At 37.3% G+C, this 72,089-nt stretch overlaps 5 protein-coding genes across 5 annotated transcripts in view; all 5 read left to right on the top strand.

The window, feature by feature from the left end:
• Window positions 1-28,877: 28,877 nt before the first annotated feature.
• LOC105048207 (DEAD-box ATP-dependent RNA helicase 31-like) lies at window positions 28,878-38,226 on the top strand. Its single transcript, XM_010927437.4, is given in 11 exon segments — window positions 28,878-29,846; window positions 29,849-29,996; window positions 31,822-31,928; window positions 32,473-32,528; window positions 32,671-32,895; window positions 32,989-33,195; window positions 33,268-33,354; window positions 33,438-33,533; window positions 33,628-33,843; window positions 36,490-36,672; window positions 37,685-38,226. Coding segments are annotated over 11 exon segments (2,361 nt in total). The 5' UTR covers window positions 28,878-29,038; the 3' UTR covers window positions 37,913-38,226.
• Window positions 38,227-39,212: 986 nt separating this feature from the next.
• LOC105048208 (zinc finger CCCH domain-containing protein 1) lies at window positions 39,213-42,820 on the top strand. The gene is given in 3 exon segments (XM_010927439.4): window positions 39,213-39,536; window positions 39,538-40,302; window positions 42,406-42,820. Coding segments are annotated over 3 exon segments (990 nt in total). The 5' UTR covers window positions 39,213-39,413; the 3' UTR covers window positions 42,508-42,820.
• Window positions 42,821-54,548: 11,728 nt separating this feature from the next.
• LOC105048209 (abscisic acid receptor PYL8) lies at window positions 54,549-57,367 on the top strand. The gene is given in 4 exon segments (XM_010927443.4): window positions 54,549-54,976; window positions 55,467-55,638; window positions 55,641-55,681; window positions 56,830-57,367. Coding segments are annotated over 4 exon segments (618 nt in total). The 5' UTR covers window positions 54,549-54,787; the 3' UTR covers window positions 57,046-57,367.
• Window positions 57,368-62,986: 5,619 nt separating this feature from the next.
• Window positions 62,987-66,367, top strand: LOC105048210 (uncharacterized). The gene is made up of 2 exons (XM_010927445.4): window positions 62,987-63,349; window positions 65,802-66,367. The coding sequence occupies exons 1-2, from the start codon at window positions 63,167-63,169 to the stop codon at window positions 66,060-66,062; spliced, it is 444 nt and encodes a 147-aa protein (XP_010925747.2). The 5' UTR covers window positions 62,987-63,166; the 3' UTR covers window positions 66,063-66,367.
• A 3,166-nt stretch (window positions 66,368-69,533) lies between these two features.
• LOC105048211 (probable polygalacturonase) overlaps window positions 69,534-72,089 on the top strand; it is a 4,441-nt gene continuing 1,885 nt past the window's right edge. The window contains 3 exon segments of the mRNA XM_073260416.1: window positions 69,534-70,336; window positions 70,695-70,815; window positions 71,989-72,089. The exon segment at window positions 71,989-72,089 is cut by the window's right edge and continues 74 nt beyond it. Coding sequence (XP_073116517.1) covers window positions 70,013-70,336; window positions 70,695-70,815; window positions 71,989-72,089 — 546 coding nt within the window. The 5' untranslated portion in view covers window positions 69,534-70,012.

Here is a 72,089-nt window from a genome sequence, read left to right as displayed (position 1 = left end):
AAAAAGTGCATCTTCTAGCATCATTATGCATGATTGGACTTGGATGCCAATCATGCAATGCGATAATGATTCCACGCCGTACTAGTAAGCATGGTGGACGATGGCGGAACGTGCCACGCACACCCAAAGGACTCTAAATGGTTGTTGTTCTACCGATTATGGTTTCAAGGTAGAGTCTACGGTCTTGCCAGTGTACTTTTATTTATTTCTTAGTAACGCAAAAGATGTGTTTACGAAAAGGAAATGTTGACGAGAAAAAAAGTTGAGAGACACAAGATGTTATCAAGATAAATGTGGACATTTTTTTGCAATCAAACTGCTAATTAGAATGGCAGATCCTGCACATCCCAGATAAGGCCTTAGAAGCCAGCCTTGAATGCCACACAAAGATTTTGTGCTGTGTACATTTTTTTCTCTTTTGAGTGACTTATATATATATAATAGATGAACGTCTAAACACATCAACTAGTGTTAATGGCATTTACAATTCATTTCATTTTTAATAAACAATAATTTTTAATTCTAATATTTTATTTATTTTTATTATTTTTATGTACTCAAAAATTATAACCACTTTTTTTAAGTTTTGGGGCCACGATAAAATTAATCAACCTGTTTATAACAAAAGTTTTATAAATTATCCAAGCATATCCCCTAAAGCACCTCATTCAGCTATATATACTACAAAGCGCAGGTTGCATGCTCATTATGTAAAGGATAATGAGGCAAGAGCAGCTGGGCCCTTGCTTCAAAAAGGATACTGAAGTTGGATTATTTTTTTCTTTTTTTTTCTTCCTTTGATGAAAAATTTTGTAAATGATTTTATCAAATAAACTATCAAAACTCATTAGACATATAAATAGGATTGGATAGGATCTAGAAGTGAAAACTATTACATCAGAAGTTGAGTTGCAAGTCAAAATTTTTGGAGATCATAACATGATCATATGATGTCTGATTAAATAATTTTTAAAAAAATAAATAATTTTTCAATATCAATAATTTTGAGCCAACCCCTTAAGAGACTACAATGGACCTAAATTTTATTATTTCTCTCTGAAACAAATCGGTCAAATCAAAAGTTTTCTTTTCAGATTAACGTGAGGAGAATTAGGCGGCGGGATAGAAGATAAAGTTGATATAAAAGTTGATATCCATTTTTTATATAATTTTATTTTTTATAATTATTTTTATTAGTCATATTTATTTTTGAGACTTAATCTTATTCAAACTAGGAGAGAAATCCTACTTGAATTGTGCAAAGAATGATCTCATTGATACTATAAATATAGGCTAGATACCTCAGTTTACTATATGTGGATTATCAATCAAAGAAAAGGAGATGTAAATTCTAATTTCATAATTTTTTCATATTTTAAAATTTATTTTAAGAGATTCGAGTTAAATGGTTTAAAGGAATTCTTCCTTCTCCCCTATCATATTGAAATTAGCTTTGTTCTTATCCAAGTAGGATTGAAATCGGATCGAATACCAGTATATTCATATCTATATTTGTTTTATTTGACGAATACAAATATGAATATTAGGTTGATCAAAAATTCATATTCATATTTATTTTGAATACATACAAATAAAAATCAAAAAATAGAAGTGTGGATATAAATATGGATATAAATCAAATAATCAAATTTTATAATCACAAAATCAAAGATATTACAAATGGATGGTAAATCAAATTAATAGTATGTTAATATAGTTATATATTTTTCATTATAATTTTATAAGTATTAAAAAAATAAAATAGAGATACAAATATTAAATATTTAGATATAAATAGGATAATTATCTATCCATATTTATTTCTATTATTCTTTGCTATGTGGAATAGATAGCCGAATATTTAAATATCTATTTATATTTGGATAGATGCGGACATAAAAATGAATCTAGAGTGAATATTGCCTTCTCTATTTTTACCCTCGTATATGAGTTTTCAGCTCCAAACATTTGTTTTTCGATGACAGCTCTTCCCATGTTAATTAAATATCCGTTTCTGGGCCCTTGTTTGCAGGATTTCTGTGTACCCCACTGTACCAGGAAATGTTGCGTGTTCGATCGACATCCACTCGATCGTCGATCCAAAAAGGATACATTATTGTGGGTTGAAATGGTAGAAAGATCCACCACGTTCCCACCCAACTAAAATGTCCGGTTCCCAGCCACTATCTCCATCTGATGTAGATGCGCCGGGTCTGCTTCAAATTCCACACAAATATCTTGTAGCCTAAAAAGCTAGTTTACTGTTTACCACCCACAAATTGCAACACAGAAAAAAGAGAGGAAAAGACAAAAAAAGAGAGAGCTGAGATTTTGGGCTGGTAGGACTCCATGTTCCTATCGGCCTTGGCCGAAAGGGGACAGGAATTATTGATGATGGGAAAGCCATTGGAGAGGGGGGTCCACGCGGCAGTGCGTAGCGCCGCGAGGGAGGACGGTCAGACCGTGTGGCGCGGGCAGAGGGAATGCATTGGAAAGAGTCGGGTCACAGAAGATGGGGATTTTGTCCTAAAAAGAACGAGGATACAACGGTTTCGTGGTAGGAAAATAATAAACCTACATCTCCTCAAATTGGCATGTTTTCCACCGTACATTGTCCCAAATAATATTAATTTTTTTTTATAAAAATAATACATCTTCCAACTTATTTATAAAAATAATATAAAATTATAAAATATCATTTCTAATGATATTTATTGGTAGTTCGTGACAGTTTAGTTCGGTACACGTCATTTTGGTAGAAAAAATCGAAAGTGCCATTTGTAATGATATTTTCAAATTAATTTTAAAAAAATAATCCATCATCATTCTGTTAAATTTTATTTTTTATTAATTTTTATTAATTTTAAAATAATTTATAAAAATAATTTTAAAATAAATTACAAAAATAATCCATCTTCGATCGAAACCGGTCGTCCTCCAATCTGATTCTGCTAGCTCTCATCTTCTTGGATCCGAATCCTCCCAACTCTCATCATCCTCAATCGTCCTTTGATCAGATCCTCCGGCTCTTATCCTCCACTCGGAACGGTCAAATCCTTCCAACTTTTATCCTCCCAGCTTTTATCCTCTGGTCGGATCCGATCATCCTCTGATTGGATCCTACCGGCTCTCATGCGATGGATCTGGATACTCCTAACTCTCATCCTCCGATCAAATCCGGTCGATCGATCCTTCCAGCTCTCATCCTCCAGTCAGATCCAGTCGATGCTCCTAGTTTTTATCCTCCGGTCGGATCCGATCCTCCCAGCTCTTATCGGATCCGATCGTCCTCTAGTAGGATCCAGATCTTCCCAACTCTCATCCTCTGATCCGAGCCAATAGGATCCTCCTAGGTTCGATGATCAATTAGGGGATGATCTCCAAGCCGTATGGATGCTGACCAGTCTAAACTCTAAACCGCAAACCCTAAACCCTAAACCCAAACCCTAAATCTTAAACCTTAAACCCTAAACCGGAGGTCGCTAACGTCCAACGATGTACAGTGATGTGGACAGAACACTGTAATCTAATCGATCTGTAGTTTAGTATGATCTGACCTGACCTGACCTAAAGCACCGTATGACCTGACTGACCGACCCGTGACCCTGAGCCACCCGTGACCCAACAGGACTAACCAGATGTAGGTGCCTACATGGTTAGATGTAGGCGCCTACAATCCAATTTTTTTAAACTTTTTTAATTCAATATAAAATAATAATATTTTATTTAAAAAAATAAAAATAGATGTTTTTGGATTGTAGGCATTTACAATCAGATGTAGGCGCCTACATTTGGATTGTAGGCGCATTTGGTTTGCAGGAGGCACCTAATTTTTTTATTTTTTTAATTAAATATAAAAAATAATATTTTATTTTAAAAAATAAAAATTAGATATTTTTGGATTGTAGGCGCTACAATCCAGATGTAGGCGCCTATAATCCTAGACGCCTAATTTTTTTAAATTTTTTTAATTAAATATAAATAATAATATTTTATTTAAAAAAATAAAAAATAGATATTTCTGACCTACAATCCAGACATCTAAATTTTTTTAACTTTTTTAATTAAATATGAAATAATGATATTTTATTTAAAAAATAAAAAAAATTAATTATTTTTGGATTGTAGGCACTTAATTTTTTTAATTAAATATAAAAAATAATATTTTATTTACAAAAATAAAAAATAGATGTTTTTGGATTGTAGGTGCCTACAATCCAGATGTGGATTGTAGGTGCCTACAATTCAGATTAGGCACTTAATTTTTTTTAATTAAATATAAAAAATATTATTTTATTTAAAAAATTAAAAATTAGGTGTTTCTGGATTGTAGGCGCCTACAATCCAGATGTAGGTGCCTACATCTGGATTGTAGATGCCTACAATCCAAGTTAGGCACCTAATTTTTTTTAATTTTTTAATTAAATATAAAATAATAATATTTTATTTAAAAAATAAAAAAATATTATTTCTGAATTGTAGGTGCCTACAATCCAGATGTAAGCGCCTACATCTGGATTGTAGGCACCTAATTTTTTAATTTTTTTAATTAAATATAAAAAATAGTATTTTATTTAAAAAAATAAAAGAAATAGGTGTTTCTGGATTGTAGGTGCCTACAAGCACTTAATTTTTTTAAATTTTTTTAATTAAATATAAATAATGATATTTTATTTAAAAAAATAAAAAATTAGGTGTTTCTGGATTGTAGGCACCTACAATCCAGATATAGGCACCTACATCTGGATTGTAGGCGCCTAATTTTTTTTTTTAATTTTTTTAATTAAATATAAAATAATGATATATTATTTAAAAAATAAAAAAATTTAGTGTTTCTGAATTGTAGATCCCTAAAATCAAGATGTAGGCGCCTACATCTGGATTGTAGACGCCTATTTTTTTAATTTTTTTAATTAAATATAAAAAATAGTATTTTATTTAAAAAAATAAAAAATAGATGTTTCTGAATTGCAGGTGCTTACAATCCAGATGTAGGTGGATTGTCCAGATGTAGGTGGATTGTAGGCACCTACATCTGGATTGTAGGCGGCTACAAACACTTAATTTTTTTTAATTTTTTTAATTAAATATAAATAATAATATTTTATTTAAAAAAATAAAAAATTAGGTGTTTCTGTATTGTAGGCACCTACAATCCAGATGTAGGCGCCTACAATCCAGGTTAGGCAGCAATTTTTTTTATAAAATTTTTTAATTAAATATAAAATAATGATATTTTATTTAAAAAATAAAAAAATTAATTATTTCTAAATTGTAGGTGCCTACAATCCAAATGTAGGCGCCTACATCTGGATTGTAGGCACCTACAATCCTGGTGCCTAATTTTTTTAATTTTTTTAATTAAATATGAAAAATAATATTTTATTAAAAAATAAAAAAAATAGGTGTTTTTGGATTGTAGGCACCTACAATCCAGATGTAAGCGCCTACATCTGGATTGTAGGCGCCTACAATCCAGGTTAGGTGCTTAATTTTTTTTTAAATTTTTTTAATTAAATATAAATAATAATATTTTATTTTAAAAAATAAAAAAAATTAAATATTTTAGATTGTAGGCATCTACAATCCAGATGTAGACGCCTACATCTGAATTGTAGGTGCCTATAATTCAGGTTAGGTGCCTAATTTTTTTAAATTAAATATAAAATAATAATATTTTATTTTAAAAATAAAAAATTAGGCCTACAATCTAGATGTTGTAGGTGCCTACAATCCAGGCACCTAATTTTTTTAATTAAATATGAAAAATAATATTTTATTTAAAAAAATAAAAAAAGATATTTTTTTATTAAATGTGGATAATTAGATTGTAGGCATTTACAATCCAAATGTAGGCACCTACATTGGGTTGCTCCGATCTTCGGCCTTTATATATTTTGAAATGGAATACTCTTTCCTTCCATCCTTAGCTCTCTACTTTTTTTCCATCCTTAGCTCTGCGACAAAACCTCCTTCCATCAATCTCCTTCCATCTTCTTCTCTCCATCTCCTTCAGAATCTCTAGCTCATCTTCACAACCATCTCCTCTCCTTCTCCATCTCCTTTTCTTGACCAATCCCTAACCATCTCCTCTCCTTCTCCATCTCCTTCTCGATCAGAATCCCTATCTGTCATCTTCACAACCATCTCCTCTCCTTCTCCTTCTCCTTCTCTTTCTCCTCTTAACCTCCTTCCATCAACCTCCTCCATCTCCAATGGCTCCAAAGATGCATCTTCTCCAATGCCAAAGAGTCAGCAGAAGTCAAGAAAGTAGAGGAAGGGGAAGAGAAGCAACTGAAGCACCATCACCTCCTCCTCCTTCAAGATCTCCTCCTCCGACAACTCCTACCTCAAGATCACCTCATCCTGCGAGATCTGTAAGTGACAAAAATATTCTTTTCAGTCATGTTGTTGATATGGATTTTTTAGATTCAGAAGGATTTGAGATTGCTAACTTAATTAGAGTCATGGGATGAAAATTTATTTGCACTGCTGAAGCTCCGATATTTACGAAGTTAGTTAAAGAATTTTATGAAAATATTTCATTCGAACAACATACTGTATCATCTTCAGTGAAAGGAGAAGAAATTTATTTGGATGATGACATATTAGGAGAAATTTAAAAACTTTCGACGATAGGTGAGTTGCAAGACAGTAGAAGAGATAAAAGTACAAGAATCGAAACTATTATTCGGATAGAAAATAACGGTCAGTTTCAGAGAATTTATGGAAGATATTTAAATATTGAAATGAGATTACTGCATATAATTATTTGCTAGATTATACAATCTCGGACTGGAGGATTTGACATTATAACTGACAGAGATTTAGCAATTATGTATCATGTAGTGAAATACATTCCACTCAACCTTTCAAGAATGATAATCAAGGTTATGCAAGAAGCTGTCGTTAGGGTACAGACGTCTCTACCTTATGCAATGATGTTAACCCATATATTTAAACATTATATAATAAGATTTTAGAGTGAACAATCAACAAAATTGGGTAAAGGTAGCAAAATTAATAAAGGAGCATTGCACAAAATGCATTGGTTTAAAATTGATGGTGAGTGGATTAGAAAGGATGGAAGGAGAGAAGACGAAGATATTTCAGATGAGGAAAGAGTTAGAAGTGAAGCTGGTTCTTCAGGAGGAGGAGTGAAGCAGAACCTTCTAGTAGGAGGAGGAGTGAAGTAGGACCTTCCGATCTATAGGGGGTGTGGAACCTATTCAACAAATGAGGATGGCTCCAGATATGGTCAGTGCAATTGCTCGAGAAGTTGTATCTATTCTTCAATCGTCGTCTTTAGGAGAGTGTACTGCACGTATGGATGCTAGTGGGATATATAGTTCTTCCTTGTTTGAGCAAAAGTGGATAATATTATTTCAGCAGTGCAGGATATCAGACAAGATATTCATAATTTAGTCTATCGTATCGAAGAATTAGAGAGATGTTCGCCACATACAGATATGCAATATCAGTTAGACGAGATTATCTGCACTCTTAGAGTGCTTCAGACTGTAATATAGAGAGAATCAGGTGGAATAGAAAGGCAAAATATTCTTTCTACTGGATTGACTACAGTTTTACAGAATATTGCTCGAATCGACCAGCAGATGAATATTCTTATTTCAAATCTTCCAAGTAATCAATCCAGTCAGCCTCCCAATCAGCCTTTCAGTCAGCCTCCTCCTAGTCAGCTATCCTCTTTTAGAACATTCTCAGCTTGTCCATCCTCATCAGCTCATCACTATCGTCCTGCTGTTCAAGCTGATCCGAAGGATTAGACTATGAGGATTTTATGTATTCTGTTGTGTATATATATTGTATGGTGTGCTGATGTGTATTTTCTTACAACTGGTCTTTGATTTTGATTTATGGTATGAATATATCTTTTGATTTATGGTATGAGAATGATATAGAGTAATATAAAGTATAACAGAATAAAAATATAATAAAAAAATATCTAAAAATACTAAGTACAAATTCAAAAAATACTAAGTCCCACAAAGATGTCGACATCGGTGTAGTCGCTTGGATCTTCTCAGCGGTCGCTCCTGCTCCTGTATCTGCTGTGATGGCTCCTCCCCCATATCATCATCATGCTGCTTAGGAATAACATCATCATGCTGCTCAGGAATAATCGATGCTGTCGGAGCTTCTACGGGCTGAGTGACTCCAACCCCCTCATCTGGATATAAAGATGGGCCTGAAAAAAAAGTATCATACTCATGTGGCCAACTAGGACTCGGTGATGTCATCTAGAGTATATAGGAAGAAGAAGTCCTGCCATCTGTGGATCAAACGATGGTAGCATCTGTGCAGCCTGTAGTGATGACTCCTGCAAAATATGTGGTGATGGTGGAACATATGGTGACGGCGTATATTCATATCTGGTGCATCGACTGCTCCATGCCAAGGTGCACACCTATCTGGGTCAACGCCAATCGCCACCAATATTTTCGAGCATGATCTTTCCATCTCACGCACTATCCGAATCCGCTCGTCCTTATCAGTCATAGATAAAATACGACGACAGTCCAACATAAGATCTGACATAGAATCAGTCTATATAATAAAAATAAAATTAGTAATATACTGTAAAACTGAGAACAAACGGGACTATATAAAATATTTTGTAATCTTAAATTATTAGAAGTAAAGACAATGATATAAAGTAAAATTTCTATGGTCTTACCAAAAGATGCATAACAGAACTCTCACCCTCGTATCCTGAAACTGCATACCGAGACTGTCCAATGACTCGCACTGTAATGCGAAAAAATCAAGCCATGTAGTTCTCAGTATATGCACGATTCTCAAAATATGATCGTCATGAACTATGTGATCTCGACGTACATTCCAAATGACAATGTACTCTGCATGTCTGATACGCCAGTTAACACGAACTCTCCCTCGACAATCAATACGATGTAGTCTCTGACTGGTATCAAACTGCTGTGGGATATCCTGAATCTGACCAAACTACCACATTACATGATCGAAAAGATGTCATTCCACCACATCAAAAAAATAAGTGGCACCCTAGTAGACCATATGTCATGTCCAACTATACACATCTGTGGCAATATAGCTAATATCTCATCTGTATATGGCTCCCACAAAAATTAATAGAGTTAAAATAAAAAAATAAATTAGTAAGCTAAATTTTTAATAGATTATAAATATTATAAAATGATATTTATAAATAAATCAAATTTATCTGTCTATGTGTATCAACTAATGTATCCAACTGGCATCTACAAATCCATGCTACTCTCGTCAATACATGGTGAACATTGAATGCAACATTCCATCTGCGTAACAGTGTATTCATATTAAATAAATTTTATCAAATTTAAAATAGTACTAAATATCAAGTAGAGGAAGCAATATTTTGATACCTATATCCCAACGATCCGTCTAGTTTGAATGGGACATCAGGGTCATACTGCTCTGGTGGCATCTTGAGCAACTGTCATCGTAATGGACTGATAGTTGGCATCCTCTTCCATATCCAAATCTGTAAATTTTAAAAAATATAAGCAATATACCCAATCAAAGCTATAATAGAATATTAAAAATATAAATTTTTAATTCATATATCTGTAATAATATAAGATAACCACCTATCTCGCTCTGTTAAGCATAAGAACCTTGATACATAGCCCTGTACAGGCAAGCTAGTACTGCACTGCCCCAATTGAGCTTATGAGCAAACTCTAAATCTTTCAATAATGTCAAAAATATCTACTTCATCTTGTTCGATGAAGTATCAAGTAATAGAATACTACCTAATAATTGGGGCATCTGACCGCTGACATATTGCTGTACCATCTCGTCTGGTGCATCATCTCTAATATAAAAATATCGATAATGATCATCCAAACACTCTATCCTGAGTCGTGAATGATCAAAAAACTGGGCATTGGGCTCAAATCCTAGCAATCGTAAGCATAAAGCCTACCACTCCGAAATGATAAGTCTGGGATCAACTCTAGTAACTGGATTGCCATCAATAGTAGTCCAATAAGGATCTGACATCCTGTAATGTAATGGTCGCCTCGCCAAATAGAAGATGAAATATATGTGTCTCTGGATGCCATCTTTCAAGCAAGACAGTAATAAAATCAATATCTATCTGTATGCGACCAATCCGATACACTCCATAGAATCTCAGATATCATAAATAATCTAGCACTTTAGGAATATGCTCTGTCCTCCAGAAGCCAGCATCGGATCATCATACTCGAAGATGTCTGGGCTCCTGAAATAAGAAACAATAATTAGATAATGTATAGGACTTTAACAATATTTTTTTATAAAAAATATAAATATGTAAGAGTAGGTATGAAATACTTACACCGTCATCTAAAATAGTCTGTGATCGATGGTGCTCCTGCAATATAAGAATACTCCTGTCTCGAGGGCCTGAATGTCATGGATCATACGCCATAACACGCTAATATATCTAAAATAATGATATATATCTCAAGTGTATTAAAGCATAAGAAATATAATTTTTAATGTATGAAAATGATGATGTGACTATTTCATTACTAGTAAATATCTGATAGTACAATATTTCACATAATATATTTCTAGATATAAAATAATATTTAAAATATAATCTCACAAAAAGATATAAATAATATTGAAAATATATCTTCACAGCCTTTAATTTCTTCCACTGCTTGAAGTTGAAGTATGTTGAAGTATCCTAAGACAGCGACAGCGATCGTGACCTTGTTCCTTATAAATATCATAATGATTCTTGCTTCTTATTTGCCTATCATCCATCTCATTTCACAATCTTGTTGACTTTGGTCTGCCTTTCTGTTTGGATATCAAACGATGATGATCAGAATACATTTGAACATACATGTATGCATCCAATAATCTTCATGTGGTAATGGATTAAACTCGCCATTTCAAGTATTCATATATGCTATAATTGTATGTGCATCATCCACAAATCTATTAAAATATACAGTAATTTCTTGGCATACAGCTAAAATGTGTGAACATGGATATTTGTACATGCTCCACTTTTCACAAAAATATTTTTTTTACTTAAAATAACAGTGTGTGAATTTTTTACACCTCGTAATCCTGCACTTGCTCTCCTCGTTAGCATTTCATATATGCCTCTTTGAAGGTTGAACACTGTTACTCGATGCTGATTAGCTTTAACTTGATCTTCAGTAATCTTAATAGCAATATGAGGAGTAAAAAGATTATTTGAATTCTCCTGTACATATCTTAAGACTTGGGTATATCTCGTATTAAAGTATTTTACAAGATGGTAAAATGTCATTTGAACATAAGCTATAATTGGCACATTCCTAGCTCCTCGTAAAATACTGTTAAAAACTTCCGATAAATTTATAGTTAACACATCATAGCGCAGACCATTATCATGTGCAATATCTATTTCTCTTTTTCTAACTCAGATAACCAACTCCAAGCCTCTTCGTTCACTGTTCTGATCCTACCCATGATAAAATTGAACTTGCGAACTTGATGAGTGCTTCCTGCTTGCCATACTGCTCTTTTAAGCTGCATATTTTTAAAATGAGTGTTGAAATTACTGCAGATATATCGTAAGTAGTATCGATGATAGACACGTGGTGGACTTCATCCAATAGATTCATCTGCAATGGTATTTAATATACCTGGATGTCTATCAGAAATTAAGCATACTCCATTTCATCTTTGATGACATGTTTCTGAGCTGGAAAAGAAACCAACTCCAACTGACAGTCATCTCTTCATCCATAATTGCATATGCTAAGAAAAAAATCTCATTATCTGCATCAATTTCTATTGCAATTAACATCTTACCTTTAAACTTTCATACAAGTGTGTGCCATCAATGCTAATTACAGGACGGTAGTGCCTAAAAATCTGGATGGATGGTTTGAAAGCCCAAAAAATATAATTTAAAATTCGAACATCAAAATTTATAGTTTGAAAAAAATCTCATGAAATAACAGTACCGGGATTTGCATGTTGGAGTGCAGCCATATAATAAGGTAATTTTGCATAAGACGGCTCCCATTCTCCATAAATATCAATCAATGCCTTTTGCTTTCCACACCATGCTTTCCTGTAAGATACTGTGTACTGAAATTGAGCATTAACGGTTGTCACAATAGCTTCAACTTTAACACTGGGACCCTTCTCAATAATATGTTGAACTAGTGTGCCAATCATCCTTCATTGATATGTTTGTGGTCTTGACTCAACTCCGTAAATAAATAAATATGAGGACCCTCATATTTTATAATTTGACAATATCCATATTTTTTCAATAATGCAACACAAAGTCTCCATTTATAATTTTGCACGTTACCTGATGATGTACATCGTATGGACTACAACTTTGAATGTGACTGCACCACATTATATATCCGATGCTTCATAATGTGATAAAGATCAAAAGTTCTCTTTAGATAATCTTTACTCTCAAATATTAGATCTTTCGAAAATTCAGTCATCGAGGAGTCCCAAAATTGATAGTCAGAATTCAATCTTCGACCAGTGCTAACACAACCACCATCATCTAAATTTATATTGTTAAAAAATTATGGAGGTTCGTGCAAACGAGATTGAGGTTCTTCCACTTGATATCATCTTCATCACCATCTTCATCTTCATCTTCATCTTCATCATCATCACCGCTACTGTCCTCATCCATCCAATAGTCTTCATCATCATTTTCATCTGACTCAAAACCTAGATTATCAGAATTTATTCTGCCGCCTACCCAATCATCATCCTCTATATGAGTCTCGTATTATGCACTTACTACTACTTCTATCATAGGAGAAGTCACCATAGCAGAAGATATCACAGAAAAGTCACTATAGGACTTTGAATAATTGGACAATTAGGACCAACAATAGTAGAATGTTATTCTGCAAACATGGTCTCAACACTATCCATTTGCACCATTGGAGTCACTAAAGGAGAGGAAGGCCCAGGAATATTGTCGTTTGGGTTAAAAGCCGACTATAGTATCCAAAACTCGATACATCTTCCTTTTCAATATACAATTTTAAAAATCGATATTCTGAATACTTCAAAAAAAATGTCAGCATTTCTTGGATATCTTCATCGTCATCAATTGGTACTAGGATATACTTGCTCTGGATTAATTGCCCCAACAGATTAGGAGATCTCCATTTCAATTTGAGTTCATATTTTTCTTTGTCTACAGGAATACTACTATATAAATGATCTAATAATTTTTGACGTGATAATAATGAAGATATCCTAATCATCTAGTTTGTAGGGTGACTGTACTGCACGCCAGCTTCATCATTCTGTATTATACCATCATAATACAATAGTAGACGAACCCGAGTAGTGTCCATTTTCTCACAAAAATCTATGACAATATCAAAATCAAAAATTTTATATTAATAATTATTTTATCATTTCAAATGACTTACATGATAAATATGCATCATATCATCAACTAATAGGCAAAGATAGATTTTATCCCATTCAGGAATTGCATCAATTCTATAAGTTAATCACAATAATCAAACGATACGCAATAGAGATTAAAAAAATTTTAGCAGCATTTTTTCTTAGTTCTCCCCACACGGCTAAAAATGTGTGAGGAGAACTAAAGAAAAATACTGTCCGAAATTTTTTTCGAACCCTCTGTATATCATTTGATTACTGTAATTACTCATAAAATTAAATACAATTCTCAAACTATTCAAACTGGATAATCAATTGATCAATATATATATTTTACGGTATCCGTATAAAAATATATATTTAAATTATAAAAATCTTTCTTGAGTTTACATCGAAATTATACTTAAGTCCAATATTTTGAAAAATATACACTACAGCCAATATTTACAAAAAATCTACAATTTAATCCCCACCTTAGGGGGTTAACGTATAGATTTTTTGTAGATGTTAGATATGTAGGTATACGTTTGAACTTATATGGTAATTTCGATCCAACTTAATCAAATTTTTTTATAATTTAATCATATTTTTGAAATATCGTAGAATATTCTACATTGATCAACTGATGGGTCTATGTTCAACTGACGATGCCGGATGCCATAGAATATTTAAAATTCTTAAATTAATCAATAATATTAATCAATAAAAAAAAAATAAAAAATAAAAAAATATGGTAGTGGTGGGATAGGGGGTTGGTTGAAGGGTCTGGACGGAGGCACGAAGGATGGGAAGGGAGGGTCCCACGACAAAGAGGGATCGGACCATCAGAGGGGGCAAGGGGGCCAAGGGGTGAGGGGGCAAAGGGCAGCTGCTGCCACTACTGCTACCAGGGGGTGAGGGAGGCGGGTGGGGAAGGGGGTGGGTGCCAGGGGCGGGGCTATCGCCGACTAGAGGGAGTGAGAGGAGGCAGGAGGGGAGGGGTGGCGGTCGCCGCCGCCAGGGGGTGAGGCTGCTGCCAGCCCACTGTCATCAGTGGGGGTGAGGGGAGGGAGCGCGGCTGCCACTGGGGACATGGTTGCCATTGGGCCACTGCCGCTGAGGACAGAGAGGAGGCGGATGGGGAAGGGGGCGATCGCCATCGGGGGTCGAGACTGCTGTCGAGGGGTGAGGGGAGGCAGGATGGCGGTTGTTGCCGGGGGCAGGGCTGCCGTAGAGCCAAAGGGGGGCGGGGGCCAAAGGGGGGCAGGTGTGGCCGCCGCCCCGGGCCAAAGGGGGTGTGGAGCTGTCGGGGTGGAGCTGCCTGGGCGGGGGGTGAGGGTGGTTGCCAACGGCAGTGGTAAAGGGAGAGAAGAGGGAGAGAAGAAGGAGAGAAGAGGAGGAAGAGAGAAGAAGGGGAAGAGAATTTACCGGCACGGAGGAGGAGGAGGAGGAGAGATCAATCACCGTCGGAGAGGGAAAAATCGTCGGAGAAGGAAAGTCGCTGCCGGAGAGGAGGAGAGGTATGATTTTTTTTTTTTGTATATACAGGAGAAATGGAGTTTGAAATGGTATTTTTGAAAATGCCACAGTAAATGGCGCTTTCAAAAATACCATTTCACATGGTACTTCTCTCTTTTTTTAATTTTTTATATTTTTTTTCATATATCCTGATGGGATGGTTTTTTATTTTTCTCTTTTTTTTTATTTTTTTTATTTTTTTCATGTCTTTTTATTTTTTTTATTTTCTATCTTTTTTTCTTTGTCTTTTTTTTTTTCTGAGAGGATTGAAAACGCCAATTGGAATGGCATCTTCAAAAACGCCATTTCACCTGACGTTTTTAAGCATTGGGAAATCTGTTTCGAGGAGGATTCACGGGGGATGGGGAGGCCACGGGGATGGGAGATGGTCTATGGGGGGATGGGGGAAGGTGACGTGGACTGAAGAATCGTCATTTCAAATGGTATTTTCTATCAAAAAAAATGCTACTTCAACTGATATTATATAATTTTATATTAATTTAATAAATAAATTAAAATATATATTATTTTTATAAAATTTTATTTTTAATATTATTTGGGTAATGGATTCTATCTTCACCTCTAATAGAATTTCAAAGTAGTCCTCCTGTTTCATTTTTATTATAAAGTGGCCCACTTCGTCATTTTCCTTGTTATTGGCGCCATAGGAGATATGATGTGCATTGAATTAGAAGAGAGCACCGGTCATGTGCCCCCATTTTTTTTATTTTTATTTATATATATATTATATATATAAATAGATGATCATACTAATTAAATATAAAAAAGTTCAAAAAATTAAGATGCACAAAATCTCGTAAAATCAGTGAACAACCTTTATCCCGTCTCTAAATCTAATCATCAGAATACTGCGTAACAGAGGCAGTCATATGCTATTCGAGCATCCCATAGCAGTATAGGTTTGGAGTCAAGCTTTCAATCAGATGGATGCCACACACTATCCACCTCTAGTGGAGCTCATTCAGATTATTGGAGGTGAAGTCAACGAAGGGTTGCTAATGAGAGGTACGCCTCGTTCTGCCATGTTGCATAATTGATGAGACATAGGAAGTTGGTTGAAAATATTAATGAGACTTAACGAGTTGTCATTTTAAGAGCTCTGTACCGTACCATGGACTTCATGCAAGCTAAATCATCTGAAAATTTGATAAATTTTAAAAAAATATAAGATTCTGCATCCACAATTTCTACGTTCTATTTGATTTATTTCATCCGAGGACCCTAATTTCATTGGAATCAGCTCCAGTGACTGTATGAGAAACAAGAATCGCATTGATAGGGCAGACTTTGTTATTCGTAATTCCAAAATAGCTTTTGTTGCAACAGTAGGATTGGCCGAATTGAGAACTTCAAAGGAAGAATTAATGTATGATACCATTACATTATATGCAGATCACGTTGGAAAAGGGCTCTAGAATAGTTATGTTCTAGATTATGGCTGAAGGACTTCGATAGGAGCCTACTCATCCATTACTGTTGGATTTTTGAATGTTAAATTGAATATTATATCTTATGTAGCTAAGTACATCTTCAGAGAGGCCAGTGGCTGGATGCCTTTCCTTGCTACTGCTTGCAGTGGATGGGAGATGTGGGAAGTCTCATCATCATTATCTAATTATCTCGAAATTTGTTGATAACTGATGCAATTAAATATATTTATTCAAAAATTATATAAAATATTTGATCTTAAAAATAAATAAATAAATACATATTTTTTTATTGTTTAATTGTTGCTATTTTCGCTGTCCCAGTTGCTGCTTAAATCGGTCGAGAAGATAGATGCTTGATCATCGTGCAGAGATGTTAGTGCAGGAGTGACCTGCAAGACAAGTCTCAAATCGGAGGTTGTGGCTCCAACGAGGATCCTCAGACACTCAAATTAGAAAAATAGAGAACAAAAGAGCAGCAACAGATTTTCTGAGAGAGATTTGATTGGACTTACTTGGGTCTTCGAGGCTCTGATTGTTTATATAGAAGGATGTTGGACAGCTAGGTTATTAGCTGTGAGATTGCACGATCTTGAGATTGCTGACTGTTGGACACGTTAAACTGGAAGAAATAATTCAGTTCTTAATCGCTCCTGTGAAGTGAGGAGATCGTTGCTGGTAACATACTGAGTAGAGGATTTGAATATCCTTTTTGAATAATCTCGAAGATCGTGCATGATCTTTTATCTTTGTTGAATGAGTGGTGTTACCTCGTGACAAATGAGGATCCCACTTATTAATTGCATAGGTTGTTAATCAGGAGAGATTTTAGCCTGCCTTCATATGGTCTCCACGTGGGGATATTTATTGCTTTTGGTTTCAGCTCATATCAGTATAGATGCTTAGAATATCTCGTGTCAGTATAGAGGAGCTCATATCAGGATCAGCTCAATTCATATGAAGGTAGATCTTCACAGCATGCATATAGCTCAGCTCCTCACAGCATGCATATGGTTCAGCTCCTCACAACATACATATAGATTAGTTCTTCACAGCATAGTCATAACCCATAGAGTTGTAAATCAGAGGTATCTATGATACTGCTGTAACAACCTCAAATCTCAAATTTTTACATTTGAGGACCAAAATCTAAACATGGCTGGATGCCCTTCATTTTTTTCACTTTCCATCTTAGTATAAATTCTAATCCGAAATTCATCCCGGCGTCAGGCTATCGGCTATGAACCCGAGACGACACATATCTTATTAGCATAAAAGCGAAATTGTAACATGCCAAATTAACTGTCTAAAAGAGAAAATAAAATCAAAAAGATAGAATCCAGTAAAATCTCTCGGGATCATTCTTTTTACTATTTCTAGAAAACCTTGTATGCGTGGACTTGTATTCCGATTAGAGGCTAACAGGAGCCGGTTAAGGAAGCCGGGCCACGAGCCCCATACCGGCTCTCGTGTCTCGAGGATCTTTATCAGATAATTATTACTCGAGCGGAGGAAAGCGAAAGAAGTTTCCCCGATGACAACAAGTTGTTCCGTCGAGTTCCCCTCCTTACATAATCAAGGAATAAACGTGCGTCGGGACCATTAGGCACGTGACTATGGATTCTCTGCTTGGAAATTTGTGGATGAACTGAATGAAGTTAACAAATTGGTTGTCAAGCAAAACTACAGGTTTAATTAACAAGAGAAACCAACTTTGAAAGTAAAAGGACCAATTGCTATCAGCCACGTGCGGCGTTTCCGTTTGGGTCCATCGTGTGAGACGTTAGAGGGTTCGATGATCGAGATCTTACCACGTGGCAGTAGGAGGCACCGGAGCGTGGCGGGCACGAGGACCTTTTATCGGGAGGCCGGATCCGGCGGATGGACCGCGGAGGTCGGAAATGTTTGTGGAGCGATGCAGCGCCTTTGCCGGCCTGCAACTTATGCTTTGGATTTGCTGTTTCTGTTGGAAATAGCCACAGTCAACAGGGAAAGAAATATTGAGCGTTATTAGAGGCCATCGTCTGAGTCAACAAGAAAAGACCTGCACCGGTACCAGGGTAACATACCTTGAAAAAATAATAAAAGTATGAAGATTTTTCAAATGGTCAAGTCATCTTTTTTTTTTTTTTTTCTTGTTTTTGATTTTTTTCTCAAGCAACCGGTCAAAGAACCACCGCTCGATTCATTAAACAAATAAAACTCTATTCTACTATATTTTGTAGTGGACAAAAATCAAATCTGAATCAATCAAATTATTAAAAATAAATCAAATCAAATAATTTGATTTAAATTTTATTTAATTTAATTTGATTATTTTTGATATATAAAAAATAATTTAAATTAATTTAAATTTATCAGTAAATAAAATTATTTTCAAACTGAATCAAACTGACTCCAATAAAAAGACGTTGTTTTGATAAGAATATTATTTATATTAAAAAATTAATATATTAAAAATTATTCTAAATTTATGATGTTATTTATCAATTTGATTTTATGCCAATTTAAATTATTTTACTTGATAAATTCTCTTGATGGTACTCTTATATGAAAAGGAAACAAGTCTTCGTGAATCAAAAAAAAAAAAATCGATAAATCAAAGCAAATTAGACCATTTAAACCATATTGGTTTGGTTTGATTTCAATCTTTTATTGATTCGGTTTAATTTTTAAAAATACCAAACCGTCCAGGGCTGATTCGGCTTAGATTTGAGCATGAAATCGATCCAAACTGGAGCATGCTCACCCCCAACTACATCTATCAAAACCTAAGCACCCTACCCCATACATCATCTCCCTTCTCTTCAATGCTCCTTTCTAAGCCTCGCCACCTATCGGATTTCTTTGGTTGTGCCCTGCTCGACCTTTTCTCGGTCTCCCCCACTTACATTTTGCCGAATCGAGCTGCAGTAGCTCAATTGAATCTTGGCACATGTACTCCTAGCTCAATCAAATCTTGGTACCCTCCACCCTATTTGTATTCATTGGAGTCCTTCCTATCAGTTTAAAAGAAAGTAGTCCTGCCTGTCCACTATGTGTGCTGTCATGCATCCTCTTTGCCGTGCACGCTGCTCCATCATGTTTGTCGTCATCCACCCTAATCTCTTATCTGACTGCTTCTCCACTGAATTGCGATCAGAATTGAAATCAGAATTAGAATCGGAATGACTTGGAATCGGAATCAGAATGATCAAATCTTCCGAAGTGCTTGGTTCGTGACTGGAATCGGAATCAGAATCGAAATTGGAGTGAAAATTCGAATCTATAGATGAAAGTAGGGATTGAGTTCTATGTAGATTAGACCATTTCCATTCCACTTTGAAATCAGAATCGGAATGGAACTCCTTCTAATCAAACGGTTGGAACGAGAGTCACACATTTCCATTCCGATTCCAGACCCCCACCTCCTCCAACCAAACACCTCATAATCCGTGAGTGCTGGTAGCCATGGCAATCTCACCCCACTTTGGCTTCAAATCTAGCTAATGGCTATGATTACTGGTGATAACCCAACTATCATCTTGGTTTTTGCGAGTGCCCATGGTCATATGTATATGAAGGAGACCTGGGAGTAGCAGTTGGCTATGGACGTGGTGGTCGTGCTAAAATAATCATTTGGGACGACTCCTCCCTCCATGCGTCTGTAATTAGCCTTGCTTTTCATACCCCTCTCACATCTCTTGTAGAGTCTTGTTCTCCTCTCCATCTTTCTTGTTTTACTTCCCCTTTCCTTGAACTCTATCTTCCAAACACGCTTTGAACTTTCTCTTCCAAACACGCTTCCAAGTCAGTTACCGCAATTCAAGTTGTAATGTGACCTGAGTTGGAACACAACTTCAATTAGAAGGTCTCACATAATCTGAAAGAAAGAACTGACAAATCTATAATTAAATAAATAATCTTATTATTTGCTATCAATATTCTATATAAAGTAATAAACATGAGCGTGCCAAGTTGCTAAGGTCATTGGATACTGACGACTGAAATGTAATCCTATCCTTACCCCATGTCCGGATAGAATTAGACAAGGGGGAAAGAGAGAGATTTAGCTGATATCTCAATACATATTGATTCATATTAGCTAATATAATAAAAATTTGCTTTTTTTTGTTTTGTAATAGAAGTTGATTCTCTGCACGAATTGTACTACCTTGTCAGGATACGAATGGATATGAAGCAGTACCTACTCGCTCTAAGTCCTAACTAATGTTGCGAGCGGGGCCGGACTACTTTTCCACTGATCTTCTTACAGTCCCGAGAAGCTACTCAATGTGCTGGTACATTAAGAGTTGGAAGGTACGAATAATTGAAGCGGAAGGGTGAAGGCTTGAAGAAATTAAAAGAGAGTTGTAATCTTTTTGGGTTACTAGAAATTAATTATTTTGATTTTCATAAAATATCTACTAAGCACCTCAAGCCCATCAAGGCATGCCACAAATAGAGTGATGTCCAGCGATAATTTACTGACAATATACTCTATCTTTTGCGAGACTTCTCAGCAATAGATGCTTGTGTACGATGCTGCAGAATTATAGTAATCCCATGTGGATAAAAAGAAACATAGAGACACAAACTCAAAAGAAAGAAAAAAATTATTGGCGGATCAGGTTCATCGGCTCAGTGGTGGACTAATCCAACCATAAAATAACATATACATAGAGATAAAAAAAAAAAAGGGAGAGAAAATGAAGCAACACAAGTATGCATGTTGATTTGTTATTAAATTGGTTCATTGCCAAATTGATGAGTTTAATTCAATCAATAATTTTTTTATTTGAAAAAAAAAAAATTACCATCACGTGCCAGGTCCAGAGGTGCGCACCAATAAATGTACAGACATGAAGCGTTTGTTTACTGACACATGCAAATTAGCAGCTAAAATACACGCCTATAAATGCAAGCTATCGTATCACTATGAGTTAATGTTCCTTGCTTCCTAATTCAGTGGAAGAATGATGTACTTAAAAAATGTGGTATTTTAGCACGTTGCAATTCTCAACCGAACATAAAATAGATGAAGATATGATGATGCATGTCTCAGTTCAATACTAAATCATTATTTTGATTTCATCTGGATTTATAGGGCAACGACTCTCTTCTATATTAAGCACGTCGGAGATGAAACCAAGAACCGGCTATAAGCACCGGGTTGAGAAATAAAAGAGTCTTCTAAACAGTGAGATGATGGTTAAACTTCACATTTTTTATTGAACTGTTGCCATGTTCTTCAACCTTTTGCTACCTTACTTACAGAACTGTTGCTCTCACTACAAGTATTTATGTAGTTATCAAAAGCCACGACAGTAATAACACGATGCAAAAATCTAAGTAATAATAATCGTTCAGCAGGAAAGAATGAGAAACTCGATAAGAAAAATGCTATACTTCCTGATACGAATCATATTCTCACTGTTCCTAAGAAAAATGCAACCCCTATCAATGGACCACATGCTGCATCAATGGAACTATCTTAATTAAATGCCATAATATATTTCTTTGATGTATCCACTATGTGAGGACAGGATCAGGACCGTCTGATTGCAAGGCCAAATGTAATTATGAGGTCGACAAGGAGAAATTATCAAAACAGTTAAATTAGGACCACAAATTTTAGACATTGCCTTCTTTTGTATATGGAACACATAAAAGTGCACAAGATTGCAGACTGCAAACAGAGGAGTCAGTTACAAACCATCAGATAGATGATGAATGGACGTGAATCAAGCTCTGCCCAACACATCATCACTTTCCATGATCTCATGACCCTTTTTTGTCCGCACCAATCAAGTCCCACCTTTGATTCAATTCAACTAGGCATCCTGGTACATGAGGCTCATGCTACTGGGTTCAGGTTGTATATATTGTGCGAAAGAATGATTGATCTTTTCTTTGGTGATATGCACCGTTGGATCATACCTCATGCAGCTCTCAAAGCAGTCTGAACTCTCTCTTTCATCTGCCTGTACGGATCTCCAGCAGTTACTTGCATCTTCACCTGAGAAGTATCCTATTTTCAGAACATGCTTCATAATTACCGTAAATACTGTAAAAAAGAAAGTTTATTATGCACTCCGATGCCAAATTCTGTAAGGCATCACTCAAGCCGCTCGATGCATCAGGTTTAAGAAGCCTGCCTCAAGGATCACAAGGCAGATTTATTTGGGCAAAACAGTGGAAATCCACCGCACGCTTCATTAAAATGAAATATAAATAGAGTTGGGGGTCCAATAAAAAAGAACTCATGAAAGGTCAGCCCTCAGCTAAGCCTTCCAACCAATCTCTGTAAGGATTACAAGGTTACCAACCTAGCTTTTATATCAAGGGGGTGTTTGGTTGGGGAATTGAGGTCTGAAATGAAATTGGAATGGATGACTCCCATTCTAACAATTTGGTTGGAAGAGTCTCATTCTGATTTCCATTCTAGAGAGGAATAGGAATGGTTCAATTCTCCTGGATCAAGATCATCTCCATGGGAGTCAAAGTCTCGTTCCGATGAAATAAGATAAAATTTTAAAAAAAATCACCCATCAACAAGACGGGGAGCTGGTGTCTGTAGGTGGGCTAGGGAGAGCGGAGGTGCGATAGGGGCGGGTGGGGGTTTGGTGGTGCGGAGAAACTGCGGGCCGCAGGGAGGGAGCTGCGAGCTGTGGTGGGGCCGAATGGGTGGAGGAGGGCGCGGTGGTGCGAAGAAATCACTAGCTGCAGCTTTTGTGATCGATGCGGAGAGCAATCGGTGGTGGTGGTGGGGATCTCCGAACTTTTGGATTTGAAGATTGGAAGAGTCGAGGAGGACGAGTCGGTCCCCACCGGCGGTCGGAATCGACTAGATTACCTCAATTTTCGGGTTAGAGAGGACTAGGGTGTCATTAAAGGAGAAGAAGGTGGACCTGGTCCAAAGTGCTGGGCGAGCTTGGTTGGCACGCCAGACGGGCAGGGAGGAGGGGAGGTGGAGGAGTGCGGGCTCGAGCTGGGTGGAGTTGAAGCGGAGGAAGCCCAGGGAGAAAACGTCGTTCGGGTCAGCGAGGAGAAGCTGAAACTCGGAATAGGATGGGTCGTGGGTGGCCGAGAAGCCTCTCTTGATCTGTTTGGCCGACAAAGAATCGCATTTCCAACCCAAACTGATCCTGCGGTGATGGAGCCACAGATGGCGGGTGGCCAAGGGCAGGCGGTGGAGGAGTCCAGAATAATGGGTCGTCGGGGTTGGGGACGCACGCAGCGGAGGAGCCTGTGTGGTGTCGGGGGTGGGGTGGGCACGGATAAGGCACGGCCAAAAGAAGCTCCGTGCTTTTTTCTATTTTTCTTTTTTTTTTCTTTTCATTTTTTTTATGTTTCATAAAATTATTTATATTTTATATTTTATTTTATAAAATATTTCATCTCTTATTTAAAATTTTTTAATTTTATATAAAAATTTATTTTAATTTATTTTTTAAAATAAAGATTCGTTCCGATTCCTATATTTAAATGAATTAAACAACAACAATATGAATCATCCATTTCGATTCTCATTCCAATCATGAATCAAATACTTTAACAGATTTGATCATTCTAATTTCGATTCTAATTTATTTTAATTTTTATTCTGATTTTGATTCTGATCGCGGATCAAACACTTCATAAATCTATGATTGATAGACCTCCACGTAGATCTCACGAATGAACAATGTAAAAGAGATGGCTAATCGTTTCAGGAAAGCGCTGGCATATAATGCGGCCTTGGCCTCCCGTCCAGCCCCGCTTGCAAAGATTCTCAATTACCTCGCTAAGCTGGAACCAGGTGAACAATTTGACCATCAGTGGTGCCACTCCTTTCCACAAACACTTCGCAATGCGATACAGAACACCCCTACTCCATAGAAATCTGTGTAAGCTCTTAAATGAGAATGCATCTCTCGGTTCCATCTCCGAGCCGGCGATGATCGATCGAGGATCACATGACAGATGAAGACTCTAGCACTGTATGAAGCCATACCTTTGCTTAAGAAAGCTCTTCGTATATATGTTTTCTTTCCTTTGGCTGCACTAGTTGCACCATCCAAAAAAAGTTTCAGCTTCGAGCTCTTATAATTAACGCAGATTATATCATGTTTCTCATCAGGCAATACAACATTCTACCAGTGCCTGCTGATCTATCAATCTTGCCTAGTTCCTACACAATTTGCAGGTTTGAAGATCAAAAACTCGAACAATAATGTTAGGTACATATAGTGCACTCCTGAGAAAGCATCAATGGCTATATTTCCATTTTCTTCACTGCATTTCGTCTATTAATTTCTCTTAAATGGAGTAGGCAAAAGTAAATTATGTGGTCCATTTGTTCAAAATGAGAGTTCTGCTTCGCTAAATAACTTGCATCTAATATCTCCATATTATAGGCAGTAAAATATATAAGTGCTTACTGTAGGTTTGCGCTAGTCCCCGCATGCAGCTCGTCTTTAAAACAATATCTTTCGCAGGTAACCTGGGGCTTGCATTTAATAGTTATGAGTAACATGTTAAGGTGTCTGTTGCTGCTGAATCCGGTACTGTAGTTGAGGCCGGTAAAGCCGAGGTGAATCGAGGTCAGCAGTGTTGGCAAAGTGCTCCGGGGAAAGATTGGACCTGCAGAAGCTTCTGATTGGAACTGTTTCTGATGAGGACCTTCCGATACTCAAGTTAGTCAAGAATCGGTGAACATTAAAAAGACGTGAGAGAGAGAGGGACTTTAAAGCTTACCTGATCCCTGCTTCCCCCTATTTATAGAGGGAGGCCGAAGGCCGGTTTCACGAGAAGCAACGGCTATATCCACGGAGATCACGCTCGCATGCCATATGCTGCGGGGTGAGCTGTCATCTGATGATTTCGAGCATCTTATCCACACCATTGCGATTTGGTATTGTTTCCGAGTATAACCATTATCCGGAATCTTGGTCTGGCAAGATCGTGGCTTCACCTCGTCTACACTCGGTCAAGAGGTCAATAACATCCGAGGGGTTCTTTCTTTGGCTTGGACCAAGATCAGCAGAATATCCCTGCATCAATGTCTATTTGAAGTTTGGATTAGTCTGACATGCCAGAGGCTAGTTCAAGTTGTGCAAACTTTTTTGGATAGAATTTATATGCTAAAGCATATATGTTAAATTTGAATTAGTCCCTGAACCTGACGTACCGAAGCTAGTTCAAAATTGGCACAAGCATTTCCAAAAATAATCATTTAAAAGGCTTATATTTAATAAGTAACTTATTTTTAATATTTACAAACAATAGGGAGCTTGTACAAGTCTTTATTCTAACTTTAAACAACACTCGCAACTTGCCGGGGTTATAGTTATTGTTACTTATTTCCTTATTTCTCTGAACTCCTAATTACAGTACATACTGAATTCTGTTTCAAGGCCACCATATCTTATTTTCTTAAATGCTGCATTCAGCTGCTATGTGCTATGTTGTCTTCATCAACAGATGTTTTCAGTGCTCTTCTTATCCACTCTCTCTTCTTTACTTATCTATATTCAAGGTGCTCAAATACTGATGCTTTTCCTTATTATGAGTTGTGTTAGTTTTATGGAAGACAAGATGATATTGTTCTATCCTTTACTGCTATACCTGCACATTGTTTCTTCACTATGGCCAGAGGAGAGCCTGTTTCCTTCAGTACCGCCAGAGGAGCGCTCTTCCTTATTATGAATGGTGTTCCCTCCATGGTAGACGAGATGATATTGATCTATTCTATATTACTATACCTGCACATTGCTTCTTCACTACTGCCAGAGGAACAACTGTTTTCATGACTATGTTTGGCTGTTTTAAAGCTCTGTACCAATCTTTGTACTTTGTTTTGTCATCCTACTGTGGCATTTCTACTTCATTCTGTGTTCTCTTCTGTATATGTTTCAATATGTATCATGTAAACTCTGTACTACACATGTGGGATATCAGAGACTACTTGCTTTTCTGCAGTAATTTCAATTTCCCTTCGGCCGACTCGTCCTACTTCTTTTTCTTTCCCCTAACATTCTACCTTCCTGTCTCCTTATTCTGTCATCTTTACGAAATAGTTCACAGCCCACTTTGATTCCTCCTTATCACCTATCTACCCTTCTATGCCAATTAATTGCCAACGTACTACCCATAAAGCTCTACACTTCTTATTCTCAGTTTGGTAATGATGGATATGTATGGGATACCATAACGAGGATAATAGCTGGGCTTATGGAAAACTATGATTTGGTTGGGGATAGAGTGATATCTGTGGGGGTGCCGTGGGGATTAATAGTGAGGAGAAAGCTTGGAGTTCTGATTTCTGAGGGTGTGCAGGGGTTATTACAAATTCAGGGTGGATGAGCCTTGATGCTTAGTGGGAATTGTGAAGTGAGGTCGTGTCATTGCCAAAATGGTGTCTTCTATGGATTTGGGTTTATTACATTGTTTTCTGAGAATGGATCCAAGATGGAAGACATGAAGATTTATTTAAACATTGTGACTAAACCATCTGCTGCTGCTGTATAATTATTTTACTCCTTTTGTGACTGCTTCACTGCTTGCTTCTGTTTCAACATGTCCACTTTTTGGCACCACACTCATGATGCTTCAGGTTAATGTCACTGCTTTGGCAGAATGGACCTCAGATTGCCGACTACTGTTGTATCATCATTTTCACACGGCTTATTCATTTTGTACACTGGAAATTGCTGCTTGGCTGGATATTCACTCGCTATTTAGGGATCACTGGCTTATCATTCTACTGTACTGCTTCAAAAGTTCAATCTGGAAAAGTACATCAGATGACTATGGTGGCTCTTTCGGGCTGCACATGTTATGGTTTTTATATCAGTTAGTTGAATGCCATCGTACGAGACACTTCAAAGGGCAGGTGTTGCAGATCCAAGTATTTCTCATTCTCACGTCCCTCGCTGCTGTTTCTCAAACATATTTTTCAACATGCTTCGTGCCAGCCACGATCTTCATCTGTTCTTTGCTTTGACCAATTACATCATCATTGTTTGTTAGAAAACAATATAAAAGAGTGATCAAGGTCTGAGGCGTGTATATACACTTTCCTTGAAGAGTTTATTGCGTGCACTAAGTAGGATTTGCGACAATCCGTCTTCTCAGGATACAACAAGCCTTTATAGAACAATGTATTTAGTCATGTCCATTGGCAAAATTAAAATAACTAATATATATAATATAATATATATATATATATATATATATATAATATATATATATATAACACAATTAAACTAATGGACAAAAGATAATTTTATAAAGTAAGTTGGGCCTTAAAAATTTTGTAAACTTTTCGATATGGAACTATTCACCCACATAATATTATAAACTATTCGACATTATTTAACTCAGATTATAACGTATATTGCCAAAGGAGTTCTAATGATATATCTCTTTGCTGATTGCCTACTCTAGCATGAGGGTATTTTTTCAATTGTGCACGGTCTATAGACATCACTTTCTTGTACTTGTGCTTTGGATTTCATTTTTATAGCTCATAATCTCATACAGGGACAGTTTCTAACACTTTATTTTATCTTTTTTTTATTATCTATTATGGATGGAAAATATTTGATCCTTCAACGAAGACACCGACAAACCTCAAAAATAGTTGACTAAAGGATCATTGCCGATCTGTGCATCAGCCGTCAACCTCTATCTCTATCAACCACTATGCATCAGCTGTCAATCTTTGCTTCAGCCGACTTCTATTTTGATCATCATATTTAGCAAGGTTTATTGGAATGATCATGCACACTTTTTTCAAACACATGATTATTGGAAGCAGCTAGTTTTGGGCTGGATAAGACAATTACAACCATCAAATTTCAAAAAATCAAGTCGAAAATTTCAAAATTACACATTCGAAAAAAATCGGAATAGCCTCCACTTTTTTCTCTTATGGCTCTCACTTCGATCTATAAATAAAGATAATCAAAAATCTCCAAAATATTCAATACTCTCTCATATGCTTTTTCTCATTCGTTATGTAAATTTTCGACTAGAACATCGAAAGATCTTTATTGGAATCAATCTCGATCAATGACTTATTTTGCAAGTCCGACTATCATCACCTTACCATCTGCCATCTAATTCTAACCAATTCGACCTGAGCTAAAGATCCGCAATAATACTATTTGTGCTCACATCAAAGAAAAATGTTAGTATCTTTTTGTACGGTCATTTTTTTTTTTTTTTTTTTTTGAATGTATACTGCATACTATTGTTGTACTTATAACGTACACCGTTCATTTGGCTTAAATGGTGTTATACTGTTCTACCCAAAAAAATATATGTACATTTCTGAGGGATCCGTTCCCATTTATAGGAGTTTGTATATTAATGTGCCTATTTCAAATCTGACGAGTCTCCGCAATTGAGGTGCCGAGAGTGGCTCAATACTGATTCTAACGTTTTTACATCTAACCCCTTATTCGATGTCATATTTCCTTATAAGCTCCTCCAGTAAACGGCCTTCGCGACTGCTCACGTGGAGCTAATGGCTAAAGCCCTCCTCAAAACCATCGATAAAACCCTCTCCTGCGGTCGGCCGACCTCCCGGACCCGTCGTTCCCCGCCTCCAGTCCGGCTCCTCGAAGCTCCCACTTTTTCCCCGCAAACCCTCTTCGGCGCTAGGGTTAGGGTCTACTGTCGACGCTTCGGCGATGCCGGGCCAGCTCCTCCCTCTTCGCCTCCTTCTCGCCGCTGGCGCCCGTCGCGCCTCTTCCTTAGGCTTTATCCTCTCATTCCGCGTCAAGAAATGTTCTTTCCAGTCGAATCCTCGCTCCTTCTGCTCCCCAGGAGATGATTATCTCGGCTCCCGGTTCTTTTCCAGCCGTACGGCGAGCTCCAGGTTCGGCGCCGTTGCCGATGGTGGGTCGCGGGACTACCGGAGGGACGAGTTCCGGGCAGGGAGTGCCGCCAGGCAAGGGAAGAGCTTGATCGAGGACGAGGCCGAACTCAGCGACTGGATCGATGACCTGAAGACGGATTCTTTCCGACTGGGACTGAGCAGTGATAGCGAGGATTCGGACCGTGATCGATCCAGGAGAAGTAAAAGAAGAAACACAGACAGGGATAGGGTTAGAGAAAGGGGAAGGAATTTTTTGTCGACGACGAGGAATCCGGCCTCTTCAAGGAGTCAGTGGGACAGTGATTCCGATGATTTTTCTGCATCCTCTAAGAGGGGAAAGTCTCGGAATTCGAGCGCTTCCCTCTCAAAGAAGCGGTTTGATAGCGATCTGGAGGTGGATGAGGACGAGGATGAAGAGGAGGTCGTTCTTTCTTCTAGGCAGAGGAGGGAGCGTAGGAGTCAAGGTAGGATGTCTTCGACATTGGCGACGAGAGGAGGAAGGGATCTTGACTCGCGATATAAACGGGGTCAAGGTGTGAGGAGTTCGGTTCTCGAGTTTTCGGAGGAAGAGGAGGACGATGAGGATGAGGATGATGATGATGACATTGATGATTTATCTGATGATTTTTTGGTGACAAGAAAGATAAGAAAGAAGGGTCCGTGAGAGATGTTTTCAGAATTTCTGGTTCATCTGAGTCAACTGAAGGAGATGCAGAATCATTGCCAAGAAGATCAGTGGGAGAACATGATTCTTACCTGAGCCAGACTAGGTATTTCCATTTCAAATTTCATATGCCAAACATTAAACCACTATACTTGGTACTTGCTGAATTTAGGATACGGAAACTTTAATATTTTTTTTAAAAAAAATTAATTATGCGATTTTAGCTACCTCACTGTTTATGTCACTATCGGTCTTCAGGTGTAAATTGATCCGCAAATAGGAGATTGGAAAGAGACTTTAGCTAGTAGGCTTTCATGCTGCTAAATGCACATGTAGCTGGGAAATAGCACATTAGTGGTTCTTGTTCTACAGGACTATTTTTTTACTACATAAAAAAGAATGGCCCCAAAATGCAATATTATGTTGAGGTTGTAGGTTCATAACCTGCCGATGGTTCTTCACCTTTGGATTTGATGGAGTTTCCCAAGTTTGTAATTCCATACAACTTTTAATAAGGATAACTGGTTCTGTTAGATATTGAATTATATGTTTTTTTAATTTCATTGTAATGAACATGGACCAAATCACAAGGCTAAAATTGTTGTTGAAATAGTTCTTGAACTTAGTAAAGCTAGAGTTACTGAGAAACAAGGGAATCTGTAACAAATAATGAGCATGTGAAAATAAAAATCAGAGATAAGAAGAAAAGATATAATAGAGAACATAAGAAATTTGAGTGAACTGACAAGTAAAGAAGAAGAGATTTTATGATTATGTTTCATAAATGAAAAGCATATGTATTCAAACTCGCTAGCAACATGAATTTTACTATGTATATAAATATTATCGCAACCCTAAACATCAATTGGTTAAAAAAAGAAAAGGTCTTAACCATATGGAGGGGAAATGCTAGTGCATGCACCAATACAAGAATCTAAATTTGGCTACAAAATCACTGAAATTGTATATAATGTAACAAAAAGGGGGGATTTTTGGATAAGACCATATAAAGATAAAGAACATGCTAAGAAAAGGGTACACTTTCCATAAGTTTCACTGTAATTTTTCACAAATTAATGTCATTGCTTATGTTTGTATGAGTTCTCATTTGGTGTTCATCATTCTTCAACATATTTCTATTTTTAAGCAAACCAAAATAAATCAAACTCGTTAACACAATTTTCAGTAAGCATGTGGTAGCATTTGCAACATGGTTCCTGGTAACTATGGTTCTACAGCTGTTGGCAGAGGAGCATGCAGAAGCAATGCCATACTTCAATAATTCATTATGCTGTATGCATTATGATTAGTCTATTAAGTTTGCATTAGATCTTTTCTTCACCTCATGCTTTGATGATATAGTCATTGTCCACCCAAAAGGGCACATATGGTGATCATAAGAATGGTGTTGACTGAACTTACAATTAGAAGTGAGTGGAGCATTTTGCAATAATGCCAGTTAGTGTGCTCCTTTAGTTACAATTTGGGGTATAACTTTTCCACAATTTTTTCCATAAATTCTTTTGCTGAGGTTGCCTCAAGCCAAAGTCAGGTTGTATTCAAAGACACCCTTATGCTACATAATGTTTTTCTTTGCTCTGATGGTATTTGTCAAAATCTTAACGGGAACAAGGATTAGCATTTTATGCTGCATAAGTTGTCTACTTCCATTGATACTCTTATTTTGTCATTAATTGTGCTTTTATGCACACCAACAACTCACACTATTTATGTGTCTGCAAGAACATATGCATGCATACGCCCAGGTGGGTGGGATGCATCATAAGAGCATTAGCTGGAAAGGACTGTTGAATTATTTTGGGGCATCTTATCTATAAAATTCATTCCATTTGTTTTAAGTAGTCAATTGTTTTTCCATTACATTCTTAACTTGTTCTCCTCCATTCGACCTTGTTTGTTGGATGCTACAGGTTTGATCAATTCTCTCTTTCTCCTCTGACATTGAAAGGTATAAAAGCTGCTGGATATGAAAGGATGACTGTAGTGCAGGAAGCTACCCTTCCCGTCATCCTCAAAGGTTGATTATCTCATAATATCCTTTATTTCCTCCCTAATTTCAGGCAAAATTGAACTAATGCAGGTTTTAAATATGCTCTATATAATTGGCACATTTTTGGTTTTGGTGAGATCACTAGATGTTGCTGTATTTGGATATGTTAAGTTTATATTAGTGGTAGGAGTTTCTAGTTTGCTTCGTTGACATTTTATTTGTATTAGATGGCTATACAATTTTATTTTATCAAATATGTCATCAATATATAAAAGCATCATTTTATTAATCATATTTAAATAAAGTCACTTTCCATGTCAGATTTGTGGGAGATCCTTCATTTTGCAAATTGCATGCCCTCTTTCTTATCTGGTTCATTGAATAAAAACATAATTATTGAATTCTTTGCCCTTGCACATTGTTGGATACCTATAAGTTGTTTTCGTCCAAATCTCATTTATTTAAATAACATATGTCGATTCACTATATGTTGAGTTTTAGGGCTAAAAGTTAACCTACATGTTGAGTTTATTCTTTTGTGATGACCACAGTGATGTGTATCATGTTTCAGGTAAAGATGTTCTTGCAAAAGCAAAGACAGGAACTGGAAAAACTGTAGCATTTCTGGTAAATACCAACATCTATTTTGCTATGTATGAGGGTTGTGGAATTTTTTGCAGCTTACAACGATTTACTAGTTTAAGCTCAAGCACTTTTGGAAGCTTTTCTACATCTACAAATAACAATAAAAAAAAATGTTTGGTGATAGCTTCCAGCAATTGAGCTTGTAGCAAAATTACCTCCTGTTGATCGTGATCGAAAAAGGCCTCCAATCAATGTTCTTGTTATATGCCCAACTCGCGAGCTTGCAGATCAAGCTGCCATGGAGGCTAACAAACTATTAAAATATCACCCTGCAATTGGTGTGCAAGTTGTAATGGGTGGCACAAGATTAGCTCTAGAACAAAAACGGATGCAAGCTAATCCTTGCCAGGTGAAATATCAAACTTGTTTTTGCAAGAGTTGAATTATATGGTTTTCATTACATCGTTCATGCTCTATACTAATGAAAACATCAAATTCACAGATTCTTGTAGCCACACCTGGAAGGCTTAGAGATCACATTGAGAACACACCAGGATTTGCTACTCGGTTGATGGGTGTGAAGGTCCTTGTTCTGGATGAAGCTGATCGTTTGTTAGATATGGGATTTCGAAAAGATATTGAGAAAATTGCAGCTGCTGTTCCAAAACAACGACAAACACTTCTTTTTTCTGCTACAGTTCCAGATGAGGTATATTATCATATCAAGCTGTGAAATATTATTAACTTGAGATTATCTTGAATGGTTATGCTTCATGCCTAGGTCCGTCAAATTTGCTACATTGCTATGAAAAGGGACCTTGAGTATATAAATACTGTTGAAGAGGGGAGTGAAGAGACACACTCACAGGTATTTTTCATCATACATGCCAAATATTGATCCACATAAAGTTCAATTATTACATGAGTATTTGATGTAGGCTTATGATTCAGGTTAAACAAATGCATTTAGTTGCACCACTTGAGAAACACTTCTCAATACTTTATGGCATTCTGACGGACCATATTTCAGAAAATGTTGACTATAAGGTAATTTGTATCATTAGGCCGATATCTCATTTCTATTCTTTTCATTTTTTCCAGTATTGAGTCTGCAATATTGTTTATGATGAGACAATTGCAGGTTATTGTATTTTGTACAACTGCAATGGTGACAAAGCTTGTTGCTGACCTTCTTGCTGAGTTAAAGTTGAATGTACGAGAGATCCATTCTAGAAAGCCACAGACTTATAGAACCAGGGTATCTAAAGAGTTTAAGGAGTCAAAAGGTCTTATTCTTGTGAGTTCTGATGTATCTGCACGAGGAGTTGATTACCCAAATGTCACGCTTGTTATACAGGTGAATTCTGCTACTCAATTTTGTTTATCTTATTGAGTAGCTAACTTTGTTTTATCTGCTATGCATCCCTTTATTATTATGTCTTTGTTTTTTTTAAAGAAGTTCCAGAAGGAGCTAGAAATGCATCTTTTTATTATTAATTTGTATGCATTATCACAATTCAAGTACAGGGATTATGTTTCATGACTATATTACGTTACATTTGTGTTATAGCCTCTATTTTACTTCATCTTTTACAACAGAAAAATTGAAAATTCAAGGAAGCATAGAGAAGAAGTAATTGCAAGATTTTCAGATTCTTCATCGCAATAAAGCGGACATTTTTGGTTGGCCAGATAATTCTGGAGATGCCAAGTCACCGGATAGCTTGCATAAATCGGTCAAAGTCAAGAACAGCTAGAACTGACATGTTGCATGTTTCAACTTTCATAGTTTTACGGCTTTCTATCTTAATGTCTGCACCATTCATGTGCTTGAACCCTTTTTTGTCAACAATATGATCTGTAGTCTAAACAACTTTATAGGCATTGGTAAAATATTCAAGATGACTGAGAAGCATGAGAGAAGTCATACAACACATGAGCAATTTTATCATTGGAAGAATTGCCTTCTTATGACACTACAAGGGATCAGGTAGCTCGGTAAGGCTATCAAATTTATGTTCACAGACTGAAGGCTCTGTAACTTGCCCTCCCATGTCTAGAATTGCTTATTGATGAAGGATTTTCATACATAATTCTAGTAAAGGACATGCATGAAGACACACAATGAAGTAGCAACCAAAAAGCAACTTTATTGTGATGGATAAGGCTTGATGTTTGCATGTGCATAATGATTTCCTTTTTATTTGTATTAAGATTTTGGCTCACCATTCCAACTACATGTATAGTTCGATTGGTTATTCTTAGAGTGTTTGGCACCAAAAGTTTGTCATATGAAGTCTTACTAAATGAATTTAGAAGTGGAAGAAGTGGGTGGCATATTTATTCCTCTTTATATAAGTTCCTGATTCTTGAGTAGGGGCATCAGTGACTGAGCTATACCTGGGCTGCGGCCTGTGCAATCACCACTTCAATCACCAATCCAATGGAACAACCATTGTACCCAAACATGACCTTTATGTTGGTGCTCTGTTGGATTGGTTTTGCTTGAATTCGGCCATTCTTCAAGCCCAAGCTCATCCAGAAGTCATCTCAGTTTTATCTCTATAACCTGGATTGGACCTAATTTATTAACCTGAGCCTGAAAACTTCTGTGGCTAGTTCTGTTTCTTGTCTGCATTGAGGATGTTGTAGGTTTTTCCTGCTTTTCTAGACCATTGCTGTTCTGGCTTTATTTCAGATAAAGTAATTAGTCATCTCTGGAAAAAATAGTTTCAAAATTTTTAGTGAACTCCAATATGCATGCCTTTCCGTGACTTTAATGGTTTCTGATCCATAATAACCTCAAAATGGAGGCTGCAAGCTTCATGGCATGTGTTCCTCATGCAGAAGAAGGAAATAGTTCTTTATCATTTGCTGACCCTACTATCTAGTTTTAAGACTAGATAGTGACATACATCGGGGTAATGCTCATGTCCAGATAGCCTACATGCAGTTGTCCTGCTATGTGCTTGCATGCTCAGACACATCCTCTTCCACACATGCATTGCGTTGTTCTTTGCATCCAGTAGAGGTGCACATGATGCTATACACAAGTGACTGGGATATTCCAGTAGGGTGATGCGGCTGACTGACTGGGTCCTGGCGGATAAATATCCATGCTGTCTATTTGGAACTGATGGACTGGTGCCTTCATCTCCTTGATGAGCAAAACATAAGATTCTAGAGCATTTTTCTGTATTCAGTTTTGTGGTAGACCTTGGAGCAGATGATGCACTGAGGATTCCAAGTTTTGTATCTAAGCCTTCAAATACTTTTCTTTCATCTCCTTTTTGAGAGGGCTCATCCATTTGTAATAGATTGCCCATGTTCTTATCTCTTGGTTTGTGAACCTTTGGTTTGCAATAATCCATGAGTATACTCTCCTATATCGGTATCAGATGCTGCTGAATGCGCACCTCTTGGACTTAATGTAACTTTTTTTTTGTGGTCCTGCACATGTGAACATAATCAAATAAGGAATGTCAAACTCTACTAGGATTGTATGTTATGGGCTCTGCAGTCATAGTAAGTTTGTTTGGATTCCAAACGTCAAAGAACTTTGTCTTTTACATCTGTCAATGGACATTGTTCAGTCAACATCACCATTAGGCTGAGATATTCTTATGGGATGCCAAAATGTTCCACAAAAAAAAAAAAAATCCTCAATGTGTATTGTGCTCAATCAGCTTTTTTTTTTTGTTGGTTTTGGGGGGTTGGGGGGGGGGTGTGGGGCGCGAGGGTAGGAGGGTGGGGGTGTTAATGACAAGGGTCAAATTTGTGCAAAGCAATTTGTTGGCTTTCATTTCCTTTTCTTTATTCTCTGAGATCCATGTAGATGATGAAATAGAAATTGGTGACTTCAGTGGTTATGTCTAGCTCTAATATTTTCTTTATAATGCATGCTGAACTCTGTATGAGATGACATATTTCCTCCATCTATTTGGATTTTCTTTCTCTGCCCTTTAAATAGGATCTTTTGTGCACCTCAATATTTTTGTTGCAGTTGGGAGTGCCTGCTGACAGGGAGCAATATATACATCGACTTGGTAGAACAGGCCGGAAAGGCAAGGAAGGAGTGGGCATATTGATGTTGGCACCATGGGAAGAGTTCTTTTTGAGTAGCATCAAGAACTTGCCAATAACAAAGGCTCCATTACCACTAATTGATCCTGACACTAGAAAAAAGGTAACTCCACCCTCCATAAGTTTTTCCCCCTTTGTATTCTGCCATTATGTTTTACTGGCTCAATATATGCTTATTAAAGACAATGTCCTCTGCACTGAACATTTTCTGATTTTAGATACAGCATCCTTTAGCGTATCTGTTTTTTGTTTCAATGTGTAAGTAACAACTATGACATGAACTATTATTGATATTATACAGCATACACAGACTATGCCAAAAGGGGGAGAAAGCACATGTTATGTGGGTCCATGTTTCTAGAACATTTTTCTGTGTCAGTACTCTTTGTTGTCAAAAGAACATCCCTAGGTTTTGTTTAGGTGGTCAACCTTCTCATATTATTTTCGTCCAAGTATTTTGCGACTTAAAGAAGACATCATGCTGTGCTCAAGTAGATTTGAAGTTTGAACACTGGAAAAATGCAAACAATCAAGCCTTAACTCCTGTACTATGATATACAGCACCCACTGCGGATTGTTCCTTTTCTTGTGATGGTCTTCTGCCAGTTGATGTTGTTACTGATTGCACCTAGTCCCTAGCTAGCTGACAGCCCGATCTTTAGCACAAGAATGTAAAGATGTTATTGGCAGCCTCACTGAACCTAGAATCTTGTGTCATATACCAAAGACAAACAATGTAGTAGTCTGATTGAATGACTAGGACAGCTAGACAGTGGTTTCATCTCAGCAAAACGGGGTGACTTTAAAAGAATAGGACCTGATGTACTATTCCTCTCTATCGGAAACACCAAGGTAGACTCAGTTGAGCTAAGTGCTTACCCCTGCCAATCTCTTTTTTTTTTTTGGGTTGTTGGTTGGGTTTTTTTTTTTTTTTGGGGGGGGGGGGGGGGGGTTAATGCTTGTTTCATTTGTAGGTTGAAGTAGTGATGTTTCTCACATGTTGCTTTTCCTCTAGATTTACATGTGAAACCTTTTTATTTTGTGTTTTTTGTTTATATTATGAGTTAATGGTTAATATGTCTGTTTTTTTTAAAAAAAAAAACTGGATTCTCTAGGTGGAACGGGCACTGGCACATGTGGAGGTGAAGAACAAAGAATCAGCATATCAAGCATGGCTTGGTTACTATAACTCTAATAAAAATGTTGGCCGTGACAAGTATCAGCTTGTAGCTCTGGCAAATGAGTTCAGCCGAAGCATGGGGCTCAATAATCCTCCTGCCATTCCTAAACTTGTCCTTAGAAAAATGGGGCTTAACAATATCCCAGGTCTGCGGGCGAGGTAGTTTTATGAACATGGCTTCTTCCAAAATTTTGGACAAATTGTTCACTATTACCTTGGGAAAATCATTACCCCTGCGGACAAAAAAGGAGCATATTAGGTATTTTGTTAACATTTGGCAGATGCCAGATGCCTTCAGGATTGTTTTTTTGGTTGCAATGCTTTCGGTTTTTTAATAGCTTTACACTATATGCATTTCATTTAGAATAGCCCAAGGTAATCGGCAATTGTATAATTTGAGTGATGTTCTTGGGATTGACATGGAAGGCCTTGTAATTTATAGATTACTTGCATCTCACAAATGCCATTAGTGCTCAATATTTTTGGAGAATGAAATGTACATGTTACCTAGGACTCTGTCATGGAGTTGAGAATTCAGTGTTATTCTTGGTCTGACAGCCATCAAATGACTCTTATTTTGTGCACTGAAAATAGATGTATATCATGTGCAACTTCAAGTTGGCAAGTTCTGCAATTTTTAAATTTTATCTTTATGAGTTCAGTCTAATCATTTGTATGAAATCTTTCTTCTGATTGGTCAACCATCATCTATGTATCAGGTATAATGCATAACGTAAGTAGCTTTAATTGATGCAAAATGGAAAGTTGATTCAAGATGGGTCATTTGTACTCCCAGGTTGGATGATCCAAGTTCAATTATTAAGGAGTCATTCGAGATCAATACCAATGAACTGCTTGTAAGTCATTTGAGGTTGATATTAATGAAGAACAAAGAATGAGCATGTGAAGCATGGCTTGGTTACTATAATTCTGATAAAATGCTCTGGCAAATGATTCAAGCCCAGCATGGGCCCAAGTCCTGTGATTTCGGAAAATTGTTCATTGTAACCTGAAAGAAACTTTTTCCCCGTGAAAAAAGGGAGCATATTCAAGTATTTTGTCAGCATTTGGCACATGCAAGCTACCTCCACTTCTATTGTAGTTTTGCCCTTTGTGTATTTCATCCATGCGCCACTGTTAATTTCATCTAGTAAATGTTATTAGTGGTTAACATTCTCGAGAATGAATACGCACATCCCGGACCACGCAAGGAAGTTGATAGTTTTGTATTATTCAAGGTCAGATATGGCAAATTAGCCAAGGCTTTCGTACCGGATGTCGCTCTTACTGTGGCCTTAAATTTCTCTCTTCCAATTGCAATTTTTCAATTTTAATTCTTATTTATTCTTATTTGGAGGGAGAGAGTGCAGAACAGCGGCGAGGCGGTGGAGAATATTTACTACCGAATGAAAACCCATCGAGTCAACGGTCAGACAAACATAAACTCTCTTATACGGGTTCCCGGCCCGTTTTAATAAAAACCCAATCCAGTTACCCATGGAAGTCAGACCGGCGGAGCCCGTTCCCGAAACCCTAATCTCGGTCTAGTCCTCCAATCGAATTCGGAATCCTCATCTAACTCTAATTTCCTCCTCCCTGCTGTCTTCTTTATCAAATCTTCCTCCCAAAATCCTCTCTTTTTTCCCTCCGCAAACCCTTCATCCATGGCGGACTCTGGCGAGGTCTGCAACTTCTTCCGAAAGCCCATCAAGAACAAGAACATCCGCAAGCGTAAAGCCGCCGAATCCAGTGACGACGACAACGACGAAGAAGGCTCCCAACCCTCCTCCCGTCGCCCAGAGATCCAAGAAGCCCGTCCCCGCCGACAACAAGCTCCACTTCTCCACCGCCCGCTCCTCCTCCAAGACCTACGGCGACGCCACCGGAGACGATGACGATGAGGGCGACGAAGCCGCGGGAGGGCGAGCCAGCGCTCTATTCCACTTCGAGTCCTCCAAAGAGATCCAGGTCCAGCACGACAGTCTCGCCACGGCGACCCTGGAGACTGAGACCGAATTCTCCAAGGACGCCCGGGCGATCCGGGAGCGGGTCCTGAAGCAGGCCGAGGAGGCGCTCAAGGGGAAGTCCAAGGGCAACGACAAGGTCTACCGCGGCATCCACGGCTACACCGACTACAAGGCTGGGTTCCGGAGGGAGCAGACGGTGGCCGGGGAAAAGGCCGGCGGCGCCCACGGCCCGCTCCGGCCCTCCTCCAACATCCGGTTGTCGGCTAGGTTCGACTACCAGCCGGATATCTGTAAGGATTACAAGGAGACGGGCTACTGCGGATATGGGGATGCGTGCAAGTTCTTGCACGATAGGGGGGATTACAAGTCCGGGTGGCAGCTGGAGAAGGAGTGGGAGGAGGTGGAGAAGGCGAGGAAGAGGGGGTTGGCTTTGGGGGGTGGTGGGACGGAGGGCGATGGTGGTGATGATGAGGATGATGACGATGACGATTCACTGCCCTTCGCGTGCTTTATATGCAGACAGCCGTTCGAGGAACCTGTGGTGACAAAGTGCAAGCACTACTTCTGCCAGCATTGTGCTCTAAAGGTTTGGCATTTCCTTCTTTTCCTGCTGCTTTTGTTTAAAATCTACGAATTGATCGATTGTCTATATTCGATATTCTGTAGATATGAAAATGTGCTTGTTCCTGTTTCGTCAATTAGGAATTTTTCTGTCTTTTTAGGATTTTAGCATACAGTTGGGAGTAATTCCATCTAACCCATGTGGACATTGGCGATGCTTTGAGGATAATTCAAACTATGTTCTTGTTGTTGTCAATATATGTATGTCCATCGATGAAGTATCATCATCGGTTTTTTGGCTTGATCAAGTGGGTACTAGTTCTTGCATTGGCACCCTTTGCATTGTTTTAATACTTGAAGATATACATGGAGATCTGTTCTATCGTAGATGCTATCAGTCTCTGGGGTGATGCGATGATTATCTTAATCTCATTATTATTATTATTATTTGGCTAATTGTTAGGCTTCGTAAAACTTTTTGTTGGGTTGTCATGAATATTAGTGATCATCGAACATCAATCCAAGAGTACTTTTGTTTCTTTTTCTTATTCTAGGTGTCCATTGGAGAATAAATCTTAAGAAATCTGGAAGATTGGGTTGTGGCTTGAATCTTTTTCATATTTGCTGTAAGGAGAAAGAAAAGCTGCATTGCATAAGTGTGATTTTTAATCTTGATGATCAAGATCTCTTTGGAACTACTGATGAAATCTAGTTGATGAATCAACATACATATGTTCTCTCAAATGGACCTTGCTCATCTTGTCAAACTTGAAGTTATGAAGTGCAATATTCTTGTGCAACATAGGCTGAAGTCTAATCATGATGACTATATTCTGTTCGTGGTAATGCATTGTTTGAGCGTTAAGCTTTTTTCCCTTAAAAATACACGATAAAATGTCACTTTTATTTGACTAGGGAAGATGGAAGTTTGAAAATAAAAGAGGAAGAGGAAACATTTACAAGTTATTCTGAACATTTCTAGCAAATCCAGCTGTTATGGCCCATCACCTTTTCGCACCTCCCTTCTTAAGTTGTTCCTTTTCTAGCCTTCCTCTATCTCAATGCACTCTTGATGACACATGAGTAGCTTGGACAACTCACTTAATTTCTTGAAGCTTTCCAGAGACCATATTCCCTCCTTGCATGCATGCCAGCCCTCTTCAAACCATAGCAATCTCCCAAAAGATGAGAGGGGGAAAAGAAGACCACAATCTCCTTTTTCCCTTGCTTCTATATTATTGCAAATCCATATAGCCCATCCCCCTCTTTGCCCATTGCAATTTGAGTATGTTCTGGGTCTGCAAACCATGTTTGATTCTTCATGATGGGTCCAAGAATGAAAGATGAAATTTTGAAAAGGATCATGCATGGTATTGGAAAAATAAATCTAGATTTCCAGAGCTGTTAGCTTTTATCTCTACTTGATCTAGGGTCTTTTCTGATCTTGTTGTAAGCTGATCTTTCTTCTTCTTCCTCCTCCTTTACTTCTCCAAAATTAAGAACATGGAAGTTAATGATTTCAAGCTAACTTGCTTATTTCTTGCATGGTCTGTTATAATCAAAATTATGATTCCTTGTTTGTTTGAATCATATAAGGTTTATTTAAATATTGAATTTAGACATACTCAAAATAATGGACCTTTTTATTAATATTGAAACAGGAGTGGCATTCAATCATTTTTTGTTATTTTATTCAACAAGGAGGCTCTTATTGTTAACTGAATCAAAATGAGTTGTTCTTGAGACTCTGATGAGAGTTTATATTTGCCAAAGTTTTGATGTTTGCTCTTTCAACTTTTCTATATTTTATTAGCAACTATGCTTGATAGTGAGCTCTTTTTTGTTCCTTTGTAATTCATGCTTAAACCTGATTTTTTTGTCATTTGCCAAAGTTTTGATGTTTGCTCTTTAAACTTTTCTATATTTTATTAGCAACTATGCTTGATAGAGAGCTCTTTTTTGTTCCTTTGTAATTCATGCTTAAACCTGATTTTTTTGTCATACATCCTATACCTCATTTGCCAAGATATAATCTGCTTTCTTCAGGTTTCTTTTTAAATCATTACCAACGAGATCACCATTATTTAATTTGACACAATATTTGTTTACTTTCCATCTTGAGCTGCAGCATCATGCAACTAACAAGAAGTGCTTTGTGTGCAACAAACCAACCCTTGGCATATTCAACACAGCTCATGAGATCCGGAAGAAGATGGCACAAGAAAAATAGTGAGTTTGGATGCTTGAAGACTTCTACTTATTTAACAGATTATTGGCACCTGTTTGTTTCTTCTTACTTTCAAACTTTTTGTAACTTCAGCAATATATTTTATTTTTCTTTGTGTGCTTGGCGGAAGGGAAGAGTTATGACCTGCACTAGGTGCCAAGTAGTTCTGTTAACTTGTCTTTAGTAAAATTGCCGAGGGCGACTAGTTCATCAATGTTTAACCATTGAGCATGCCAAGCATATGCATGTAAATGCTGCTGAATTATATCTTTGACTATATGAATGATGAGATTTAGTAGTTGCTTAATATTGTCAATTATTATCTACTTGAATTCTTATAAATCGATGATGTCTATTTTTCATTTAGTATAAGTGTATAACATTTATTAACCTTAGTTTGGTTTTGAATATCACAACTGGTAGTTTTAACGATATAAGAAGCTGGTTCAAAAATTTAATGAATTGTTGTGATGCGGCACTAAGAAAAATCAAGATAGTAAATAGGAAAGAAAAATAAAATGAAAGAAAAATAAAGAAATTAAGAGGAAGAAAAACAGCCAAAGGAAAACAAAGAAGTTAAGAGAAAAATATCCCACTTTAGGATTTTCAAGTTGTCATTCCAAGCTATCTCCTTTAATACAATAGGAGTCTTTAAATAGCCTCTCCAATAAGATGGAAATAAAATCATATCCTAATAAAAGTGAAAATCATATCCCTCAATATGGAAATAAGATAAAATCTCTCAAATAAGATGGAAACAAGATAAAATCTCTCTAAGATGGAAACAAGATAAAATCTAGAGAGATGGAAACAAGATAAAATCTCTCAAAAATCTTTCGATTATTCAAAGTCCCACAATTCTTAAATTATGATGTCTCTATCTAAAATAAGTGTGGAATTTTTGATTCTCATCATTTTCTCCTGGCTGGAAAGAACTCGCCTCTAGTGAGGAATTGCGGTAGGCCTTTAGTATATCTGGATCAATGCAGTGTAACTCATCCTCATGAGCCCAAGTAGCATCTGAATCTGATCGGCCTTGCCACTTAACTAAAAATCTTTGAAATCCACTATGAGCAGAAGAAACAATCTCATCATACGCTTAATGCAGTTAGATGATGATGACAGAAGTGGAGATCCAATGACAATGACGGAAGTGGAGGGAGAACTGGGACTGACATTGAAGATGAAGTAGTGCAATCAGTAGGAACATCTACAGATACAGTAGGAGGCTCGAATGTGTCCTGATGAGAAAATAAGTCCGCAATATTGAAAACTGGACTAAACTTCAAATCAGAAGGTAACTCTTAAATAATAAGCATTAGGTTCAAGTTTACCAAAGATGTGAAAGGGATTAGTAGTTTGAGCATGCAATTTCTTGAATGAATATCTAGGATAACATTTTGGATGAATACGAGCAATCACATAGTCACCCACATTAAATTCTATATTTCTATGGTGAACATAAGCTGTAAGTTTATATTTCTCAGTGCTCATTGGCAATCTTTCGTCGAACATTGGCATGAATATCACAAATATATTGAGCAAAAGAGGTGGCAGGCTCAGAAATGTGGTTATCCATAGGTAAAGGAACAAGATCAATGGGTTGACGAGGATTAATGCCATAAATAATTTCAAAAGGGCTCTTGCCAGTAGACCAATTCACTAAGCTGTTATAGGCAAATTTTGTCGTAGGCAATGACAAATTCCATGTACTAGATCTATCGCCAATTAGATACTTAAGTAAATCACCAAGGCTATGGTTTATAATCTCTGTTTGGCTATCTGGTATGTCCTCTAGGGTCACATCCTTAAACTCTTTCATCAACTACTCAATCTCAAGAGGTGGGTTATCTTGGGAGTTCGAAGTCAAGTGGATCTCACCCTTAGGAATGACAGCTAACATTACTTCAGGCTCCCAACTTTCTTTTTCAAATTTTTTATGAGTTAAGATGTGATAGTTTTTTCTGACTAAAGGTTTGAAGAGGACTCTAATCCTTTTTTGCAGGTTGGGACTCACTAGGCTTAGCAGGATTTATCTAATTTTCTTACCGTTATGTATGAAAACATAAGTATTCTCCCTACTAAAGTTATAAGCATCTATATCATAAATCCAAGGTCGATCTAACAAGACACTAGCAACCTCCATGGGTAGTGGCGGAGCCTGACATCAAATGTTGGGAGGGCAAAATAATAATTTATTAATAAATATTTAATAAAATATTTTATAATAAATAATAAATAAAGATATATATCCAAAAATATTATAAAAATATTATTAAATATTTAATTTTATGTATAAACAAAGATAAGTAAACAATATTATCTTATGCCATCTGCAAAATGATTTTGATTGCATAAAATCTCAATAATCTCTGCCACATTAAAGGTTGAAGAATAAATAAAGGATTAAAGAATAAATAAACAACGTTCTTTCTTTAAAAAGTTTATTTTTTTCAAAAAAAATTAATATATAAATTAATTATATGGCATTTTTTCAAGCTGGTGGACTGATAATGTGTGAAAGACTAAAATATTGAGGGGGCCACCATATATATAAATATATAGATAATAAGTATTTTAAAATTTTTTGAAGGGGGCAGCGGTCCCCTTGGTCCCTTTTACGCTCCGCCACTGTCCATGGGTAATACGTCATGCATAATCTTAGCAGAGTAACCTCCCATAGACAATACTCACTAATAAGAAGTGAAGTTTTATCTACTCAGATAACTTTATAAGGATGAAGATGAGGCTGAGACTTCAGCTTCAATCTACTAATGGTAGACTTAAACACAATATTCATAGAAGTATCCCTATCGATGACAAGCTTATAGATCTTACCACCACATTGGGCATATGTATGAAGAATGCTGGTGCGTTTCCATGCCTCAGAGTCTGTAGGAGTGGTGATGGTACATCTTATGACATGAACATGCTCTCTTAAATCCTCACAATTCTCCTCATACTCTTCCTCTGAAGTAACTAGCCCTAGAGGGTTAAAGTCTTTTATGAGGCCAGCATGTAAAGTTTCCTCACCTTCAATTCCGATGGTCAATGTACGATGTGGACATTGAGCAGCTATATGGCCCTTATTATGACAATAATGGCACTCTATATTTGAAGAATTAACTGAATGAGATGTCGTTGGGACAGAGTCTTGGATCCTAGGGATCGTGGGTTGCTAATTAGCAGTCATACTCAAAGTAGAATCATGACTCGTACGAGAAGGCAATAGCTGTGAAATATCCTTAGTATGATTGACAGAGGCAGACTTGGACTGTCCATATTCATCAGGAAAGAAAACTCTTCTTTGAGGGAAAGTCCTATGAAACTTCTCATTCTCTAAGGCTTTATGGTCGGCATCCCCTACAGATTCTGGAGAATACAAAGAAATCTCTTTTTTCAAGTCGACTCTTAGACCACTAACAAACTTAGATACCAGTTTCTATGACTCTTCGGAAACATCACACTTTAATTGTAAATCTTCAAAACGAGCCCATAGTTAGTGATACTAGTGGTTCCTTGTCTAAGAGTATACCATTGGTCCAATAACTGATTCTTGTAGTAAGTAGGAACATACTTTTCACAAAGTTTAGACCTCATCTCCATGTAAAGGACTATAGGTGGATGTCCTAATCGCTATAGATCCCTTAGAGTTGTCTGTCAATACCTCTTGGTGGAACCCACAAGCTTCATTTTAGCAAAGTGAATACGAGATACATCTGACATGTGGTATCAATCAAAATAAACCTCTAGATCCTATAACCAATCATGAAATGCATCTGGATCTAATCTACCATCATAAGAAGCGACATCAATCTTAACTCTTTTAGATGATTCCTCAAACTCCTCACATCTAAATGGATATGGCCTGAATTGTTGACCTCGAGATCTAAAGTATCTAGGGTCTCTAGCATACCTAGTAGGTTGCTCATGATGTCTAGATGGGAAAATAGGCGATTCCACTTCTCCCTCATAGTCATCTTCATAGTACTCATTATTCTTAACTTCTGTTATATAATCTAGAGGAATCCTATGATTATGAGGGCTCTGAAAGTTGTTTATGGAACGGTGGATAATTGGAGGGATTGACATATAGATTGGAGATGTCTGAAAGGACTGACTAATTTGCAAGACATGATTCGGATTACCAGTTGGCTTAAGAGTCTGGGAAAGAGACTGATGAATAGATTGACTATCAGTATGGTCATCCTCTAGAGGTTGTTTATCCAGTCTTGACTCTCGCAAGGATAGTTGGCGTTTGATCTGTTGACCGATGAGATTAGCTATGTCCACATGGTGATCAATCTAATAGTACAAAGCTCATTAAGCTTAGTTTGAAGTCGGTCTAATGACTGACATATTTAGTTTAAAGTCTTTTGGAATGCAATCTGGATATTTTTAATTGATTCAAGCTCTTTTTCCATGGCGGAATGAGCATCTTTCAAATTGCCAATAGTCATGATAGCAAAGAAGGGCAAGGACAAAATGATTTTAGACTAAAATGCTGTAATCACAGAGAAATTTAGCCACGATGTTTACAATGAAGAATGTAAAGTCAAATGTAGTGCCTATATTTTTAACTCGTGTAATATCAAAAGGGTGATGTGATATAATCAAGCTATTGAAGATAATGGGAACAAAATGAGGCCAACAAAATGATTGAGTTCTTTTTTCTTTTTTTTTTTTTCTTTTGGGTTTAAGAAAGTATGAAATAAAAGAAGGGACCTAAGCAAATATAGAAGCTACCCACAATTTGAAGAAGTCGCAAGGTTCAATGAAACAACCGTACCTTACACAGACATGATCAATTATCTCAAAGCAATTTACACAGTGCGCAGAAAGTGATCTGACATGACTTTGATACCAATTTGATGCAGCACCAAGAAAAATTAAGATAGCAAATAGGAAAGAAAAATTAAAAAATCAAGAGAAAGAAAAACAGCCAAAGAAAAACAAAGAAGCTAAGAGAAAAGCAGCCCACTTTAGGATTTTCAAGTTGTCATTCCAAACTATCTCCTTCAATACAATAGGAGTCTTTAAATAGACTTTCAAATAAGATGAAAATAAAATCACATCCTAATAAAAGTGAAAATCATATCCCTCGATATGGAAACAAGATAAAATCTCTTAAGTAAGATGAAAACAAGATAAAATCTCTCTAAGATGGAAACAAGATTTTCTCTCAACGTGGAAATGAGATAAAATCTCTCAAATAAGATGGAAACAAAATAAATTCTGTCTAAGATGGAAATAAGATAAATCTCTCTAAGACGGAAACAATGTAAAATCTCTCAAAAATCTTTCAATTATTCAAAATCCCACAATTCTTAAATTATGATGCTCTGCCTAAAATAAATGCGGAATTCTTGATTCTCATCATGTTGTTAAACATAGAAAATATAAAATGATTATGTATAAGTGACCTAGGACTGACTCTTAGTTTGCTCTGTGTGAGAGAGAGAGAGAAAGAGAGAGAACTATTGACTTGCCATCAATGATATGACAAATTAAATTATGAAAAAAAGCGAAATGCTTAAGCCATAACAGTTACACTGCCTCTCTTTCAGGACATGGACAAATATTTTTTCTAAAACAAATGAGATATCTTTCTTTTTTTTTTTTGCTTCTGTGACAAATTTGTAGTTGCTAAATAGCTCTAAATTTTATTGCATTATTCACCAAGTGCAGCATCTTTAAGTTAACTGTATTACTAATATAAATATGATACATAGCATGCAATATGGCAATCCAGCAGGCAATGATACAAGCATGTATCTCATAAAGTTGAGAATAAAGGTTGGAGGATCCATAAAAGTTAGTTTTTGCAAATATTCTTCGAGTCATGTTTTGGTTGGTCCTATTTATCATTGTTGGGCAACAAAGAGAATCTAGATCTGTTAAGTGTTAAGTGTGATCTGTCGACATCGGCTTATTCAGTTTGTCTCTGGAAATGCTTTTGTTGTTTTATGAAATTTGAGAGATTCATTGACAAAGTGGGGTGAATGTGGAGTAGAAGCTGGTTGTACCTGGGTTAATAGGTTTATATGATATGGTAATGACATGTGCAAATGTGGTGGTGAAGTATGGCTTTTGATGTGTCTTGAGGCTTGCTTCAGTGGTTACATCTCTCTGCTTAGACGTTTTGTGTTTAAATGAGTCTTGGGTGGTGCATTTTCAAAAAGCTAAATGAAGATAATTATAGTCTAGGTGGATCTCCCACCATTTCTTTCAAAGAAATTTGGCTTTCTGATACAATTGAATGGGACTTCGGAGAACATCTAGAAGGGGGATGTGGGGTGAGGACTAATTTTAACTTACATAACTTGATCATTCTCTCTCTAGCTCAACTAGGCTATTTGTGTGACATCATAATAGGGGTGATAGGGATTGAATATGGGATGTGGAAGGGAGAACAGGCCTCCAGAGAAAGCCATGATCTAATTACAATTCTGAGATTTTTTAGATTTCATGATGAAATCTGGTATCTTATGAATATAGGGAGTTGTGTAATTGGTGGCCTTCGTATTCTCCCATGTTTTTGCGCCCTTTACTCGAGGACTTTTCTGTGGATACGGTGGTCTAGCCTTAACCATGGCTAAAATGTTTGTCACCTTATGAATCTGGTATCTATGAAATCTGGGGAGAGCTACGATAGACTCCTGAGAGTTCATGATGAAGTCTGGTATCTGTGTGATTAGTGGCCTCTTTAACCTCTCCATTCTCCCAGATGTTGCATCCTTTTCTCAGGTACTCCTACGTGGATAAGTTGGTCCAGCATATATATAACACCTTTAGTGGCAGTCAAGTATAAATATCTAGAAATTGGTATAAATGAATCTATTGATTTTTTTAAGATTGTGGTTGGCAGGGTAAATGGAAAAGGTACTGATCTTAAATGTTAGATGGTTGGTTATAAGGTACTGATCTTAAACGTTAGATGATTGGTTGTAAGAGACTTGGTTATGAGAGGCATTGTGCGCTCGAATGCATTAAGACTGAGCAGTTCAACAGTGATGCAACAAATATCGACTATTTTGGAAACGATCTGATCTCCACAGTATTAACATACTTTTCAGGCATCCAAGAAATGGGAAGGTTTTTATTTAGAAGTAGCTGACTAGTTTTTTATTAGTAGCTGACTAGTTGTTTCCAATCTTCAACTTAGCAACCATTTGACATTAGAAATGGCTCATGCTGTTTCTTGATTCGTTTCTGCTTTTCCAAGTTTGTCCGTGTCAGTGCCTCTAGAATGTGATAAATTGACCATTTCTGGTACTTAACCTTAATCCTTGGACTAAGAGTTCCTTTAACATCATCTGATAATGATAAAGGTACTGGATCAATTATACTTCTTTCTTAAATGTATGCTCTAATATGTTCTACCGTGATGACCTTATAAATGTCCACAAAAAAATGCATGCCCGAGAAGAGTTCATGATGAGAGAAGATATTGGTGACAACACTGACAAGGCTCAGAAGCCATGATACCCATTTGGTGGCGTTCATAAAATTCAGTAAAGCTGTTTGACGTGTATAGCTAATTTCTTATTAGTGTTTTCTCGTGCAGCAATTTTTTTTTGTATGTTTTGGTACTTTTCCGTTGCCTTGTTAATTTCCAACTAAACTGCAACTATTATTCATGAGTTGCGCTCTCCTTAATCAGGTTCTGTAGAATTCTGTCCGCTGTTTCTCCAGATCAAATAGAGAACAGAATTTATACTTGAATTGGCTTCGCAATCGAATGCTTCCCATGGACCGTCATTAGAAGCTTAAGAAATTCAGATTTTTGAGGCTATTTTGTTGATCAGCTTCTTCTGTGGTGAATTTTGTGTCGTTAGATCCTTTAAAAACAAACGAGAGGCAAAAGATGGTTAGCATCCCATAAAAGAAATGCTGTCAATGTTAGTGCCAAAGGTTCCAGATGCTAAAGTTGCTGCCTTTTTTTGAAATTCTTACAAATTATACCCACAGTTTGTTAATAGAGGAAGGACGAGATGGGTATCTTGACTTATGGGAAATTAAATCCCGTTTTAAGGTGGCAACTCGAATCATTGGTGCTAGCCTGCTACATCTAAGGGCGGTTGTGTTTGTAGCTTACATTAACGAAGGAGTAATACATGTAAAGCTTTTCCTTCAATCATTGAAATAGCTGGATTTATATGCTAAGTTTTTTTAATTTGTGCAAATACCATTTGTTTGAATAGGTTCTTAATACTGCCATTGCTGCATATCTTTCTGTAGCTCCATCGATTTTTTTTTTTTTTTTTAAGTCATTGTAATAACAATATCCTTAGGGCCCCCTTTATGTATCTTTTCCTTTATTTTTTTGGCATGGATTAACTTCTCTTGTACTTAATGCTGTTTTACTATGGTATTTCCTAATGTTGAATTTTTTGGGAAACTTAGATGCCCTTATACATGTTGCACTTGATTAGATTCAAACGCAGGTTCTGATGGTGGATTCATCTGTATCTTAGCAAATTAGAGTTACTTATTCTGTCAGTGATCAAACCATAGCGTGTGAACACTTAATTTTATTTTTAAGATGTATGAAGTTATACTTTGGAGGATCCCTATAATATTTATTTATTTTTTCACTTTGATGAACACCTAGTAGTATTTAGTGCACCCATTAGGAATTGTATGGAGGGAATGATTTACGTTGATATTGTTTTCGACAATATTAGCTCAATTTATTCATTGTTACGGTTCCATAATTCTCTTTCTAAAATAGCATCACCTTTCATATTATTCCTGCTTAATTGTACTTCAACCGGAAAACTTTAGAGTTGGCGTGATGGAGTGTAACGCCAGGCCAGTAACATTCTCCTTACGATTTGAAATAGTGAGTGCAGAAGGCCGTGCATTTTGATGCGTTCAGGCATATGGAGGCTACTTTGGGGTTGCAGTAAAATTTGGTGCAGTCGCCTCTGGCTCGGTCACCCCACTCAGCCCATAGCAAGGGACGTTAAGGTTACGTGTGGTGACCTGATCCAGAGTACTCCGATTTCAACATTGGCGTTGATATTATATTATGTTGAGCACGACTTTGTAGCAGCGCTTCAGCCGCCACCAAGACCCACGGTCCAAGAAGATAAGAATGTGTCCTAATATGTTCTTTTATCCTGGAAACCTTTGCCAACAAACCTAAAGCCGATCCACGCGGTATTAGCTTGATTGATTGAGACCTAAGCGATAGAAAATCAGTAATTTTTTACAATTGCGTAGCTTTCTAATGCAAATTTTTATGGGATTAGCAAGATGTTTGATTCTTAGCTGTTCTGGTCTAGGAACCGACCGACTTAATTTATGAGTGAGAAGTCATACTTTATCATCAACCATGTCACTTTTTTGATAGGAACATTTCTTTGGATCATGCGTGACGGCCGTGTTTGTGTGAAGGAGAGATGATATATTTTTTTTTGATCTAGTGCGTTACATCTACATATATCTATTTTTTTAAAAAGAAAAATCTTGTTGACCTAACACAACTTGATAAAAAAATATTTTTATAGTAGGTTTTCATGGAATGGCTTTTGTAGTTGCGCTACCTATAGAAGCTTATCTTCCATAGAGAAGTTTGTTATGGTGTTGGAAACTATAACTTTTGGTCATTGGATTCTCCCTCGAACAATAAATATGAAAGGAAATTGTCTCCTTGATTCATTTCATTTGCATTTTTAACATAGTTTTTTTTGGTGGTGTGTGTCTCTAAAAGTAATTAAATTTGTTATGGAGTTAAATATATATATGGTGGATTTTGAGATTCATGTATAATTTCATGCACAACTCTTAAAATATTCTGTATGCTTTAGTGAGGGCCTATGGAGACCTAACCCTCTGGAGATGGAGTGTGTGTGTTTTTAGATACTTTTCAATTTATTAGATGTATGCGCGCGGTGTGTGTACACTTTTCAATTTATTAAATGGATAGCATCCCTATCCATCTAGTAAAATGACTAAATAAAAGAAATTAAACTTAACGGAAAATACATTTGTGAAATTATAATATAATTTAAAATATTTTTCTATAATATAATTTTAAATATATTTTTTTGAAGAAATCATATACATCCTCTTCCAATCGGTCAATTGATGATGTATATCTTTTTTTGGTGGGGGGAGTAAAAAATTGACGATTGTATATCAAATATTCTTTCAGCATGCAATACTAGCACATAAAGATCAGCTAGCTGTATTTTGATGAATAAAGCAGTGACGTGCTTTTGATTAATTGAATTTAAATCCTTTCTAGTTTAGCATTGAATTGGGAAAATTCAGTCCCGCTGTCATGACCATCTTTCTATTGCGTAACAGTAACAGTTGTAAATAGGTGAAACGCATACAATTTATGAAAAATATCGTATCGTATCGTATATTATATTATATAGGATCCAATCAATTATAATCTTTATGCAAAGGATAAATGGCTGCAACTGAAAGCGAGGGACAGGAACGCATTGCGAGAAGAACGGGACGGTGGGCACGCCCATCTCGTGCTGTAAAAGGACGAACGACCGCCCATCGGGACAACAGCCCCGTCCGAGCTCCGTAAAGTTGGTCGGACCACCCTATTGGATTCGTTCTGGACGAGGCACTCCTTCTATCTTTTGCCTTAAAATACCTACGGTGGCACGTGGGATCGTGGATCCCAATTTCCCTTCTATCAACCGTTCGAATCAACAAATGGAGCCTTTTCTGCTATCAGTTCGACAGACGGTCGGTTAGCTACTCAACACGAGCATTGTCTCCATCTTCTATCATCTACACTACCTGAGCGGACAGTGATGCTAAATAAGTCTCTCTCTCTCTCTCTCTGGGTCGGGGTAACCATAACATTAGGAAGAAATAATTAAAAACAAAGTATATCAAAAAAAATGCAACAGTATAATTAGTGCATTTCTTTCAATAAAATTACATGCATGCCACCACTAGCACCGGGTATCCGGAAATAGCCTCGAGATATCCGGGACATGCATCCACTAAATGGTGGATATTCAAATATAGGGTGACAATTTTTCACAGTACATTGAGCTCGATTTGATCCGATTTAAATAGGATAGGTTTTATCTGAACTCCATCAATTTAGAGGTAGATATGGATAATAGTAAAATCTATCGAAAAATCGATCTGATATATATATAATTTTAATGAATTACTCTTTGAGATAAAAATATTAATTTATATGTAAACAATCAAATTTTATAGTTTTATCTAATTTTTCTTGTTAAACTTTATCTATCCCGTCGCTTGTTGAGATGAGAATAAGGAAAATATGGACAATACCCTATTTGATCCATACTCAACTCTTGTTATCCACGTTCGTATGGAAATTGTGGCAACTTTCACTTTCACGTATTTGTTATGGTTGATTGTCTCAAGATTAAAGGTGATGTGAACGAAGATATCAATAACATCATATTTAGTTTCGTCGTAATGATCCATATAGCAGTAATTCTAAATCATTCTTACTTCTTAAAACATTATGATATTTTTATGTCGGATATCTAAGATCATCCCAGAACGATGATCTTGAGTTGAAATTTGAAGATAAAAATACTTTTCAATCGAATAAAAAAATTAATATATCAATATATTATTAATATATTATATCGATATTTTTGTTATATTAATATTATATATCATATTTATCATATCATATTTTTTATTCAATTATAATTTTAAATTTTATAAAATTAATAATTTATATATAATAAAATTATTTTAATAAAATATATTAAAAATAATTTCAATATTACATGATCACTGATCTAAAATCAACCTGGTGATACTATTTAGGTCACCAAAGGCCACTACGGTGTACCCAGAAGGCCAACATGGTGTGCTGCAAGCGGCCAGGGGAAAAAAAGCTCACCGCGAGTGCATACATTCTTGCGGCAGCAGAGAGTGGCATATCGATAGATAAGCCGGGGAAGCGAGGGCAAAGCCACTATAAATCGGGTGAGGATAAGACGGCGTTCGCAACTGGTGGGGCACCCGCGATTTTTATATCGTTTCGGGTGGGGGGTGCGGACGGTGGAGGCGAAAGCAAGGCGATCAGAGACAGGCTCCGAGCCGAGGCTCGGACCATCGCGGTACCTCTCTTCTCTTTCTTTCTTTCTTCGAAGCGAATCGCAGGAGTGAGAGAGATAGGGATAAGAGAGAGAGAAGAGGAGAAGCTTCGTCGCGAGGGAACGAGGGCGGGCATCGGGGGAGAGAGCGGCCTTTCTTCTCCTGTTAGCTTGGTGTGGGGGGGTGGTGGTGTCGGGGTCCTTAAAGCTGGATGGTTGGGATGAACGGCGGAGCGCGGGGGAGGACCGGCGATCGGGCGTGGAGGCTGGCTGACGAGATGAACAGCAACGGATGCTGCGGGGTGGAGTCGGAGTACGTGAGGCGGCTCCATCGGCACGAGCTCAGAGAGAATCAGTGCAGCTCCACTCTCTTCAAGCACATCAAAGCCCCTGTTCATCTCGTAAGTGCTTCGATTCTCTGGCTATTCTTGGTATCGAGAACAAAATCTACGGTGAGGTTTTCAATGGTTACTTCATGGACGTCTAGGGATTTGATATGTGGTCTCAGATGTTTTCGAGTAGATCTGAAGGGGTTGAGATTGAAAAGTTATTTGATTTTCTTCAAGAAAAATTATATGTTGTACTAATTAAGCTATATTTTAGGGGATTGGTGTGGTCTGTTCGATTGGTTTGCATTGGCGTGATTTTGATGTTTTAACGTGGTTTCATTTCATATTTTCTCAAACAGATGGAAGGTGATACGAGGAATTTCGATTTTAGAAATCTTTAAGGATTTTTTTTTTCCAAAAAAAAAAAAAAAAATCATCTTCTTTCTGTTGGCAAACAAAGGATCGTATGATTTGATCAAAAATGCTATCTACGATTCAATAAATTAGAAATTTATGGAATTTTGGCTCCCGGTGATGTTTCTGGTTGCTTCATTGATGACAGGTGTGGTCTTTGGTGAGGAGATTCGATCAGCCGCAGAAGTACAAACCCTTTGTAAGCAGATGTGTCATGCAAGGGGATCTGGGGATTGGAAGCGTGAGGGAAGTGAATGTCAAATCTGGGCTCCCTGCCACCACCAGCACTGAGAGATTGGAATTTCTTGACGACAACGAACATATCTTAGCATCAAGATTGTGGGAGGGGATCATAGGCTCAAGGTCTGGTCCTCTTTATCATCTGTCCCTGTGTTTCCCTTTTTTTCTTCTTCCTCTGCATGTCTCACTGCTTGGTTCTTGATCGAGTAGGTCTCATCTGTTAGGAAGTTGGCCAAATGGGTAAATTTGATTGCTATATTCCTAGTCACTTAGAATTGCAGGCAGTCTTGAATGATCAGGTTTCCACGTCTTCAATACATGTTGGATAACGTTATGCTTAATAGACGTTTTTGTTGATTCTTGAACAATTATAATTATAAGAATGACTACTGCTTTCTCAGTGGTTTGCTAGATTGATTTGCATCAACTGAAGTTGCATGTCTGTTTTTGTGCTTGATTCCTGCTGCAGTTCTTTATTTGGATCTTACAGATATGCTTCCTTTTTGTTATAAAAACAAAGGTCCATGTGGTTCCAGTCTAGCAAAATCAAGTATATTTATTTGCTGCACATTTGATTCTTTGTGCTTGGATATACTGCATTAATCAGTACCAGAATCGCTTGCACATTCTGTGTAAGTTTGATAAGATTTTGGATATATCTTGCTGAACTTATAACTGCTTCTTTCCTTCTAGCAAAAATTATAACACTTGAGTCAAAAATTCAGCCACAAGCCTTTTCTACACAGCTGAATATTACTAAATGCCATAAAAATGGGTGCCCTGTTGACTTCTGAATAGTCAAATTGTCTACTGATGGATGGATGATGTTCATCAATCTTCTTCTTTGATCTTAAATCCATTTTTCAGATTTTCAGTTAGCAATTCAGTGCAGCTTTTGTCATAAAAAATAAATAACTTATTCCTATGTGATCGAAAATATGTCCCCTTTTTCTTTTCTCCTCAGGAGAGTTACTTCTTTTATTTCTGTAGAACTATGTAATTGTTATTGCGACTGGAGTGTTTATTTTCTAAAAGTGATCCTTAGATCTGGGAATTGTGCATCCGCTATATAATGTAAATGTTTACTCAATTGTCATAGTTTAGAGCATTAGTACTGAGCTGAATTTCTTGCTCCAATCTGGCTGATGTTGTATATGGGTGGTGTATTTTGTAGAGTAACAGCCGCTGCTTGGTGCACTTGTTCATGATTGAAGTCATTTTTAACTGTGTTATAAATATTACGACTCATTCACCCACATGTCACTTGGCAGAACTACTCATCCATCGTTACCCTTCACCCCGAGAGCATCGATGGGAGGCCAGGGACACTGGTGATAGAGTCATTTGTGGTGGATGTGCCCGATGGGAACACCAGAGATGAGACATGCTTTTTCGTGGAGGCCTTGATCAGGTGCAATCTCAAATCATTGGCCGACATATCAGAGCGCTTGGCGGTGCAAGATCAGACAGAGCCTATTGATCGATGATTCCATTGATTCATCTGCGGAGTAATGAAAATTGCCAGGATAAAGCTTTCAAGCCATTCTGAACTTGGAAGCTTTTGAGATAGTGGTAGTTCTTTTCTTCTTAGGTCCTACACCTACCCTTCTTATCCTACTGTTTCATTCCAATACTGTTTCAAAATGAAGTCGATGTTTTTGTCTGGGTAGTACCAGAACCTCATTCTCTCATGAGACTCAAATTCAGAGGCCGCATATATAGTTAGATCTCCTCGCTTGGGTTTTCCTGAAGGCCTTTGAATAGTGCTGTAGTAAATTTGTCCAGAATTGATGATTGTATGATTTTGTAGATGTTATCTGATGCTGCCGTGGAGATGGGAATTTAGAGGACATTCGACCGTTTCTCTGGGTGCTTTGGTGCAGTTTGGCGGTATTGTATATATTCGAACGATAAGATACATTCTGGATGGACGTGGATTTAGTAATAGATTTCCTCTCCGGAGGTGCTATCTTTTTCTCTTGTTTGAAATATCTCTCGTCAGTTCAGACTTGGACTGTTTGCAAAATTCCATAGTCCATATCTTCAAGTTTTTTTTTTTTTTTTCCTGCTCTTACGTGCACCAAATCATGGACCGTCGGTTTGCAGTTTTGCATGATTGTTTAGTAAATTTTTGATAGTCCAAGTCAAATTCTAATCATGACCATCGGTTTGCACTTTTTTTCTCTGACGTGCCCCAGATTACGGGGAATGGCTGGTTCAAGACCCGAAATCTTGCGCGATCATGGATGGTAGAAGAGTCTGGTTGTCCGGCCCTACGTGGTTCGGACTGTTGTTTGGGCTTATGCGTGGAGGAAATTCTTCGTGCACCGTCCGTGGTGCAGAAAATCTGACGTGGAGCATGTCATATTATTTTATTAAATTATATTATTATTATTTTTTAAAGTATATTTAATATTAATAATTTTAATTTTTTATTTAAAATTTTGAATAATAAAAATATATATTTTTTTAAATTATAATATTTTTTAAAAAATTATAATATTTTTTCATAAAATTATGATATTTTTTCGTAAAAGTTACGGTACTCTTTTTTTTCATAAAATTATCATATTTTTTTCAAAAAAATTATGATATTTTTTTAAGATAAATATAATAATTTTTAAAAAAATATAATAATTTTTTAAAAAAAATAAAAATATCATAATTTTATAAAAAAATATTATAATTTTTATAAAAAAATATTATAATTTTTATAAAAAAATATTATAATTAAAAAATAAAAATATTTTTATCATATAAAATTTTTAAATAAAAAATTTATAAATATTAAATATCTGTTGAAAAATGATGATCTTACTGTAAAATCGCGTGCTCTACGTTAGATTTTTTGTACCGACCGCGGTTTACAGGACTTATCGTGCTTTAAAGCATATGTGGACCTAGGAAAATGATTTGTTGGTGGAGCCGTTTTTTAAGAAGTGGGCCGTTGGGGGGAAGCATCGAGACCGAATGCTACGGTTGTCGTGATGTGGACGGTGCCATGCTTCACGCTTCCTCCTCTAGACGACAAGGGAAAGCCGAAAGCGACTTTCTCCCACCCCCATCTCTAAATATGGCTTCCGAATTGCATGCACAAGGTGCAGTTGGACCACGCAAATCTCACGGTGGATAACAGGCCACCCGACGTCTTGTATTTCACCGATTCCCGATTGCGCGCTTTCCACCGTGCATATGCTCCACGATTTGCCCTGGTTCACCTGCACCTGGTGCATGCAATAATTTCACCTAAGTAGGACTGACGGCCGGCTTAACTTCGTTTGTTTTGGGGTCTAAACCGATGCGCGTTGATTGTATCCGTCATTGTCACCCATCAGTCTGGGTTCAAGTCATTGCAAGTTGCTAGTTCAAGTGGTTCACGAGTGGGCCATGCGGCCTTTCTTAGGCAACAGGTCAGGCATTATTCAATGAGGATGAGATTGTTATATTATATTATATTATTTTATTTTTCTGGTTGATAACTGGATATTATGTTCATTGGTTATGACGTATTACAGGTACTTTATACACCAGGCGAGTGCGGAGTTCATTAGAAAAGCGGTACTCTTTTAGTGTAGCGGCTTCTTCCAAAATTTGCCAAATAGTTTGTCATACGATTGGCTTCGTGATGTACTTGTTACACTGTGCGGTGATGGCTTTGCCGGCATATGCTGCACAGTGGACCTGATCGTCTAAGAAATTTCCTCTCGTTTTAGAATGCGCGATGTTCATGATGATGATGATGAGGTCCTGAAAAGGTCCCTTTGTTTCATAAAGCAAAGCCTCAGTAACTACTTATTACCGACGATTCATCCATAGAGCATGGGGACTCTTGGCGATGCACCCTCTTTTTTCTTTTTCGGTGCCAGCATAAAGCATGCACCCTTACGGTTCCGGAACACAACCAGCACCTTGCGGCCATTCTCTCAGGTGTAGAGGAGACATCAAAATATTCATTTTACTGAAAGGGTGAGAAGGAGGGTCCGCTTTGCACCTGGTGAGATTTAATAGCTAGTCGAGAAGCATATTCATTAGTCGACAAAACTCTAGCCTTTCTAATAGCCGTTTGATCAGGGTCCACAACTTGCTTAAATATATGAGCATCTCGATTCTTCCAATGGCGATATTGCAGCCAAAAAGGTCATATCCAGTCAAGGTTAATTCCGTGAAACCGCTCCCAAACTAGCTTTGGTCATATGCGTGATATCCTCAGGAACCATATGATATGTACGGCAAAGACTGTCAATGGACAGGATCAATATAATGCAAGTATACTTCAGATTTTTTTTTTTTTTTGATAAGCTGACGTGTCCATACAATTCTAATATGAATACAGATAAAAAGATGAGAAAAAAGAATGTCCCACAAAGCAGATCCTCCATATTGTTTTTCAAGAAGAAAACAGTAAACAGATCTTGCCTTATCTGCTCCATTTGTCCCACTCACCTGACATCCCAGATCTTGATAAAAGAATGTTCATTATTTCCTGAGAAGCATGCCTGACCAAACATTTGCAGCAAAGCTCTGCAATCCCAAGTCTTCTGAAAAATAAAATGAGAGAAAGAAGTATTGGTTACATCAATATCCATATTTGAAAAAGAAAGTTTGTAGTCAAGGGCAACAAAAGTCACCAATGGCTGTGTATAGAGGTTTGCATTGTTCCCATCACCCACAGTATTACATAGTCCTTGCTTAATGGGTGGGGCAATGGCACATAGAATCTACCACCAAGAGGAGACGCTCCTTAAAAGGCCGCATGTTCCGTGGACCCAAAGATCCATATTTATATTGCAGGAGCTTGACCAAAGGCCGGTCTTGATCCATATTTCTTGGGTTACTCTTGGGCATTTTGGGAAAGAGATACCGTGCAAGAAAGCAGCCAGTTCACTGACCGAAATTATTGAGAACATCTGCACGAAATATAAGTAGAAAAATGCGAATATAGAACATATTTTTCAGTAAATTTGGGCAGTCCTTGTGTTTGTTTTTTATCTTATCTTTTTTTTTTTTTTTTTTTCTAAATACGTCTAATCGGACATGTGCAAACAGTGGATGTGGCAATACTTGGACCATTTACTCGTAATCTTTTTTTGATAAAAATTGACTCGTAATCTTCATACCTGCTGTTTTTCACTATCACTAACTTGACGGCCCACCTTCCAACGACGAGACATATTTTTTGAAGTCAAGGAAAAAAAGTTGAAAATTAGATTTATTTTTGGATGGCAATATACTCTTAAATTAATTCTCCCTTTTCTTGGAAAAAAAAAAACATCACGTTACTTGAAGAATGTGAAGCATGTAAGACTAATTTTGCTTGCAATACAAATTATGAAACTCTGCATATTTCTTTGAGAGCTCAGAATCAGTAGACAAAAAATGGTCTTAGAAAAAGGTCAAAAAATGCGTGAGGATCAGCGTTATATGAACCTACGGAATGGTAAAATAACAAGACGAAAAACAAAAGACAATAACTCCAAATATGTCATCAATCATGGAATCACCGTGATCCATGCGGTATGTACCATCCAGGCATGTGCAAGTCGGGGATGCCGCAATTCCTGTACCATTTGACTCGTAATTTGTTTTTCTCTTATTTGGAAAGGAAGCGTCCCATACTTGATGATCCCACCCACCAACCACGCTATATTTTTATCGAAATGAAGAAAAGAAATGAAGTACCGACAAAGTCGACCGGCCTTGCAGATCTTGGGCTTGACGGTGTGGCGAAGGCGGAGCAGAGCCCGGCCGGTGGTCGGGCTGAAGCGGTAAAGAAATGGGCTTGGAGCCGAGGTAGTGCCCGATGGCGGCGTCGGGATAGTGGATGATTCGGGGTTGGCGGCGTCTGTGGAGCCTGCTGATGGAGAGCTCTCATTACCTTTGCCTATAATCCCACGTGATAGGCTCATTCTACCTAATAATTTCCCCTGATGACGGAGAGACGACTGAAAAATTATTGCCTATACACTACGTGATCATACATGCAACCAATAATATCCATTGATTTCTATGGACTCCATTAATTGGATATGTATCTCAATGCACCGTCAACAAAACCTGGGGCCATAATTGATTGCATGTATGGTCACACCTGTGCTTATACTATAAGTAATAATTTTTTGTTGCTTGAGAAGTTATTGCCTGCATTATGTGCACTATATGGCCAGGTACATAGCTAATAACAATTGCTGATTCCCATGAATTATATTTATCAAGTATGCGTCTTGATGTATTATTAGATAAATAAGCGATTATAATTGGCTGCATGAATGATTGTGCTGGTGCATGCGACGAAAAATTATTACCTATGTTGCATGCATTATGTAGACGTGCATGCAACTAATAACGGCTGCCGGTTCATATAGACTCTAGTCATCGGGTATATATTTCAGCGCACTATCATGGAAACTAGCGGCTGTGAATGGGTGCATACAGATATGCTAGTGGATGCAATGTAGAAAAATAATTTCTCCTATTACTTGTTGTTGACCCGCGATCCGTTCATCTAGTTATTGTTAGGAGCTAGGTAGGTTCAGCTGGATTCTCTTTAAAAATTGGAATCTGGATTAGACAGAGCTGGGCTTGCTTTGTGGTTGGTTACCCTAGACAATTTAGGCCGGGATTACTTGTGCTATGGGCCTTGCTGTTTGTTGGATTAATTGGGCTTGGATTGTGACTGGGCTAGGTTTGGTGATATTGCTTAGACTTGTTCGTTAGTTTGGATTCTCTTGCCTCTCCTTCTCTCTTCTCTTTTTTTTATTTTTGTTCTCTCTTTTTCTCTACTGTTTTTATTTTCTTTTTTATCTCTAATAAAATTAAGAATAAAAAAATGGACTTATTTTTGGATGAAGCTAACTGTTTCGGATTTTCTTACTTGATAAGATGCACTCTTCTTGCTTAGCAAGCCCAAGAAAGATTATAGAAACCAAAAAACAGCTAGCACCTAGCATAAATTTAAAATAATCTTTGATTCGAAGTGGCTCCATGGGCTTCTGTTAGGATGGTATCATTTTTTTGTCTATTGCCAAGGGAATTAGATTCCACTTATCCATCCATTTTTTTGACCCTAATCAATGGAGTGTTTGTTCTATTTGTCTTCGGACTTAAGATAGGATAGGTATACAATAGTCAGTTTAATTAGTATCCTTTTGAGAAATTATTCCCTACATTGTGGGCACCACCAATTACAATCATTCATTTCTACGGCTTCATTTATCAAACATGCATTTTGATGCACTGCTATCAGGATGAGCGATAATGATTGATGATATATACGGTTATATAGTACATACAGTGTAGAAAATAAATTTCTATCCACGTCCTTAGAAAAAAAAAAAAAAAAGGAAGATCATTTAAGTTATAGGTTGTACAGATTTCAACAGGTCCAATTCAATGGCATGGCCCAAAAGAGATGACCCAATTTGGAACGATGCGTGTGACGGGACAGGAACCGATTGGAATGACTTTAAGCACCACCTCAACCCTCAAAACGTCCGACGGGGCTCCAGGCTTCTGAGAAGGTCGAAGGGTTTTTGGGGTTTTAAGGCAGCACCCAAGAGGAGAGAGGCCACGAAGGGTAGAGTTGATTGGAACAGAGACAGAGGAGACACGATGCCTCTGTACGATTGTCTGCTACTGGCGAAGCCCCATGTGAAGAAGGAGGCGTTGATGGATCTGGTGGCTCGCGTGGGCCGGCGCGTCTGCCAGCGCAACGGCGTCATCACCGACCTCAAATCCTTCGGCACCGTCCAGCTCGGCTATGGGATCAAGAAGCTCGACGGTCGCCACTACCAGGTTCCACCCTCCCCACCTCCAAATATCTCCACAATTTTTTTATCTTTATGCCCATTCCTTCCCCCGTCGCCTTCTTTCTTGATTATTTTTTGTTTTTCTTTTCCCATTCAATTGCTCATGTTTGCACTTGTATGAATGAAGGTCTATACGGTGCTTTTGGTTTGATGTTCAGGTTTTATGCAATGATGATCCATTAAATTATCTTTTTATGCCTCTTCTAGGATGACGATGTCAAGAATGCAACTAAGTATCATTAAAACAAATTGGAGTTGAGATTTGGATAATTTAGTCCTTTAGCATGATTGTCTCTATGTTTCTTTACTTTGTAGCCTCAGTGTTTGATGAAATGAGCGGGAAAAGAAAAGAAAGGGCGATACATGAAAGGATTGTATTTTCCTAATGGGATTTGAGAGGAGTCTAACCTGAGATTAACGTCATTGGAGATGTTGGTTGGAATAACTGTGATATGATGACGATGATTGCAAAGTGCCGTGACAAATAAATGTTATTTTCAATCGTGGTACTAGATCCTAACAATCAGGAGCCACCATCTTAGTCCATCATGTTTTCCTGATTTTTTTGTTAGTTTTTTTTTTCTCGATGGACAGCTTTATTCAGAAAAATTGTTTTTGATGGAGGGTTCTTTTTTTTTTTTTTTTTTTTTTTTGTGGTGATTGTCATTGTTTGGGAACCACCTATGGAAAGTGAATAAGCAATTTTTAGAAAGATTGTCCTTTGATGTAACCATGACTTAAATATGTGCTGTTTGAATTTCTCTTCCAAGTCCAGTGAACAGGACTATGAGTTTGAGATTTTAGTCATAACCACAATATAATATCTAATCTACAGAAAAATTAGCACCAATATTGGTGTTTTTCTTTTTTGTTATATTTAGTTTTATTATCAATCTTCATCTAGCAACCCTTCTTCTTTATTCTCTTCAGTTTTTTTTTTTTTCTTTTTTTCTTTAAGAGTACTTCAAACTCCACATGTCATTCAAAATCATGTTGGTCTATGAATCTGCAAATAAATCTGTGGGACCAAATGGAACTAAAGATGTAGGGTTTGGATCCCCTGATCTTTCTATTGTAGATTGGATTAATAAGTAAACATGCTAATACATAAAACAATAAGAACAAGTGCTGAAGAATGCATGCTTCTTACGTATGACGTAGGACCATCAACTCTGTAGGCATTGCTGCAATTAATATAAGATGATGGTTTTATAAAATGAACATCTGGTAGAAAAATTTTTTCATTGAAGAAAAATTTTTAGTGTAGTGTTGAAGAAGAAACTATTGGGAGGCTTTTAAGTCACCCTGAGAAAGTCATTATTCCATGTGTTTCAAGTGTATAGATGGTGAGGGAAAGTATAAATATTTGCCTGTGCCTGCAAGTTGACCCTTGATATTTTCAGTCAATTGCTACATTTTGCTGTAAAATATTCTTAGTGTATTTCTGAATAATTACTGAGAATGCGGTAGTGGATTATCCAAAAGCCAGTAAAAGGTGTTTGAATTAATCCTGAGTCATGCTGGAGCATGAATAATTTCAGGAGAAATAAATAGGATCAAGAAGACAAGACATAAACTCTACTTTGAAGTACAAAAACATGTGGGCTGACCAACAAGTAGACCCATGGAGGTTAAATTCCAATTTTAGACAGCATTCTCAGTGAATAACATTATTAGTGTGATATCACACTTTTTGACTGAAGGAAAAAAGGAATAGAGAAAGGAAAAAAGAGTAGAAGAACTGTGGTAACAGATGTTGGTTGGAATTTAGAAGTAGGCTGTTGTAATGAAGTATATGGAATCTTTACCCAGAAAAGGTATGTATGTATGGAATCAACTTTACGTTTTATATATCCTCTTCATCTCTCTCGATTCATTCTTTTATAGAATAAATCTCATTATATATGGTGAACTTTCACACAGTTTTGTTAAACAATAGGGATGCCCCAATCAGCATGCAATATTTTAAAAGGCATTACCTTTAATACAAGTAAATGATATCATTACTCTTTTCATGCAGTTGTATTCCTATGTATATTAAGCTTTATCACTAGGACAGGGGTTGTCTTTGGGCTTGAGAGCTATAAGTGGAGACTATCTGTGTAATGGTGTTTATTTATTTATTTGTTTATTTGACATGTTCTTGCTTGATTGGGCAAGATTACCCACCCTCATTTGTACACATGGACGGATGTTGAAAGGCTTGGGGTTCATGGTTAAGTATTTTGTTATCAAGGCACATGCAAAATTCTTTGCTTGTGACATATATGTTGGTAAATATGTAATATCTGGTTTGTGTATCAGATTTGGTTATGTTTTTCTTCCTCCAGATGTATAATTATCCGTATTATGCAGTGTCGGTGTTGTTGTTAAATGGTAACATTGTGTTTTAACTGTTCTGTTTTTTCTAATATGCTCAATGCGTGCTATATGTGCAGGGCCAACTCATGCAGATGACTATGATGGTTCCACCTAGTTTCAATCAGGAACTTCAATATTTGAATAAGGAAGACCGTCTGCTTCGATGGCTTGTTGTAAAACACAGAAATGCTGTATATGGACTAGAGTTCATTAATGAGGATGATGGAAAGGATGAGCTAAGCATGTTCCGCAGTGGTAGCTTGCTAAATAAGGGAGATGATGAGGATGATGATGATGATGAGGATGAGGATGATGATGAGGACTACGAAGTGGACTAGACTGTTTAATGAGTTTCTGCACTATGGTATTCGATTCTCCAGCGGTCAAATATTGAGTATAATAACTCATGCTTGCAAATTGATGGAAAACGGGAAGAGGGGACATGTTTATGATTTGGGTGTGGTAATGGCATTGAAGAACTGGAATTTTGTTCTCTGTTTTCCTGATTTGGTTTGTTGAATGTTTTATTCTAGTCTACAGAGTGCATGACACTTAATTTAGAGAAAATTGTGCTTTTGCAGTTAGCATGGATTACTGTAAATCTTGATTTCGTTTGTTGGCAGTCCAATTTCCAAATTTTCAATCCCCTCTAGTTACACCTGTCCCAGCTGCTGTAATTTGTTGATGTCATATTTATTATTATGACAGATGGTGCAAGCTCTAAGATATCCGCTGATTGGGAACACCGTAAGCATTTGATGTGTGACCTTTTACAAATGGCTAAAGTTACTGCCCCAGAAGCCATGGAAGCTTCTTTTCTTCTTTTAATTTCTTGGATTGGATAGAATATTTTCTTTTCTTTTCTTTGCTTTTTTGAGTTTTGACGAATCTAATTTATACTCTTAACTGGATTTGATTTGCAATCATGGACTAAAGGAGACAATGTAGGGAAGTGGTGCAAAGGCACGCCTTTGTTTGATAAGCTGATTGTTTAATTATGTAATGCTTTTGATTTTTCATCTGGGCACCTAGATCTTTCACTCATGCTGTCCTCAAGTAGTGTTGTCTTTGCTGTATGTTTTTTTCATGTAAACTGTGAGCTCATTTGCTGTATATTTTTTCACATGTAAGCTGTGAGACTCAAGAAATGCAGGAGTTGCTGTATGAACTAGTTGAAGAATGATGCCATGGCTTATAAATTATGGAAAAATTACCATTGTTCATGTGTACGCCTGCAATCACCGATTTTTTGGGTTCCATTGCCGCCAGAGGTGAGCTGAACCCATTCTTGTCCTGGATGGTCTTTCTTGCTCTGGTCCGTCCCTATTAGCATAAACAACTCTTATTTATACTATATTATTAAAAGTGATATAGCGTTTAGATTTTGTCGATCAAATTTTGAGACTAAAATATTCTTGTTTCCTCCTTTATAAATACATATATGTAAAAAAAAAAAAAAAAAAAAAATACAATTAAAAAATTAGCGACTATTCATTCTTTTATCCTATTTCCCATTTATACTTTTTTTTTTTTTTTGTAGACATCCTTAATCGGTTGGATTCCTTTTTTTCTAAAAAAAAAAAAACTCTTATCTTTTATCTACATCCTCAGTTGATTAGACTCTTTCGTACATTTAAGAAAATAAACATACTATTTAGTAAGCCCTGTATTATTTCTCTTATCTCCTATTTTTCAAAATTTTATGTTAATTTATGTTCTTAGCATATGCAGCTGTTACATTATAATTAACTCAGACAGGCAGAGCAGGGAAACTACTGTCATGAAAGATGCGTATGGGTGCTGATCGGTATATATCTTTGCAGACTACAAGCTTCACCAACATTAAGGTCATACGGCCAACACTAAACTACAATATCTGTATAACGTTCTTCTTGCTTTTGTTTTCTTCTGGCATTCTATCAAGGCTCAAAGCAAAGCTATCCGGCAGAATCTTCATGTTATGTCATAGATACCTTCGGAAGCACTTCACTTGTAACAATTTTAAAATCCCACATCACCTTGAAAAGGGTCGAACCCATGCCTTTAATTAGAAGAGAGGAGACCGACACACGAACTACATCATTCCACTTAACCACTGCCAAATCGCACTGCATCTTACCAAACCAGGCCTATGAACCATGTTTCGTGAAGAGTGATACATGTCTGTAGTTGTCGTGAGTCCATGATACCGTTATACGGTACACACGAGAGAGAGAATCTTAGCCGTGCGTAATAAAGATGCGCAGCCATCAGGTAGGTATGCCTGTGAATGCCACCACCTTTATGGTTGATATATATAAATATAATCCTTGGAGACCCACTTATCTTTTTTCTCTGCTTCCACTTATTTCTTTTTTTTTTTTTTTTGGTTCTCTGCTCTCACTCATGCGCACAGGGTGGCAAGCCTCAGCATCACATCAAGTTTTCGTCGTGTTTGTGATCCCCAGCGCCAATCCATTTTTAAGTGGTCCATGCTTTCTGCTGGATTTCGAATAATGTTTACCGTTCATAGCTTTTGTTATATGAACATGGTTGATTTAGAATGTGATGTGGTAGTGAATTGCAACTTCCAAAGAAATTAGGTGGAGAGATTGCATATATCTTTCCTCCCACAAGCGTTGGCATTTCTCAAACATGCAGATGAGGTACCCTTGAGCTCTTATAAGCGTGTTAAAATGGAGACGGGTGTCCATATATTACTCCTTAAGTGCTCATCATTAATTCAAAGAGGCCTCAAACTCAGTTCTGTTTCACTTTGTTTGACGAAAAGACCCATATTATATGTGCACCCATGTATCGGTGATTTTCCGAAGGCATTTTCTTAGTGTCTTAGGTATGTCTGCAATTTTGCCATTACAATACAAACTCTTGCCTCAACAATTGCCTCAGCCGTCCTTCTCATGCGCAGCCCAAGCGTAGTGCTAATTTAAAAAAACAACAAAGGAAATCTCTGGGAGTCAATATTACGGGCAGACATCATAAATGCGAAAGTCTACTCAATCTATTTATATGTAATAGCTGTTTTGTTAAAAAGAAAAAAAAAAAAAATTAATGCTCGATCTCTGTCACGTTTTATCCCTTGAAACAAGGATGGCAAAAACACATTACTTTCACTCAAATAGACAATGAAGAAGAGAAGTCTTACCCAACACGGGGGGAAAAAAATCACGGTTTTCTTTTTTGTCTCCATCGTTAGAGCCAAACCTGACATTCTTACTTCTCATGTTTGTAATTTTGTTGCATCGTCCATCCAAGTTTTTAAGTGTCACATTTCTTTTAGAAAAGAATCTGCTAATGTGACTATAATAGCTAGTAAATGTTGACTATATTTACCGCATACATCATAACACAGAGACCACCAAATTACCTCTCGGTGCTCTCCGGCCATGAGAACCGGGCCATCAGAAACTCAGAAAGACAGAACTCAAGAAGGCTGGTCCAAGGCTAGTGGGTTGGCCAAATTTTAAAGTCAAAAGATCCAATCGAGCTCACCACCTACCACCAATACCGCGCATTAGGATTAGCTCATCCACTACCCGGTGGTACCCCAAACAAAAGACTAACACATGCAGTGGCAGTGGCCAAAAGCCCAAAGCCTGCACCATCGTAGCACCTATCAACATCATCCTGTTTTCCTACACCTCAAGCCACAAGCCCCTCCATTCCAAAAGTTATAGCATGTGGAACACCCAGCGTGGGTGGCCAGGCCTGTAAGTTAATATATCCCTGTTCCAGGACCCCTCCTCGGGCCTGGCAATTAAATAAAAAGAAGAGGAACAGAAATAAAAGAGATTCCCCTGCCACCACCTCTCCACTTCACTCCCTGTCTCCTACCATGTTCTTTGCTTCAATCCATAGCACCGAAGAACAACAGAGTGTAGCAACAAAAAAAAAAATTTCCAGTCCTTCGGGTTCTGTCCACTAAACATTCACTCAAGCTCTCAAGATCTCCTCCGGAAGGTGGTGGTGGTGGTGTGCTCCCCCATTGGACTAATCTCTACTGGTCACGGGTCAATATCAGTACAGATAACATCGCTTGCTCTGGAGTTTTGTCGTTGGACTCACTCGCTCCTCTTCTCTCTCTCCATTAACTCCTGGTTCCCAAGTTCTCTTGTTTTGGATTGTTCTTCTTGGAGTCTCAGAGTAAGTTGCTCTTCGTTCAGGGGTTCTAAAATCCTCGATTTCTTCATTAAAAAGCTCTTCCTGGTGCTCTCTCCTTGACCACTCTGCTTCCGAGCTCCTTTTCTTCTCGTTTCTTTCTTAAAGCTCGTAGCTTTGTTTACGGAAGATGGTCTTGGTGGGACTGGCGGCGCTGGTGGTGGCGCTTCTGGTGCAATGCGGCGGGGCAGTGGCGGAGGTGACGTGCTCGGGTGCCGTGCCAATGAGGTGGCGGAGGGAGGTGATATCAATTACCGACTTTGGGGCGGTGGGGGACGGGAGGACTCTTAACACTTGGCCTTTTATGAAGGCGATATATGTGATTCAGCACCGCAGGAGGAGGGGTGGAACTCTTCTCTACGTTCCTCCTGGTGTTTGGCTCACGGGGAGCTTTAACCTCACCAGCCACATGACCCTGTATCTTGCCAGAGGAGCTGTTATTAAGGCCACCATGGTATTACTACTTTGTGTTTCGCCCTTTTTCTCTCTTTTTTAAGTTACTACCTTGCAATGACCCGGATTTTGTGGTAAAAATTGTATCTTTTGGCTTGAGTTAGAGAAGCATTCATCTAGATGCTAAGTAGAAGGGCATGAAGAACTTATTTGTTTAATGGCTTTGTTAGAGTAACTTTTTTTTCAAAAAATTTGGATCTGGGCTAGTGAGGGAATGCTTAACCGAAGCCGTGTCTAATTGGCTCTCTTGGTTTCAACTCTTCGGTTGACCCATGTAGTTAAGCTAGCTTCTAAGATTTACAGCAGATTTTCTTTTTCCTTTCTTCTTCCAAATAATCTTCTAGAGTTGGGTGGTGCAGGATACGTGGAACTGGCCCTTGATGGATCCTTTGCCATCTTATGGAAGAGGACGCGAGCTACCTGGAGGGAGATATAAGAGTCTTATCCATGGGAATGGAATTCGTGATGTTATAATAACAGGTTTATACTAGCTACATTCCTTTTATTATGTTGCTAGCTTGCTAGAGTTTTCCAGTTGTTTTAGCAGTGGCAAGTTATTGTTTCCATGGCAGTATTGAGAATAATATATATATATAGAAGTAACTTAAAGATTACTCATGGTGTGTTAGAGGGATTTTTCTTAATCCAGCAAAAAACAGTGAAAAAGTCCATTCCGTGTCATAGGGATCTATCATTTTAGTCTTATCAGTGCCCTGCAATTGAAACACCACAAGCTGTAATTAGAACTCTGACATCTTGAGCAAGACATATTCTGCTTTTCATGCACCGGAGGCCCTTTTCTTGTCAAAAATCTTCTGATGGCGATACTGTTTATATTACTTCGAAATGTTCTTGCTCAGTTGGGTGCAATTAAGTTTCTAAGAAGCACATGATCTCTATAAAGAAAATGCCCTCGCCCTTGACAGAAGACAAAACAAAAGGAATCTGACATGCGAAGCAATGATAAACTCAGATCAGATAGAACACATATAATAACAACAATTTACCCTGTATTTTGCTAATAATTTTCTCTTTCATGCTATCAGAATGGATAAAGAATTTAGATTTGTTGTTGTTTATGCTTAGTGGTTTGTGTTCGGTCTTTCTGGCTGACATGAGCTTTGCTGGCTTCCTGTGCCCAAAAGCTTTATCCGTTTTCCTTAGCTTAGGCACGATCCTTTAGTTTTCCTAGGTTTCGTTAACATCACAGGACAGTAAACCTACAAAAGACTGACATATAACCTACATTTCCAAAGCACATCACCCAAGTTCGTACAAAATCCTTTGCAGTTCAAGTTATTTATTTTGAAGTGTAAGATATAAACTAACAAATGTTTGAAGTTGCAGATAATTTTGTCTTTATTCACAAACACAATAAAGTATACAATGTAAACAGAAAAGGGCCTGAATTAAGCTGGCTATCCTAGCTTGACTCAGGGTCATTAGGTTGACCAAGTCTGATTGTATAGTTTGACTCAGCTCATGAACATGATATTGAGCTGAATCTTGGTTAAGAACAAACCATGTACACTGGAGATTGACATTAAAGGAGTTCAGGCTTGCTACTTACAATGACAATTGTGAACATACATATGTAGGACCGTACTAATATAAGTACTTTAATCTATGTAATAATGATTCTTTTGTTCACAGGTGAAAAAGGAATAATCGACGGCCAAGGTGAAGTGTGGTGGAATATGTGGAGACAAAGATCCCTGCGTTTCACAAGACCTAATCTCTTGGAGTTCATGTAT

Source organism: Elaeis guineensis, chromosome 7 (genome assembly GCF_000442705.2).
Source record: "Elaeis guineensis isolate ETL-2024a chromosome 7, EG11, whole genome shotgun sequence".
Taxonomy (NCBI): domain Eukaryota; kingdom Viridiplantae; phylum Streptophyta; class Magnoliopsida; order Arecales; family Arecaceae; genus Elaeis; species Elaeis guineensis.
The sequence above is the reverse complement of the archived record's forward strand: the minus strand, read 5'-3'. Positions and strand labels throughout refer to the sequence as shown.

Excerpts from the sequence above, each read along its gene's own strand:
- LOC105048210 (XM_010927445.4), top strand. The coding sequence starts at position 63,167 with ATGCCTCTGTACGATTGTCTGCTACTGGCGAAGCCCCATGTGAAGAAG. Across the intron at positions 63,350-65,801 it reads TCGACGGTCGCCACTACCAG|GGCCAACTCATGCAGATGAC; the intron begins GTTCCACCCTCC and ends CTATATGTGCAG.